This window comes from Ictalurus punctatus, chromosome 2, assembly GCF_001660625.3.
Source record: "Ictalurus punctatus breed USDA103 chromosome 2, Coco_2.0, whole genome shotgun sequence".
Classification (NCBI taxonomy): Eukaryota; Metazoa; Chordata; class Actinopteri; order Siluriformes; family Ictaluridae; genus Ictalurus; species Ictalurus punctatus.
The window spans coordinates 16,133,309-16,205,397 of record NC_030417.2 but is presented as its reverse complement, the minus strand read 5'-3'; the positions used below and the strand labels follow the sequence as shown (position 1 = coordinate 16,205,397).

The 72,089-nt window shown below is 37.8% G+C and overlaps 1 long non-coding RNA gene, 1 pseudogene and 8 gene segments (V, D, J or C); 1 reads left to right on the top strand and 9 right to left on the bottom strand.

Moving 5' to 3' along the window:
* Nucleotides 1-2,062: 2,062 nt before the first annotated feature.
* LOC108261597 (immunoglobulin heavy variable 4-39-like) lies at nt 2,063-2,628 on the bottom strand. The segment is given in 2 exon segments: nt 2,063-2,473; nt 2,557-2,628. Coding segments are annotated over 2 exon segments (369 nt in total).
* Nucleotides 2,629-7,623: 4,995 nt separating this feature from the next.
* LOC128628688 (Ig heavy chain V region 914-like) lies at nt 7,624-8,123 on the bottom strand. The segment is given in 2 exon segments: nt 7,624-7,931; nt 8,024-8,123. Coding segments are annotated over 2 exon segments (408 nt in total).
* Nucleotides 8,124-9,365: 1,242 nt separating this feature from the next.
* LOC124626376 (immunoglobulin heavy variable 1-3-like) lies at nt 9,366-10,275 on the bottom strand. The segment is given in 2 exon segments: nt 9,366-10,124; nt 10,216-10,275. Coding segments are annotated over 2 exon segments (360 nt in total).
* Nucleotides 10,276-14,701: 4,426 nt separating this feature from the next.
* On the bottom strand, nt 14,702-15,477 carry LOC108262229 (immunoglobulin heavy variable 1-3-like). The segment is given in 2 exon segments: nt 14,702-15,330; nt 15,414-15,477. Coding segments are annotated over 2 exon segments (384 nt in total).
* A 22,286-nt stretch (nt 15,478-37,763) lies between these two features.
* On the bottom strand, nt 37,764-39,195 carry LOC128629516 (Ig heavy chain V region 914-like). The segment is given in 2 exon segments: nt 37,764-38,663; nt 38,747-39,195. Coding segments are annotated over 2 exon segments (360 nt in total).
* Nucleotides 39,196-42,049: 2,854 nt separating this feature from the next.
* On the top strand, nt 42,050-59,304 carry LOC108280192 (uncharacterized). Of its 7 annotated transcripts, none has more exons than XR_008393836.1 (4): nt 42,050-42,399; nt 42,911-44,162; nt 47,462-47,577; nt 58,389-59,304. It is a non-coding gene; the product is annotated as an uncharacterized LOC108280192 (long non-coding RNA). The 7 variants fall into 7 exon arrangements; XR_001815717.3 differs by lacking the exon at nt 58,389-59,304 and adding an exon at nt 49,477-49,722; XR_001815720.3 differs by lacking the exon at nt 58,389-59,304 and adding an exon at nt 47,792-49,722.
* On the bottom strand, nt 45,314-47,204 carry LOC108280178 (Ig heavy chain V region 914-like). The segment is given in 2 exon segments: nt 45,314-45,790; nt 45,884-47,204. Coding segments are annotated over 2 exon segments (441 nt in total).
* On the bottom strand, nt 52,786-53,767 carry LOC128629518 (immunoglobulin heavy variable 1-3-like). The segment is given in 2 exon segments: nt 52,786-53,517; nt 53,608-53,767. Coding segments are annotated over 2 exon segments (360 nt in total).
* On the bottom strand, nt 56,567-57,365 carry LOC108277874 (Ig heavy chain V region 914-like). The segment is given in 2 exon segments: nt 56,567-56,970; nt 57,057-57,365. Coding segments are annotated over 2 exon segments (369 nt in total).
* Nucleotides 59,305-64,480: 5,176 nt separating the features above from the next.
* On the bottom strand, nt 64,481-69,713 carry LOC108275129 (Ig heavy chain V region MOPC 141-like; annotated as a pseudogene).
* Nucleotides 69,714-72,089: the final 2,376 nt, after the last annotated feature.

Below are 72,089 nucleotides of genomic sequence, written 5' to 3'. Positions count from 1 at the left end.
AGTAACACACTATGGTTTATTAGTCAAAAAGAAGTATAAGAGCTGAGGAGTGCAAACACACACACACACACTCTCGTACAGTCAAGGGCGGCATGTAGACATAACACACATACACATTCTCTCTGTCTCTCTCTCTGTCTCTCTCTCTCACACACACATAACATTATATTAACTTTATAAGAATAATAAAAAGGAGTATTAAGATATTATAAGGGTAATATCTCATAATAATAGAAAACTCTTTATAAAATAAAGAATAGTAGGATATGTAGGATAGTAGAAGGGTAATATAATGATATTATGAAGTAGGAAGTACAGTAAACCATTTTGCAAGCAGTATAACTATATATAAAATAGAGATATAGAGCAAATATGAAAATAAATTATAAACTAGAAATACAGAAAAATGTAACTTACTCATAATTCAGATGGTGAAGATTCTTGTCTCGCAAGGAAGGCCTTAATTTTAAGAGAAAACCATGAGGAGCCATTTATAAGGATAGCTGAAGCAAGCTGCCCCCGCGAGATAACAGTGAGACCAAGGTCTCTCTAAATTGTTTTGTCTCTCGCCATTTTCGAACCTAATGGTATCCAGAATAGTCCTCTTTCAAAACATAATCGTAAATTTGATAAGCCTCTTTCCAAACATAATGGTAATGTAGATGAGCTCTTTTTTAACCCTATTGGTATTGATATCATGTAAATACAGTATAAATACTCGAGCTTGAGCTCCGGGTGTCAGATCACTTCTGAGAATTCTCATCGGTGTGGATCTCGTGTGGTGGAACGGAACCAATAAATCTGGACCCTTGCTTCTTCTCGCTCACGGCTGGTGTCTTTTTTTCTATCTCCAGCTGGGTTCGGAGATGTGAGTATTTGCTTCTATGTTGAATTTTAAGTGTTTTTGGGTAATAGGCTAAATTTGGGCCAGCACTACACAAGACAAAAAAGATCATATCTATGTCGCAAGTCTCTGATACACTGCAGTGGTCTGAATGCGTCCGCAACAACCGCCCACTTTTTTAGAGGCTAGATCCTAGAAGATAATGGACAAAGAGGGGGAAGAAGCAAGCGTGTCGACAGAGACAGGACAGCAACACATGTGATTGCACACACACACACACACACACACACACACACACACACACACACACTAACACAAAAATACTAACACACACAAACACTCTCTCTCTGCACTTATGTTTCACAGTTTATTCTTTGGTTCTCTATTGATTGTTTAAATGCAGATGCTGACAAGTTTGTGTTGTTAACATGTTGAGAAAATGAAGACAGTCAACTGTTGGAAAAATGTTGGGGGTTTTTTTGGTATGTGAGATTTTGTGTTGAAAATGACAGGTTCTGTGTTATTGTACCCCTCACAGGACTGGGACATGCTGCTTCATCTTGAACGCAGGTTTTATATAATATAAACAGAACAGATTTTCAAGGAGAGGTGTGACTCACAGTTCTCCATGTAGTCTGAGATTCAGGATTTTCCCTTCATTGTAATCAGATCCGAAATAACTAGTAACGTGTTACTTGAGTAGTCTTCTCATTGTATACTTTATTACTCTTAGTCAAGTAATTATTAACATTATTTCTTTTATTGTTACTTAAGTAGCCTAATTATTTTTATAAGTAGTTTTACTTGTATTTGGGTAAACATTTTGTCTACTTTGTCTTTAATTTATTTATTCATTTACTATATATATATATATATATATATATATATATATATATATATATATATATATATATATATATATATTGATTCATTTTCATGAGATTCATATTCATGTGATTCATTTACGTATGTTTCATTTACATGTGATTCATTTAGTAATTTGCTTCTCTTTAAATCCAGTTTTAGACTGTAATATTACAAAGGTCTTTCCAGATTCATTCACCAGGACCATTCAGCTCTCTCTCTCTCTCTCTCTCTCTCTTTCTCTCTCTCTCTCTTTACATATAACTTTTTATAATTACTTTATTTTCTGTACATTCATGACTGAAATGTATCCTTATATCTAGGCATTGAGGTGTGATGTGGACATTACTCAGTCAGTTAAATGTAGCTAGTATTATTTAAATATAGAACTAAATTGTTATGAATATGATGTTTTTGTGCAGCGCTGCAGCTTGTCGTGTCAGTGTGGATCACGAGCGCAGTAATACACAGCTGTGTCTTCAGTCTGCATGTTCTGTCCCCGTAAGGTCAGAGTGTTACTGGAAATGTCTCGAGAGACAACAAACTTGTCTTTGAGTGAATCTTTCTCATAAATATCCCCATCATAATCAATGGTGTTGATCCATTCCAGAGATTTTCCTGCAGGTTGTCGAATCCAAGCTGTTCCAAAGTGGCTGCTGCTATCAGTGATAGAAGCTCCAGACACTCTACAGGTGATGGTTAAAGTCTCTCCTGGCTTTATAACCAATGAGTCTGGCTGGATGAGCTCAGTAGCACAGAACACATCTGTGAAAAGAGAAAAAGAAAAGGTTCCCATGTGGAACTGAAAGGATCAGATGAAGTAATAAAGCTTAAATTCAAACACTCACAGGGGGCGAGAGCCAGCAGCAGCAGTGGAGCTGAAGCAAACATGTTTGTGTTGAAGGAGGATTAATGAGAACTGCTTCTTCTCTAGATAAGCACGGTGCTAATATTACAAGAGGAGGTGGAGATTTGCATAAATATTACAGAGAAGCTGTGTTGAGTGCAGCACTGCAGCTGTTAATCACAGTCACATCCCATTTTGGCTCTATGTATTTAATATCAATTTAATGTGGTAAATAATGTAATTATTTGTTATAATTACTACTAATAAGAATGTTTTGTGTTAATTTGAGTATTTTATATTTGAATAAATAAACAAATAAATACAGTGCTGTGAAAAAGTATTTGCCCCATTCTGATTTCTTATGTTTTGTGTATATCTCGGACTAAATTGGTTCTGAAATTAAAACAAAATATGAGACAAAAAAGGCAACCTGAGTAAACACAAAATACAGTTTTTAAATGATAATGTTATTCATTGAAGCAAAAAAAGTTATCCAATACCAACTGTGCCTGTGTGAAAATGTACTTACCCCTGTAGTTACTAAGTCCCCAAATCTATAACACTTAATTTATAATGGGTTTCAGCTGGACTAGACACAACCAGGCCTGATTACTGCAAACTCTGTTCAATCAAATCAACGCTTCATAGAACTTTTTCAACAGCATGAAGTTACATTACATTACATTTATTACATTACATTTAATGTAATGAAGGTGAAGAAGGTGATTGAACATTAGTTTGGGAAGGGTTACAAAGCTATTTCTAAGGCTCTGGGACTTTAAAGAACCACAGTGAGAGGCATTCTCTCAAAATGGGGGGAAAAAACTCTGCAAAGTAGTGAACCTTGCCAGAAGTGCCCAACCTTCCACAATTCTCCAAGAGCACAGCAACTACTCATCCAGGAAGTCATAAACAAGCCAAGGACAACATAAAAGGAATTACAGGCCTCTCTTGCATCAATAAAGGTCACTGTTCATGACTCCACTATCAGAAAGACACTAGGGAAAAATGGCATCCATGGAAAAGTGGCGAGGTGAAAACCACAGCTAACCCAGAAGAACATTGATGCTCATCTGAATTTTGCCATATTTGGGAGAATGTTCTGTAGAGCTCAAAGTGGAACTCTTTGGAAGACAGGGGTCCCGTTACATATGGTGTAAAACAAACACACAATCCTACAAAAAATATATCATACTTATGGTCAAGCATGGTGGTGGAAGTGTGATGGTGTGGGGATGCTTTGCTACTTCAGGGAATGTGCAACAAGTAATTATTAAGGGAAACATGAATTCTGTTCTGTACCAGAAAAATCTTAATGGAGAATATTCGGTTTTCCCCACTTGAAAAAATACTGTAGTATATTTTAGTATTTACTGTGGTAAACTGTAGTAAATTATAGTGTAATGTATTACATTATAGTGTTTAATACACTTTGTTAATAATATCCTTCAGCATACTGTAGTAATAACTATAGTGAATTGATAAAATGTAGTAAATACTGTAGTATACTTTAGAATTTACTACAGTAAACTGTAGTAGATCGTGGTATACTGTAATATATTATAGTATTTACTACACATGGTTAATGTAAATGTGAAAATCTTTAAGTTTTATTTTTTAGATATAGAAGAGAGGGCGTTAAAACAACTGCTGTGAATAACTGCTTCCACATTTGCCACTCTCACACTGTGAAATATTACACTGTTTTCAGAACAGCATGTAGTTAAAACTTATTTATTGGTGTCATTAAAACTGGGCTCAACATTTAATAATATAATCAAACTCTGCAATGGAAAATGATCGATCAAATCATTTTCATTCTTGTATAGTCTGCCCTTTAGAGACTTAGAAATAACCGATGGATAAGATTCTAGATTAGGTTTTTTAAATTACAAAACATAATTGTAAACTCTAGTGACAAGATGGCAAAAATCTAAAATCCTTAAGCAGCTTCACACTGAAACTATTATTATTATTATTATTATTATTATTATTATTATTATTATTATTATTATTATTATTATTATTATTATTATTATTATTCTTCTTCTTCTTCTTCTCGCGGCTGTGGCTCAGTTGGTAGAGCAGGTTGTCCACTAATCGTACGGCTGGTGGTTCGATTCCTGGCCTGGGTGACTCCCCATGTCGAAGTGTCCTTGGGCAAGACACTGAACCCCAAATTGCTCCCAATGGTAAGCTAGTGCCTTGCATGGCAGCTCCTGCTACCATTGGTGTGTGTGAATGGGTGAATGAGACACAGTGTGTAAAGTGCTTTGGATAAAAGTGCTATATAAGTGTGCCATTTCCCCTTTTCTTCTTTTTCGTTTTCTTCTTGATATGTTTGGGTGTGATATTGCTGTTGTTATTTAGAGGATGCCTCTGCTCCTAGTTCTGAGAGATAATTTTTGTGCGTTTTCTCATTTCATTTGTTTCTTTTAAAAGCAAGTTTCATTAGTTTTAACTCAGTAGAAGTGAGTTACTGCCCTCTGTAGGTGCAAAAACATTTACACTTTGTTTCTCTTCTTGCAGATGTGTGTTTTGTACTGAGCTGAGTGTGTGGAGCTTCTATCACTGATACCAACATCCACTTTACACAGCTCAGATTCAACAACCTGCACAAAAGCTTAGGAATGGATTGACATATTATCAATGATGGATTAAGTGTATACAGCATGAAGTTCCTGTAAAATTAGTCTAAAATGCCTATCCAAGGCACACCCAAAACTAAATGAAAGCTGATTTGAACCATTTGGAGTACATGCATGGTTTTTGTCTCTTTTGAATGGGGACAATCTGAAGTTTTGTCTCCATAAGTGAGAATCACAGTAAGTACTGGTACTGAGTAATAGAGGTTTGAACACACTGAAACAAAAGGGAGCTGAGAACTATTAGTTGGAAAACACAATGAACACAGCATGAAGCCTTTTCTAGTCTAAGTTCAAATTGGTTAACAATACCAAATAAAATTAATATTTTACACATGTTTTTATAAGGGTATGTCCATGTGTTTTTCTACCAAAACCTTTTGGAGACTCCAAAGGGCCCATGGAAACCATGTACACATAAGTAGGATAAAAAGGCTGCTACTCTTTATTTTTCTTATAATTATTATATCACATATCCAGCAATCTACAAAATGTATATTTATATGTATTTTCATATGTACATTCATAATTGAATCCTTTGTGCACAATGCTCCTGTGCTGTTCTTTATAGAGCGTTTTCCGCAGGGACTTTTAAGCTGAAGTGTTGAAACACACCCGTGAAACAAGATATCATTCTTTTCAGCAGTTCACTGGCTACATAATCTATAAGTTATCGCCACATCTGCCATTATGCAGCTCATGGTATTCACATAGGAAAGGGCTAAGGAGCTTGCTGAAGCACAGACTCTCATTGGATTGTGAAGCCTGGAAAAAGGATATAGAATAGAAGCTCCTTTTGTTCAAATGAGGTGTCATTCGATAGGTCTGAGCCCAGGGGCCATTTTGAGCTCTGGCATTTAGGTGTGTTCACTCACGCACTGCGTAGAGAAGGAGAACCAGGAGGTCTTCTGAGATGATTTGGAATGACACAGCAGCAGTTCTTGTGCATTTATTGATGTAAAATATGTTTTGGACTAAATATTGTTTACATAATTGGATTGTTTGGACCTTTGGCAGTGTAACAAGACTGTTATTGTCGGGATGTTATTGTTCAGTAGACTGCTATCTGGCTTCAAAGGTGAGTCATCTCCATTTGGTGTTGTTTATATTATTGTGGTCTTGATTGTAGATGCTGTTGTGATTGTATCTTTAAACGGTATGCACCAATCACATCACAAGATTTGTAGCTTTCCAATGGTATATTTCATGAGTATATATGTACTACGTACAGCTGTGTAAATGGCAAAATTCTCCTAATAACGTTGCATGAAAGGACGTTAAAAATCCGCCGGCGGGCCACTGAAACGCCAAGAGGTGCTCAGCTGCTCTCCTCGTCCTCCTCACACACACACACACACACACACACACACACACACACACACACACACACACACACACACACACACCTCCTTAAAGTAAGAGCCATTGCTTAAAATGAGTTATCAATGGTTACATGAACTTGAAGACTCAGGGTTACTAGTTTATTAGTTAAAGATCTTTTTCTTTGAAAACTGAATTCTTTTTAAAATTAGCCTGAAATAAAACACTAATGTATCCCTGTGCTCAAGTGATTAAACCCTAACATTTTCCTTTTTGTGAAAATGCAATGGACACTAAATAAGCATTAAGAAAAACAAGTAAATAGTTGAACAATCGTCCAAAATGAACATTTCTTAATAAAGTAGTAGGTGCTGTGGTCAGAAGGTGCTACATTTCTATAACAGCGGCTCTGACAGTAGTTCCAGCTGCAAGGTTTACAGAGAGACGCTCGCTCTTATGTGTTTTATTTTCTATACAATTTACACAGGGACTTATATAATGGATGCTCAACATGAATGGCTTTAAAAATGAAAATAAAGCAAACTCATGTAACATTGTTGATATGGTGAAGGTTTGTGTGAGGAGTAGGGATGTAGGGACGTGAATAAATTATTTGTAATGAACAGATAATGTGATCTGAACAGATACTAATACAAATAGGAGGTTTGTTTTTAGAAATCTTTGCAGGAAATCTGCTTGAGACTAGGGGTGTGTATTGGGACTGGCATGCCTATTAATTTGATTTGTTGAGCTCTGCTGCCTCCTTCAGTTGTTTCAAATATTGCACCTCAATCTATGAGAACAGACTGTGTGTTAAACACAACACACTGCTGGAAACAAACTGTATTATTCTTGAGCCCACTGACTAAACATATTACAATTGTTTATTAAATATTCTATACAATGAAAAGAATAATAATGGTTCAATGGTCTTTGGAGAATGTTTATTTGATTTAAAAATGACTGTGTTTAAAAATGACAAGCAATTACAACTTCATTCCAGTGGAAGAAAGTACAAGTTTGAATGAGATGGTTTATTAGTCACACTGAGAGGATCTCCAACATGTCTCAAAGTTTTTGTAAGGGGAATCCACTATTCTGTGTCACTGTGAGCCTCTTGCGCAGTAATACACAGCTGTGTCTTCAGTTTGCAGATTCTGTCCTCCAATTGTTATTGTGTTAGTAGCAGTGTCTCTGGAGATGCTGAACTTATTTTTCAGTTTGTCATTGTAATACATACTACCACCACTACTGATGTAGCTAATCCACTCCAGAGTTTTTCCTGCAGGTTGTCGGATCCAAGCTGTACTATAGCTGGTAACTGAATATGAAACCTTGCAGTTGATGGAGAGACTCTGGCCTGGCTGGACTGTCATGGAAGCAGGCTGAGTCAGTTCAACACCATGCACATCTGTGGAGGAAAACACATGGTGATATCTCACACAATATATGCTGCACATTTATTGTTATTGTAGTAAATGAATGAATTTGATAAGCACTCACAGGAAGCAGCTGCCAGCAGGAGCAGTAGAGATGTAGAGAACATGGTGTGTGTTGTTTGTACTGGGGTCTTCTCTGTTCTCCAAAGTTTAACAGAGTCCATCACATCTCATAAATAGAGTGATATCCAACCCTGACGCTTGTATTTGCATATCTGGTGATGATTGGAGGAGAACGTATTTAAAATGTTTTTAAATCATGATGAGGAGATTCCTCTCATCGAGAACATGTGGGGTTTTTTTTTGTTTGTTTGTTTGTTTTTAATTAAAATAGAAGTTTTCTTTACCAGCTAATGTTTTCAATAAAATATAGACTCACACAGTTGAATGACATCATACCACTGCACTGAATCCTCAATTTTGATTTGTTGATTCATTTTAGGTTTTTTATTAATCAGCTCATTCAAATGCAGTATTGTTTCTGTTGTAACAACTTGTGCAGAAACTTGTTTGGCAATGCTCCATTTAAATCCACAATGGATTTTAAATATGTGAGTAATTGTTGACACTGTGACATTTTCTGTAAGGCTATATTTAGTTAACATTTATGGAAGGAGTCTCCACCCGCCACCTGAAATCCCATAACACATTTTCATTGCATTTAAAATCCACCCTCTCCAATCCTAGTACATCAGAGTCCCAAAAATAAATTCATTAAGTTTTGTTTACACAAATACCAGACAATATACTGGAAGAGACCACTGAAACCAAAATTTGCTTATAAACCAGAGATGGGTAATTCAGATTTCTGGAGGGCCACTGCACTGTCCTGCAGAGTTTATCACTAATCTCACACACCTCTTGGACCTGAACAATCTAAAATCAGTACAAAAAGCTTTCACTGATGATGACTAAATCACATTGTTTGTGGCAGAATCCCAAAGTAGAAGAGATAAACAAGCATTCTTTCAGTAGTTAACAAGTTAACGTTGTCAATCAAATCTGTGCCAAGTAAATTAGATGTGGAAAATGGGATGGCATTATTCAACTAAATACAAATTCATATACTACTCATTAACACAGCCATAAGTGTAGCCTGGTAGTTACCTCTCCTCAGCTACAATGTCCTATTATGTATTAAGTAAAGGGAGGAGCAACACAGCGAGGGTGCAGGGCATATGATCAAAGAAGATGTGCAGAATATTTTTGCTTCAGATGCCATTACAATCAGCCTTCATGTTTTACATAATCCAAATCATGTAAATGATAACAATCAATGAACAGGAAAGCCTATTTTCAGATGTATCTACTGAAATCTACCTCATCAGAAAATGATTTATTAGGAACATTTTACTGGAGCTTGTTTTTAAAAGGTCTAGTGACACCCCTTGTTATAATGTAAAATGTACAATGTATAATGTATTTTTTGAATGTTCCACAACAATAAATGTGATTATAAATGGATAAAATGTATGATGTCTCATTCTTTAATCAATACAACATTGTAATTGTGAGTACACTGCAGTGGTATAAGAGGAATAAAACACGTAAGGATGCTAAAGAAAAATAATTAACTTTATGTTGGTAAAATCTAAAACATAAAATCAAGTAGATCAAAAACTTTTGACTGTGTGTAGAACATGCAGCAACATTAGAGATTATGGTTTTGATGGCATACTGTTTAAATCTATACTACAAACTACTCATAAAATGATTTAATTTAACCTATTAGGTGTCATTTGGGTAATTTATTTATTTATTTGTTTGTTTACCATTTAGACTTGGTTGGAAAAGTTCTAAAAGGACTTTGTATGAGGTGTTTTTGTACAGGGATGTTGTTGATCTGTCTCACTGTGGTTCACGAGCGCAGTAATACACAGCTGTGTCTTCAGTCTGCATGTTCTGCCCTGTTAATGTTACTGTGCTGCTGGACGTGTCTCTGGAAACCTGAAACCTGCTTTTCAGTTTCTCACTGTAGTAAGTGTTACCGCTACCACATATCTGTCCGACCCACTCCAGAGCTTTTCCAGCAGGTTGTCGTATCCAGTGTGTACAGTAGTTGCTATCAGTTAATGAATATCCAGACACTTTACAGGTCAGAGTCATTGACTGACCAGGGGTTAATACTGTGGATCCGGGCTGGATCAGCTCAACACAGTGAACACCTGTTAAAGAAAAGTTATTTTAATGTTGTAAAAACAAAAAAAGCTATATATAACCAAAACTGTACTAAATGTAAAATGTAAAAACACTTACAGTGTACGGCTGCCAGCAGCAGCAGTAGGGATGCAGAGATCATGGTGTGTTGACGCAGAATAAGTCAAATCTCTTGGTCTTCACCTCTTAAATATATTACGGGGCAGGACATTTGCATAGAGACACTCCTTATCTTAGAGGAAATTTGATGGCTTCTTTTATATGAGAAAACCTCCCCATCTCAACATGTCTAAGCTGTCATTTTAAATATATAATCATTTGTGATATTGTGATGTCTATTTTAAATATATAGATCAGTCCTCTTTGATTTTGTTTTAATAAATCAGAAGCTTATAAAAAGCTATAGATAAACAGGTATAGAAGCTATAAACAAACAGGTAAGGAATAAAACACAGCGAGGGTACTGTTACAGGAAAATAAGCACTGACAGGGTGGTGGGATGAAGCAGAGTTACAGTTACTACCATAAAGTTGATTTTTTTTTTTTTAATGCAGCTTTTTTTTACCCAAAAACTGCAAAGAGCAAAGCTCTCCATCCTGCAGATTTTTTCCATGGCAGAAAACTAAAAATTGAAGCTTCATTCAATGATTTATTTTCAGTCTTGGTGTATGTAGTATATGCACTCAATAATCACAGACTTTGGTCATCTGTGAGAATTTGACTACTATAAGACCACTATAAACCTCAGTGCTCAATGTCTCACATTATGACATGAGAAATTGTGCAGAATTGTAAGTGAGATTTCTGGGAGACACAATGCACCATAGCGCTCTTTACTATTCTACCAGTATTTTCAGAGTCTGTTGAATTAAAATGAATTTAACAATTGGCTCAGACAAATCCATTATAAGATGGATTTAAGATATAAGACGGACACAGTTTTATTTATTTTTTAACGTATTTAGAGCTGTAGAAATGGCTGCATTATTTTTCTCTGGCTATGCATTTTTTTCTTGATGTTAGAGAAACTAAAAGTAGGAATACTAATTACACACTGTTTAACCTGTAACAGGAGTCGGTTAACAGGAAGTAAGCACAGAGCAAGGCCTTTATTAACAAACAAACAAACAAACCAAACCAAACACAGGGAGCAGGGTCTATGCTGAATAAGATTAACTATTAACCATGAGACTACAGTCTAGGCATTGCACGAGAATAAACGCGAAGCTACGTCCGCCACGCTGCACATGCACGCTGCACATGCACGCTGCACATGCACGCTGCACATGCACGCTGCACATGCACGCTGCACATGCACGCTGCACATGCACATGCACATGCACATGCACATGCACATGCACATGCACATGCACATGCACACACATGCACGCTACTACGTTAACACATAGCTATAACACTACGCGACGTGCACAGCAACACGAGGGGTTTAAATAACCAACATAATTAAACCAAAGAATAGACACCTGGGAAAATAAAGACACACCCTCAAACATAAACCAGTTCCTGAACAGGAAGAGAACGAACCAAAACATTTCACACAGTTCAGTCACGTGCATGCGCGCACTCAGAAGCCGCGCCGCAGTGCCATCTGCCGGCGAGGCGTAACATAACCAAATACAAATTACACAAAAGGACGTACAACACCTGCGTGTGGGGGGCTGGTGACGTCACCGCAGCATAATTAAATGCCTAATATTTTAAAAACGGAAGCAGCAAAAACGAAAATATTATCAGCACAAACGAAGCACAAACGATTGAGACTATTTTGCTGACGATTTGCGTTGGGGGGGGCAACTTCACGCAGGTACGGACAACACATGTAACTTCTTCTATTTACCGCGTTTGCTATTTAGAGGCAGTCAATGGAGGAATTAATGTGGCCCTTGTGGATTTGAAACACTTACAAAAAAAATACCGCTGTCTATCTCCCTTTAAGTGTGTGTGATAATTTACACCACAATATTCTTGTTTATATTCTCAAAAACTTTATTTAAATAATCTTTATTTAAATAAAAACTTTATTTAAAGATCCCTAATTTAAATAGAACTGACGTTTGATCTCCTAAACATATAAGCTGATTGAAATGAATCAGCAGCACCACTAATGTTTTTGTACAGTGTTTCCTCATATTTCTGCTATTTCTGTTTCCTGTGTGCAGTAATACACAGCTGTGTCCTCTGCTGTCACACCAGAGAGTTTCAGATGCACCATGCTGTTGGAATTATCTCTGGTGATTTCTGTTCTCCCTTCAAAAGATTTTGCCTAGTTATGACCAAATAAGTTCCATCTAGACCAGTGGTTTGTTCTCCTGTTGTCTGACCCAGTGGATGTCATAGCTTCCAAAAGTAAATCCAAGATCCTCTGCAGGAGAGATGGTTTCTTCTGCACTGTAGTTTGTAATGACTCAAGACTTTGACATTTCACACTGTCCGACAAGGGCGTAACAATCAGTAAGCAGGTAATGCAAATGCATCAGGGCCCGGGCCCCCTAGGGGCCCATGAAGTTCACAAGTACTTAGATACAGGCCCTATCATCTGTAAGCGGGACATGCGTTTACGTTAGTATACCCACACACCCCAAAGCAATGCCTGGCGAATGGCGATTAAAATTAATGTATGTCTACCAAACTTCTGCTTGATGGTGTGTCTTTGACGTCATTACCCGAGTATATTACACAGTACCAGAAAACAATTATAATATATATGTATTTTTATAAAGCTATTGAAACAAACTATAGTTATAATTACAAGAAGTTTTTTAATAAAGATTGATGGATTTTGCTTTGATTTTCAAAAAAATCGGCACTGGGGATTCTGGGACATTACTAGTAATTATGAACATTCGTAGTATGCGCAAAACATAACCTAGTTGAATTTGAGTTAAACAGCGATGCCATAGAGGATATTTACAGAGATGACATAACTTCTGATTTTCCAATGCAATTGTTGTCTTTCCATGCCTGCTTAAAAGACCGTATTTCAAAAATGAAAACAGTCCAAGAGCTAACGAAGATGCTTCTCATTGAGAACAATTGCATCACTGCAAGTTTCGGAGAAGTCTACACTGTTTTAATGCTTTTTTCTGACAGTCCCAGTGACAGTGGCTTCTGCCGAGCGTTCTTTTTCTAAACTCAAATTGATTTGTGTTAAACTATCTGAGGAGCTCAATGGGACAGAGCCGTCTCTCTGGACTTACCATACTCTCGAGTGAGAATGCCCGGGCCCACCAGCTGGATCTTAAGTATTTGATCAAAAACTTCGCCCAGAGGAAAGCCTTGAAATTGCCGCTATGATGTAAGTGAGCATCTTTCTAATTTTTTCAACCAGATGTTGTGGTTGTATTTAGTAGGTCGAGGGCCGTATGTGTGCACAGCCATAGCAAGGTGTTATCTGTCATGGTGCGCCGTCACCAATGTTTTTTTTTTTTTCATTTGTTGTGTTGCCTACTCCCAATTTGATTAGTCATCTCTTTGCTGCTATTGTGCCCTGCGATGGACTGGCACCCTGTCCAGGGTGTACCCCGCCTTGTGCCCGATGCTCCCTGGGATACGCTCCAGGTTCCCCCGTGACCCTGAAGAAGGAGTAAGCGGTAGAAGATGGATGGATGGATGGATCTCTTTGCTGCTGTAAAATATGTATGATAGACTATGTCGTTGAATATTGACATTCTGTCACTACGCTCTGCTTAGGGGGCCCGCCTTGACAGTCCTGCATTGGGGCCCGGTGTTGGCTCGTTACGCCATTGCCTGCTGTAAAATTTTCCATTAATCAAGTTTTAATACAGACACATCCAGATAAAAGAGTGAATCACAGGTTTCAGCTGAGAGGTCACTGAGGCTGATTAGTAGCAGGAATAAGGAGAGTGGGATTTTCATGGTGAGTGTTGATGAGACTCAACTGCTCCACTCAGCTCAGCTGCACATAAATACTGCATGGACACATAGCACTCTGGATTTGCATCAAGACATCATGATCAGGAAAGAGAACAGGGGGCAGTGATACTGTTGGTAAGAGGCCTGTGATCATCATAATACTGGGATTTTGTCAGAAACGAAGGCACTATGAGACACAGTATATCTTTTCTATGTAAAAATGTCTGCGTTACTTAATTTTGTCCTTATTTATCATGCATTTCATGATGAAGTCCTAAAGTATTTTATTCCCTTCATACCACAGCAGCTTGAATTACTGCATTTTTTTTATTAGTAAATATCACATTATACTTTTTTCAGTTTATAGTTACATTTAATGATAAGTTTGTACCTGTTATTTCTTGTTGTAGTATAAATAGTCACTCCATCACTATCCTCCTCTTTAAAAATAAAAAGGGTAGCACGTCACGTCACTGAAAAACTGGAAAGCATAAAATAATCTGTCCTGACTACTTTGTTGTGATCGCAAGAACTGTAAAAATAATGACATAGCAGAATGTCCACATTAATAAAAACCTATGATTTGCAGCTGGCGCTACTGTCACAGCTGCCAGTATAGACAATGAAATAACTTCTGACCAATCAGATTTTAGAGCAGCACTGTGCTATAGTCTAGTACCAGAACCTACAGTAGGCATCGTACTATACACCAGGCATTCTGGTACTATAGTCTAGTACCAGAACCTACAGTAGGCATCGTAGCATATTAGCTACACTGTAGTAGTAATTGTAGGATTAATGTTCTGTACATTTTCTTAAGCTATTTGTGTGAAGGAGTACTTTGGGCATTCAGGGTTTATTTATATAATTTTATTCCCTGCCTTTACACCATAATATTGCGAGTTTATATTTTAACATTGTCTGCCCACTGTATTCAGGAAGACAGACGTATATCAAATTCAGGAACTGAACTTTTTGTACATCCTTGTCATCTGTTTGTGTCACTGTGTTTTCGGGCACAGTGATACACAGCTGTGTCTTCTACAGTCAGGCCAGACAACTTGAAGTATGAAATGCCTTTACTGTTATCTTTTGTTATTTCAATTCTTCCTTCAAGACTTTTACTGTAGAATGTTTCTCCACTTGCAGTATTGATGTGCCCAATCCACTGTAAGGGCTTTCCACGAGGCTGTCGTATCCAGCTCATGCCATAATCTCCAAAATTATATCCTATAGCCTTACAAGAGAGGCTGACAGTTCCACCAGGATTACTCAGTACTGCATGACTAGGAATAGAGTCCAAACTCTGGCCATTCACACCTAGTAGAGAGAGGTTATGATCAAAAGACAATTAAAATATCAGCATTGAAACTGTACTTTTTTTAATCAGCAGAACAACTCACAGTGGACACACAGGCTGGTTAGGAGCACGGATAAGGAGAGAGGGATCTTCATGGTGAGCGTTGATGAGAATCGACTGCTCCTCTCAGCTCGGCTGCACATAAATACTACATCGACACACATTTGCATCATGACGACATACTCATGGAGAGAAGTGAACAAGTCATTTTCTCAGGAATAAAGGCATTATGAAATACAGCAAATGGAGAAATGTTTATAGAAATGGTTTAATTACTTTTATTTTCTCTTACTATTAATTTATTTCATGATGATGTCGGGGAGGTAAAATGCTGAAATAGCTGATGGCACCTTATATGAACTTAAACTGAAAAGCAGAAGTAATATAATGGTATGGAGATACAAAGTACAACAGCGCCCCCTATCATCTCATAGTATCATCTCTGGAAATAGTCTAAATGAACCCAAAATGAGCTCCATCCGTTCACTTTTCTACGTACGTACACATATAAATCACCTCTTCAACATGTCATAAACAGTTCATTTATGGATGTGGGCCATAAGACCTGTAGAGTGCAAGAGAATATAAGAAATGTAAAGACACAATGTAAGTTACAAACTGCAAAATCATTTATGCAGGAAACTAAGGAGGTAATAAGTAACAAGTTAGTGAAAGGGACAGTTTAATCACCGGGAATGTAAATTTACCCACTCATAAATGATAAACATGTGTTGGACTTGCAAAAACAGATTAAAACTGAAGTGCAATATTGCCCTTTCTCCTTCCAGTAGAGCATATGGAAATGTGCGGTCAACGTATCCATGCAAGTATGAAGAAAATAAGCCTTTCTGGAATTATTTTTTTTTTAATTGGGCAGACAATTTTAGTTCGATTTGGCTTAGACAAACATTTGCACACAACTTAAACAACTTTACTAAATAAATCTGATAAATCAGGCCCAAAATCTATAGATCTGAATGTCCCACAATCTGCTGCTCACTGCTGCCATCTAGTGTAAAAATGGGGAAAGAAGACCAGGACAAAATGCCCATTCTTACTATCCTTACTATCTTGTTACATATTTATAACCTGGTTCAGTGGTGTAGGGTTCTACTTTACAACAGTATGAAGCTCTGACCATTTCTCTCCGTGGTGAACACTCAGTTGTGTGTTCAGTCCTGTGTAAGATTGGGCTACTTACTCCTGACAGGTCTACCACTGTGTGGCATCAGATCCCTGTAATTTAAGCAGAATGCAGCTGCACGGCTTAATTTGATACCAAGTTGTCAGTCAGGAGCTCTCACACAACTGCAGGAGATGTGTGCAGGAGAACAGCCTTAACCTCTTACTACTACAAAAGTATTTACCAACGATAGCAGTGATTGATCATTATAACACTATAACGTGTAAATTAATGTTTATTTTCTTTTAAAAGTTATCAGAGTATCTATACATTGAATTATCAAACAAGAAAACACAAATCTTCACAAGAGCCCTGAGGACCACAAGTAATCAAAAGCATCATAGCATCAATGATTCAACACTGTATACTGTACAGTGCCTTCCAGAATTATTGGCCCCCATTATAAAATGTGCAAAACTTCCACATAATTCATATTTTACTAAACTAAACTACAAATTAACTTTTTTTCTAACAAAAAAGAATCATCCTCATGATAGCTAGTGATGCACTAATTGTACTAATGTATTGTAATGTTTTAAACAAATAAATAAATAAAAATTCTTGAAAAGCTTGTATTCATTTTCCAGAAAGTCTGTTGTTGCCATTATAACCATGTCTTCCGGTAATGTACATAAATTTAGTTAATGCCTATAAAGTACATATGCCATTAAAAATGGCATTAAGCACAATTATGCCCGTATCAAAATGTGATATCAAAATCTGACCCATTAGCACATTGTTCCAAACACAGTATAAAGGATGGTGAAGAAGAAAAAAAACACAGCAACAACAAAGATCACAGTTTTAGAATTAAACAGAGCTCATTCTTGTGGTTGACAGGTTTCGAAATCAACTGCTAAATGCCACTTCATTTGTAGAAAATATATTATGAAGACACATTATGAGTTCATTCCATCTTTTTAACACTAATGAGGTTTAACATGGTTATCTTTGCATATGTATCCTGTTCCTGTGACTGTAACAAGGACAGATGCTTTAAAAATATAAAACATATTGTTAAACTCGAAATGAATTATAATTACCTATAATAAACTAACCTTATGCACTGACATAACTACAGTTAATATTACATATTACACTGTTATTTATAAGTTTAATAGGTTATTTAGATTTGATTCATGTAATATTTTCTACATTGTGTATATTACATGTGTATGATCAAATATATTATGACGTATTTCTTTATGCTGCATGTATCTTTGTCTACATAATATGGTTATTTTATAGGCACTATTTTACATTAACTTCTACTATTCTTCTCAAACTGCACAATACAGTGGAATTCAACTACATGGTCATGTTGAGACTGCACCTGTTAACAGAGAAGACTGAATGAAGCATAACTATATACAAATTGTATCAGTAATGTAAAAATATAATAAACCAGGTTAATGATCATTTACATGTAAACTGAAGTACCAAATTTAGATACTTTGAAATGCAAATTGTCCTGTGTGGTCCCAATTCGCAGTTTCTAATCTTTTCTCACTCTAGTTGTGACTATCAAAACCTGAAGCGGCACACAGATACACACCGAAACACACACATGTAAGCTCTATCAAGCATTAAAGTTTCTGATTTGTTAATCAAATCAGCTTCAGCTGTTCAGGTTCAAGCCTGAACAATGTGTAATAGGATCAAATATTACACATTTTAATATATTAATATAAATGGCCAAGAATGGACTCACTTTTCACTTATAAAGTAAGTAAGAGTGAGTGTGAGAGTGAGTGTGTGTGTGTGTGTGTGTGTGTGTGTGTGTGTGTGTGTGTGTGTGTGTGTGTGTGTGTGTGTGTGTGTGTGTGTGTGTGTGTGTGTGTGTGGCTTAGTGGTTAGCATGTTCGCCTCACAGGGTCCAGGGTTCGGGTCCTGCTGGGGCCATGCATGTGCGGGGTTTGCATGTTCTCCCTGCGCTGTGGGGATTTCCTCCAGGTCCCCCGGTTTCCTCCCCCATCCAAAGACATGCATAGTAGGCTGATTGGCGTGTCTGTAGTGCATGAATGGGTGTATGAATCACTGTGCCCGGGGGCCATCTTCAGTCTTGACTCAGTTTTGCCACTGGATCTCACCGGGGAGTGAGAGTGAGGCCAATGCTGCGCAAGTCTTCCTCACTTTACAACACGAGCAAGTCGAGTTCCAGTTTGTGTTCTCCATAATGGAGGTGGAAATCGACGGACGAACTCCTGTGTGTGTGTATAGTGCTCAATATATATATTGGCACCCTTGGTAAATGTGAGCAAAGAAGGCTGTGAAAATTTCTCTTTATTGTTTAACCTGTAGGGGTCCACTCACCAGCCCAATGACAGTATCCAATGACATGGTAGAAGGATTCCCATGTGTTCCTGTCTTTTGGAAGCGATGTGAATATATTTAAATTTGTCATTCGAATTCTGCTTGACTCTCTTAAATTAAATCTGGCTCCAATTGTAAAAACCTCGTTGATTACTTAGTTATTCATAGTTTTATACTTTTAATCTTCTATACTTGATTAATTCTAATTTATTCGATACTTTATATTGTGCTCATTCATTCGGATTCCGTGTCAAGTCTCGCGCCAGCCGTGTGCGCGGATCTCATGGTCACAAACTCCCCCGTCTTGGTCATTAGCCAGAGGTAATTGACTAATACTATTTAGACGACCGCCGCATGCTTGCCCTTTCCTAAATAGTACTTTATTAGCCCCTTAGATAGTAGCAATTAGTTATCGAAACGTTATCTCTAGTCAGAGGTCATGACTACTAAAATCTACAGAGACAGACCAATAATATCTAAGTAAAATTTGCTTTATATAATCATGCCTATGTACACATTAACTAGGGAAAGATTACAATAACCAGAGGTTTAATCTTCCCCCCTATTTAGACTTGGTCGATCAACTTTATGTTGTCCTAAACAGATATTTCCTATTGAGCCTGTACACACTAAGTACACTTAACTTAATGCCAAACTGTTAGCCTGTACTAACCTGGTCGCAGATTTGCTGTAACAAGGACTGTAATTTACGAGAGACAATACATTCAGAATAATTCAAGATATAATCAAGTCTAATAATTTATTTAACCAGGTATGAAAACATCCAAATCCAACACTACTATTGATAATAACAAGAAAGAATTATATGCAACATTAAATTCCAATCAAATCCAAAACATAAAAACACAACATAAGAGAGACAATACTTATATACCTGAAAAACTACACACAGTGATCATGTGGGAGATCTGTCTACGAATCTTTGGGCAGCTCTCCCCTAACTACCCAGATGCTCTGTGGGTCCACCAAATGGTGTACTTTGTGATTATAATTTGATGTTTGTGGAAGGATGCACCTTATTTACATACAGGCGGTAATTTGAGTGAGGGACCTTGGGAGGTTATGCCTTTAACGGCATGTACCATTTTATTTAAACAGCTATTGAGGGAATGAGACCATATTTTCCAGTTGCACTGAGACCTTTTGTATAATACAGTAAACATGTATAGTTGACATCTTATTCACATTAAAACATGTTTTGCAATGCATTTAGACCTTGGTTGTGTTTAAGATGATCTCAATACAGAGAAATAGAAGGGTGTGGGGAAAGAGGAAGTGAGGATCTTCCAGGCTCCACTCAGCATGATGTGCTATCTCAGGTGTGGATGCTAATTCTGTGGGAGAAAGTTTGAGCGTTCATTCTCAAAGTCGTCCTTTGTCCTCAGAGAGTAGTTCTCTATAGGTTTAGACATCTTGGCACCAGTCTTACAGTTTATATAACACTTGGAGCTTTATCTAAAATACCACAGAAGCAGAGGAGCTCAGTGACAGATTCAGTAAGGAATAAAACACTTCGGGAGGACAGTAATCAACAATGAATCAAAGCAGAATTCCTGTTACAACCCAAAGGAAAATTAAGCAAAGAAAAACATTTACCGCAAGTCACCATAAATGGCAGCACCCAAAAAACGAAAAATACCAAGTGAGTGTAGAAGATTTCAAACACAGTGGGAAAATGAATATTTTTTCAAAGAAATCAATGGAAAGTGTGTCTGTTTGATTTGCAATGAAGATGTTGCTGTGATGAAAGACTATAATGTCCGTCGGCACTATGAAACCAAACATCAGAGCTACACATTGTACACCGGTGCCGAACGAACACAGAAAGTCAAGCAAATGGCAGCTAGCCTGCAAGCTCAACAACAGTTTTTTTTTTTCATGCTAACAAAATACAGGAAAACGCCACAACAGCAAGCTATGAAGTCGCTAAACTTATTGCCCAGCACGGCAAACCGTTCTCAGACGGTGGTTTCATAAAGCAGTGCCTCATCAAAGTCACAGAAATAATGTGCCCGGAGAAAGTGCAGGATTTCAACAACGTGAGCTTATCCAGAAATACAGTGGTGCGAAGAATCGAGGACTTGTCAGCTAACTTGAAACTTCAGCTGAGAGACAAAGCTTGTGCTTTTGATTTTTACTCGATAGCATGCGATGAGAGCACAGATGCTACAGACACTGCGCAGCTGTTGATTTTTTTTGCGGGGAGTAGATGATCATTTTTGCTGTACTGAGGAGCTCCTTGATATGATAAGCCTAAAAGGCACAACGACGGGTAGAGATATTTTTTAAGCTGTGTTAGAGGCAGTTGAAAAGATGGGGCTTAAATGGGACAAGCTCTGTGGAGTAACAACGGATGGAGCTCCGGCCATGACGGGCGATCGTAAAGGAATGGCATCGATGGTGTGCGCCAAGGTAAAAGAGAGCGGAGGTGAGGCTTTTAGGATGCACTGTATAATCCACCAAGAAGCACTGTGTGCCAAGACTGTCCAGCTGGGCGATGTGATGAACACTGTTGTAAAAACTGTCAACATAATTCGAGCTAGAGGACTGTACCACAGAGAATTTCAAGCTTTCCTTTCTAAAGTGGATGCTGAATACGGGGATGTACTCTACCACTCTGAGGTGCGCTGGCTGAACCGCGGCTATCTGCTGCAGCGGTTTTATTCGATGAGATCAGAAATCGATCAGTTTATGAAAGAAAACGGCCGACCTCTTCATGAACTGAGTGACCCTCTGTGGCTAGCCGACCTGGCATTTTTAGTTGATCTTACTCATCATCTGAATACACTGAACAAGAACCTACAAGGCAAAGAACAGCTGGTGCCACACCTGTATGCGCACATGAAAGCCTTCTGTGTAAAGCTCCGCCTGTTTGAGACGCAACTACGAAGCTTTAATGCTGCACACTTCCCTGCGCTGTCTGAAATCAAGTCTGCTTTTCCAAAGGCCGACCTTTCTGCTAAAAAGGAGAAATATGTGTCTGCGATTGCATCTCTCGTGACAGAATTCAACCAGCGTTTCCAAGATTTTTCTGTCATTGAAAAACAAATCAAGCTGTTCTCGACCCCCTTCCTGGTGCATGCAGAAGAAGTGGAAGAGAGTCTGCACTTAGAACTGATTGAAATGCAATGCAATGATTCTCTGAATAGTCAACATCAGCTTCTCTCCCTCTTTGACTTCTATCAGAGTTTGGATAGTGCCAAGTTTCCTCTGATGAGACGCGCAAAAAGAATGATGAGCCTGTTCGGCTCAACATACATCTGTGAACAAGCATTTTCTCTGTTAAATCAGAACAAAAGCAGATTGAGAACCAGCATGGCTGATAGCCATCTCTGTGAAGTCCTTCGTGTCTCAACCACCAAATTTTCTCCTGACATTTCAGCCATCCTTCAATCCAAAGGACAGCATCACTGCTCACACTGAGTGCAATGTTCTTCACATTATAGGTGAGTTAGAAATAGACACACTGTTACGATCCCCTGTCCCACCTACAGGCCTGTTCGTTCCAGTGCACGGGCAGTGCAGTTCCAGTTATTAACCTGACTCTTTGTAAACACACACAACTGACATTGTATTTAATTCATGCCACACTTTTTACTTTAATAATAAACAGTTCTTTATTCCTTTTAAATTTTAAACCCTAAACTGTTTGTTCGTATTCATGTGTCAATATTTCACCTCTAGTGTGTGGCCCGGCCCTTTGTTTATTTTTCTGTATTTGGCCCTCACTAAAAAAAGTTTGGACACCCCTGTAGTAGTGACTTCTCTTTATATAAATTCACCTGAAAACATGTCTTAAACTTCTCATTTGTTGAAACATGAACTATATATATATATATATATATATATATATATATATATATATATATATATATATATATATATACAGACTCTGCATATTCTGCATTATTATTACCAGTACTCATCCAGCCAATCCATTCCAGAGCTTTCCCTGGTTTCTGTCAGATCCAGTGTATGTCGTTACTTGTCATTGAATATCCACTGATTTTACCCGAGATCTTCACAGTTTCTCCAGATCTCTTTACCACAGCAGGAGACTGGTCCAGTCTGATCTCAGCACTGCAAAAACCTGCCAGATAAAACAATCCAAAATAATCATTAATGCATTAAATCATATGCTCACTGGTAAACATATAAAGAAATCTCAGATACCTCGTGTTAACATCAGTATAAAAATGCACTGCTGAATGACACTTAGCCCCATAATCAAACTCTGTGATGTTTAGAAGTTCTGTAATTCAGTTTGATGATATGAACTTTAGCTGAGCAACAAGATGATTTTATGTAGAGCAAATAATAACAGGATGTATTTGCATAGACTTCCTTTTAACCAATAGTGTCAGGTCTATAATATGAACCTCCACAGGCTTTTTTTTGCATGTGTCAAGGATGAGAGCGATGTTACATTTTACTGTTTGCCAATTCAGCTTAGTAGTTGTATCATGTTACACAGTTGAATTCGGAAGCAAGCGGAGATCTTCAAACAGTTTAATAAACAAACAAACAACCAAACAAAGACACTAAGACAACTAACCAAAATACTGTGGCTAAGGCTAAACATAAACTGTGAAACAAAACATGGTACAGGGATTGGCACTCTGTCCAGGGTGTACCCCGCCATGTGCCCGATGCTCCCTGGGATAGGCTCCAGGTTCCCTGTGACCCTGAAAAGGATAAGCGGTATAGAAGATGGATGGATGGATGGATGGATGGATGGATGGATGGTACAGGGACAAAGGTCAAGATAGACAGGAAGCAGTACAAACAGTGGCTATATATATGAGTGCTTGTTAAACAGAAAGGTGCAGGTGGTCATGTGACAATGATGTAGTATGGTGCAGTGGCTGCGATGTCACATTTTACAGTTTGCCAGTGCAGCTTAGTGGTTATTTTTAATAATTGGATTACCTGCAAGTAACCTTCAAAGTTCTTATGATTTATTCATTTCCTTCACTTTAGAGATGGTTGTTAATTATTAATGAACATATTTTAAATAATGAATAAATAACCTCAGAATGTTTTACTTCAATTAGCAACTGAACAATTTCATTCAACATGAATGCTTAATGTAAATCTTGAAATTTGCATCTATTTTTTAGGCAATGTTTATACACTGAACGTTATCATTTAAATGTAAGCTGTCTGAATTGATGTGTTGTGTGTGTTATTGCTGTTGTTGTTTAGAAGATGCCTCTGCTCCTAGTTCTGAGAGATAATACTTTGTGTCATTTCTAGTTTCAGAAAATGTTTCCTTAAAAAGCAAGTTTTGTGAGTTTTACCTCAGTAGAAGTGAGTTACTGCCCTCTATGGGTGCAAAAACATTTACACTTTGTTTCTCTTCCTGCAGATGTGTGTTTTGTACAGAGCTGAGTGTGTGGAGCTTCTATCACTAATTCCACCATCCACTTTACACAGCTCAGATTCAAGAACCTGCACAAAAGTTTAGGAATGGATTGACATATTATCAATGATGGACTAACTGTATATGGTATATAACCGAAGTGATTTAAACTACTCAGCTGTTCTCCTCCTCACCACCACACACACACACACACACACACACACACACACACACACACACACACACACACACACACACACACACACACACACACACATCTCCCTAATGTAACAGACATGAGTGAAGGGTCTGCATCAATAGAGTAGTAGGTGCTGTGGACAGAAGGTGTTAGTTGCATTTCTATAACAGCGGCTCTGACAGTAATTCCAGCTGCAAGGTTTACAGAGAGATGCCCGTTCTAATTTGTTTTAGTTTCTATGCAATTTACACAGGAACGTATGGACTCGTAACATAAATGGCATTAAAAATAAAGAAAATGTGTAGCATTGTTGATATGGTGACGTTTTGTGTGAGGAGTAGGGATGTAGGGATATGAATACATTATTTGTAATGAACTGATAATGTGTTCTGAAGAAATACTAATACAAATAAGGGGATGTTTTTGTTTGTTTGTTTGTTTGTTTGTTTGTTTGTTTGTTTGTTTGTTTGTTTGTTTTAGAAATCCTGCAGGAAATCTGGTTGAGACTAGAGGTGTTTATTGGGACTGGGATGCCTATTAGTTTATTTGTTGAAGAATTGCCAGAGCCACAATTCACACAGTATGCTAACAAAACTGGAACTGCCACCTACTGTGTTTCGAAATTATTGGACCTCAACCTGTGAGAACAGATTGTGTGTTAAACACAACAAACTGTGGGAGACATGCTGTTTTATTCCTAAATCCACAAATTAAATATTTATTTTAACTGGTCATTAAATATTCTGTAAAATGAAAAAAAAATAATAAACACTCAAAATGACCACAAAAAGAATTTAACTTTTTATGCAATTATTTGATGGAAATTACTTTTTTCTTCAAACATTTCAATTTATAAAACTGTGTAGACACATTCTTAAAGGAACAAATAAATGTATTAAATGTAATCAAATAAATTAGCAAAAAGATTTCTTATGAGTTATGTTTTAATCAAGAAATGAAATGTAATGCAGTTGAATGATTTATCATTTAATGTCTTTGTGTGTAATTAATGTTGCTTTCATGTTTGTCTTCAGCTTTAAGCACCAGCCAGAGATAATAAAAGAAAAGGCTGAGAATTTTACAGAGGAATTCTGACTTTTAATGGAGTAAGACAAAAGGAGAAATAAAACTGAGCACTAAAATGAATGGATGTTGTTTATAATAAATGTCTCTGGGGTTCAGTTTCCTGCTGAGGGAATATTTACAGCTCATTTTATTCGTGTCTTTAGTGATGGAGAACTGTCCCTGAAGAGACTGAGTGAAGCCAGTGCCAGTGCCATAATCAATGTATCCGATCCTCTTCCTGGTTTCTGACGGATCCACTGCATGTAGTAGCTGCTCATTGAGAATCCGGAGACAGTACAGGACAGAGTGACTGACTCTCCAGGTCTCTTCACCACAGAAGCAGAGGAGGTCAGGGACTGTCCATAAGAATCTGGAAGAGAAGAGTATAACTAGGTAATGTTATGTTATAATGCTTATCGGGACAGAATGGTTAATTTTCCAAGTAATCATCACATGAAAAAGTCTGAAACTTACATGAAATTAGCACAAATAAAATACAATGACCTAACATCATCCTTCTCTGAGTTCTGCTTCACCCCGATTTAAAGTGTACGGGAGTGTTATCTATCACAGAGCTCACTGGAAACTAGAACGGCCAAGAACATGCTGTTTATACCCGACTCTATTTGAATAGGGAGTGTCCATGACCACTATGGATGTATTAAATCCACAATCACAGGCTGCTCAGTGTATAGAGGAGTGGATGATTATAAAGTTCTGTGTAGAACCCTACAGCAGAATGTTCCAAATAGAAACTTTTGTTTTTGGAAGAAACTTTGTTTGGATGAACAATTGATTCATTTTTATAATATTTGTTTCACCTGAAGTGTGTTTTTATTTATTTATTTTTTGCATGTGATTTATTTCAAATGATTATTTTTTCCCCTTTGGATCATGTTCATTTTTCACAGGTGATCATATTATTCACATGATCTCACATGTGTTTACTTGAATTCTCATGTATAATTTCAGGGCATAACATGTTGTTAACTCTCACAGATTTTTCATATGTGATCACATATTACTCGTGTAAAGGTGCATAACTGTGTCAATCTTTTAGAAACTTGTAGTTCTTCTGATTCTGGTTATGTAGTGTACACTAAATGTTTTACGTGAACAATGTGTACTCTCAGCCATAAGAGTACTTTTCCTTGTGACTGGGGTGATGTATTACATTGCAATTGTTAACTCTTAAGTTTGCTATACAAGTCAAAAAAGATCATATCTATGTCACAAGTCTCTGATACATTGCAGTGGTCTGAATGCGTCCGCAACAACCGCCCACTTTTTTAGAGGTTAGATCCTGGAAGATAATGGACAAAGAGGGGGAAGAAGCAAGCGCGTTGACAGAGACAGGACAGCAACACGTGATTGCACACACACATACACACACACACACACACACACACACACACACACACACAAACACACACACACACACGCTAACACAAACATACTAACACACAAACACTCTCTCTCTACACTTATGTTTCACAGTTTGTTCTTTTGTTCTCTGTTGATTGTTTAAATGCAGATGCTGACAAGTTTGTGTTGTTAACATGTTGAGAAAATAAAGACAGTCAACTGTTGGAAAAATGTTGTTTTTTTTTTTTGGTTTTTTTTGGTATGTGAGATTTTGTATTGAAAATGACAGGTTCTGTGTTATTGTACCCCTCACAGGACTGGGACATGCTGCTTCATCTTGAACGCAGGTTTTATATAATATAAACAGAACAGAGTTTCAAGGAGATGTGTGACTCACAGTTCTCCATGTAGTCTGAGATTCAGGATTTTCCCTTCATTGTAATCAGATCCGAAGTAACTAGTAACGTGTTACTTGAGTAGTCTTCTCACTGGATACTTTATTACTCTTAGTCAAGTAATTATTAACATTATTTCTTTTATTGTTATTTAAGTAGCCTAATTATTTTATAAGTAGTTTTACTTGTATTTGGGTAAACATTTTGTCTATGTTGTCTTTAATTTATTTATTCATTTACATGTGATTCATTTACATCTGATTCATTTACATTACCTTTACATTTACATTTATTCACTTAGCAGACGCTTTTATCCAAAGCGACTTACAAATGAGAAACATACAAGCAAAGCGATATATATCTATATATATATATTTACATGTGATTCATTTTCATGAGATTCATATTCATGAGATTCATATTCAAGTGATACATTTTCATGTGATTCATTTACGTATGATTCATTTACATGTGATTCATTTTCATGAGATTCATTTTCATGTGATTCATATTCAAGTGATAAATTTTCATGTGATTCATTTACGTATGATTCATTTACATGTGATTCATTTACTAATTTGCTTCTCTTTAAATCCAGTTTTAGACTGTAATATTATAAAGGTCTTTCCAGATTATTACTTGCTACACTGTATGAGATAACCCCAGTAAAACTGCCTGAATTCTATAATATAATTTGTTCACCATGTTAGGTTTAAATCCTCTAAAAACAGATTCGCAATTAAATAACATTACTCTGTTCCAATTGACATCCTTCAAAGCATTGGCATGTTCTGTTTACTTTCACAATCCTCCAAACACCCACACACCCAAAGTCTCAATTTTGTCTACTTTACCCACCTCTGAATATCAAAAACTCATTTTATAGAGACTTTAAAATGTTCTAGCTGTAAATAAAAATGTCTCATCTGAAGCTAAAGTACAAAGTAATTTGAAAAATGTATTAAAATTGGTGTATATTTTATTAAATCAATCTTTGATTAACATTTTTCCAGAACTTTGATAGCCCTTGGTCATGAGGATGCTATTTGTTTAGGTATACAACCTAACAAACTCTGGGTGAACTTTATTCAACTATTTATGTGACTAGTCAGCAACTGGTTTAATCAGAAAAAAAAATTATGAAGGACCATTCAGCTCTCTCTCTCTCTCTCTCTCTCTCTCTCTCTCTCTCTCTCTCTCTCTCTCTCTCTCTCTCTCTCTTGCTCGCTCTCTCTCTCTTTACATTTAACTTTTTATAATTACTTTATTTTCTGTACATTCATGACTGAAATGTATCCATATATCTAGGCATTGAGGTGTGATGTGGACATTACTAGGTCAGTTAAATGTAACTAGTTATTATTTAAATACAGAACTGAATTGTTATGAATATGATGTTTTTGTGCAGCGCTGCAGCTCGTCATGTCAGTGTGGATCACGAGCGCAGTAATACACAGCTGTGTCTTCAGTCTGCATGTTCTGTCCCCGTAAGGTCAGAGTGTTACTGGAAATGTCTCAAGAGACAACAAACTTGTCCCTCACCCTACAGGTGATGGTTAAAGTCTCTCCTGGCTTTATAACCAATGAGTCTGGCTGGATGAGCTCAGTAGCACAGAACACATCTGTGAAAAGAGAAAAAGAAAAGGTTCACAGGTGGAACTGAAAGGATCAGATGAAGTAATAAAGCTTAAATCCAAACACTCACGGAGGCGAGAGCCAGCAGCAGCAGTGGATCTGAAGCAAACATGTTTGTGTTGAAGGAGGACTAATGAGAACCACTTCCTCTAGATAAGCACAGTGCTAATATCACAAGAGGAGGTGGAGATTTGTATAAATATTACAGAGAAGTTGTGTTGAGTCCAGCTCTGTAGCTGTTAATCCCAGTCACATCCCTCTCTATATAATTACATGAAGACAGATATTTCTCATGTGTACAAATTTCTTGATAAATGCAAACTTTTTAAATTTTATTTTATAGACATAGAAGAGAGGCTGTTAAAATACAGTAACTGCTGAGAATAACTGCTTCCATAATTGCCACTCTCACACAGTGAAATATTGCAGTGTTTTCAGAACAGCATGTAGCTAAACCTTTTTATTGGTGTCATTAAAGACAAATTATTTTCATTCGGGTATAGTCTGCACTATAACTGAATAATTGCTTATTTCATGTTGAGGTTCTACAGTAGGTCAAGTTAGACATCCACCTTCTCAGTCACTACTGACTTCGTATTGTGGAGATCAGGTTTAGGGGGCGTGTCACTCTGTGTAATCATCCAACACCAATGTCGCTGATGGGTTGCATGAATCTACAGTCTGGGCTGAACCAGATGTAACTGGTAAATTCACAAGTCTCAGAATCCATCTGAACAGCACACACCCTCATTTTCATCTGAATTAAATTTAAAACATCAGTTTGAAATAGCAGTTGAACATTTCATAGACACAGGACGAAGTTCTGCGGATTTATTTAACTCTGTGAATTAGACAGAACGTGTGACTCTGGTGTGAATATTTGAGCTTCACTTCAAATAAATGAAGCTGTAAGTGAATGTGAAGTTTTTGTACAGCGCTGCAGCTGTTTGTGTCAGTGTGTTGTCCGAGCACAGTAATACACAGCTGTGTCTTCAGTTTTCAGGCTGGTCATGTGCAGATACACCTGCTTCTTGCTGTTGTCTCTGGAGATGGTGAATCTTCCCTGAACAGACTGAGAGTATTGTTTAGTACTACCACTCGGAGCAGAAATGAGTGAGATCCACTCAAGGCCTTTCCCTTGAGCCTGTCTAATCCAGGATATAGCTGCATCACTATCACTAATCCCAGAGTAGGTACAGGTGAGTTGATGAGATCCTCCAGGTTTAAGGACCACCGGCTCAGACTCAGTTAGGGTCTGACATCCGCAACCTGTCAAATACATTTAATCATTTCATAGTCTTACAGAATTACACAATTTATTGTAGGGATACATGCACAAATAAGCTGTTACTCACGGGTTATGGTCAATAATATCAAAATAAAACAGTTAATGATTTGTGGTTGCATGGCTGTTCCCAAAAAAAGTCTAAACTAAGTGGAAATAATGCAGCTGGAGTCTGAGCTTATAAAGGGAAAGTCTCGTTTGCATGTTCAGCCCCTAGAGGAGTTACTATAAAAAAAAAATATTCTGATATTCAAATAAAACATCAATTACAGCAATATAAGTTGCTCAATATAACTTCCTCTGTAGAGGCTAAGTGTGTGAATGTGGATGTGTAAAGCTTTCATGTTTTATATTATGCTTGGCTTTGTTTCATAACTTTTGTTAAACCAAAACAAACTAAATACTTATTTGAAACAAATGCATCTGTCAAATTAGGTATTTTTCTGTATTTTGTTAAAGAGTTTGCAGAGCTGTTGTCATTATTTGGTTATTCAGGATAACTACAGAGCAGCTTTGATTTACCAACTGTTGGGAAATTTTCTATTCTTTATTCCCTCAGATATGTATAAGTATGTTTAGGTTATAGTTTAATTTCTGTCTCATGAACTTTACAGAATCTGTCTGTGTACGTGCCAGTTTAACATGTCACCATAGGTACTAACTCTTTTCTGTTAAGCAAACCACACCATATATGTTCAACAACTGCTGTACGTTCTTGTATTGCCTAAGATGTTTTTCATGTATGTGGCCAGACAGTTCAACTACCATATTATTTCCACACACCAGTACGCCTAAGAAAGGATATTTGTACCTATAAAAGCCCTTTATTCTATGAATAAATCGGATGACTCTTTGAACTGCTCTGGTTGCCAGTGTGTTCATTTAGACTCTCAGGCGCCGTATATGCTCCGTGATAACCCACTTGCGCTAGTTTTCCTTTAGAGTAAATGAAGCAGAGGCAAGAAAGGCTGATGGAGGAAAAGTGAAGATAAAGGTGTTATTTGCTTTATCCTTACACCAACTGAAATAAAACAGTTTGATTTGGATAATTGTTCGGAAGTGGGTGACATTGCTGGCTCACATCTCCAAGGTCCACAATTTGATCCTGAGCTCAGGTTATTGTCTGCGTGGAGTTTCACATGTTCTCTCTGTATGTCTGTGTGCGTTTCGTCCAGGTTCTCCGGTTTACTCCCACCTCCCAAAAATATGCTGGTAGGTGAATTGGCTAATGTAAATTGCTCCTGGGTGTTAATGAGTGTGAATATGGCGTCATATCCAGGGTGTTTTAAAAACGCAGGACTGCATTGAATAAACATACTTTCCAAGTAACAAAGAGACAACTTCTGTGCCCTGTCATATCTGCAAATGGGGAGATTTAGATGCAATTTATCAGTGTAATTTAGAGAAATGGAATATGAAACTCATTAAAGCTGTTAAAGTCAAACGCACAGTATACAGATACAGACATTATGTGCGATCAGAAATGACATCACCTGGCCTTTAGAGAGTCTGAATGCAGCAGTAACACATCACCTCCTTAAAGAAAACATTACAGAGTATAATACACATTCATTTGTCTCTGGTTTGTAATATAAAGAATTGTAATTGAGCAGTTTATTAACCACAGTAAGAGGGGATCATATTCATCATTTACATAAATGACAACAGTAATTTGTTCAATAAAATGCTGTGTGAAAAATGTGTGTGTGGTTTTAGTACAGCTGTTTCCTCAGCTCCAGTCACTGTGGCTTCTCGGGCACAGTAATAAACCACGGTGTCCTCTGTCCTCAGACTCTTGGCCTCTAAGTACTGTGTGCTTGCTGAGACGTCTTCTGTCAAGATGAGCTGGTTTTTCACAGACTCTGCATATTTTATTATTATTATTATTATTGCATTATTATTACCAGTACTCATCCAGTCCATCCATTCCAGAGCTTTCCCTGGTTTCTGTTAGATCCAGTGTATGTCGTTACTTGTCATTGAATATCCATTAATTTTACACAAGATCACAGTTTCTCCAGGTCTCTTTACCACAGCAGGAGACTGGTCCAGTCTGATCTCAGCACTGCAAAAACCTGCCATGTAAAACAATCGAAAATAATCATTAATGCATTAAATAATATGCTCACTGGTAAACATATAAAGAAATCTCAGATACCTCGTGTTAACATGAGTATAAAAATGCACTGCTGAATGACGCTTAGCCCCATAATCACACTCTGTGATGTTTAGAAGTTCTGTAATTCAGTTTGATGCTTTGAACTTTAGCTGAGCAACAAGATGATTTTATCTGAGCAACAAGATGATTTTAGCTGAGCAACAAAATGTAGAGCAAATAATAACAGGATGGATTTGCATAGACTTCCTTTTAACCAATAGAGTCAGGTCTATAATATGAACCTCCACAGGCTTTTTTTTGCATGTGTCAAGGATGAGAACGATGTTACATTTTACTGTTTGCCAATTCAGCTTAGTAGTTGTATCATGTTACAAAGTTGAATTCGGAAGCAAGCAGAGATCTTCAAACAGTTTAATAAACAAACAACCAAACAAAGACACTAAGACAACTAGGCAAAATACTGTGGCTAAGGCTAAACATAAACTGTGAAACAAAACATGGTACAGAGATTGGCACTCTGTCCAGGGTGTACCCCGCCTTGTGCCCGATGCTCCCTGGGATAGGCTCCAGGTTCCCTTTGACCCTGAAAAGGATAAGCGGTATAGAAGATGGATGGATGGATGGATGGATGGTACAGGGACAAAGGTCAAGATAGACAGGAAGCAGTACAAACAGTGGCTATATATATGAGTGCTTGTTAAACAGAAAGGTGCAGGTGGTCATGTGACAATGTAGTATGGTGCAGTGGCTGCTGGGAAATGAAGTCCAGAGTTACCTAATTGATATATGACAGGTTGTTTTTAATAATTGGTGTACATGCAAGTAACCGTCAAAGTTCTTATTTAGATTTATTCATTTCCTTCACTTTAGAGATGGTTGTTAATTATTAATGAACATATTTTATATAATGAATAAATAAACCCAATGTTTTAATTGGCAACTGAACACTTTTTCATTCAACATTTACATGTTGTCTTTTATATTTACATAAGCTAGAGGATTTATTATTTAGAGGATGCCTTAGCTCCTATTACTGAGAGATAATACTTGTGTCTTTTCTCATTCCAGAAAATGTTTCCTTTAAATTTTTCATGAGTTTTACCTCAGTAGAAGTGAGTTACTGCCATCTATAGGTGCAAAAACATTTACACTTCTTTTCTCTCCTTGCAGATGTGTGTTTTGTACTGAGCTGAGTGTTATCTTTGAAATACAGAGGGGTCTCAGCCATGCTAGCTCATTTATACCAGGCGTCCCTGGGGACAAGTGTACTGCAGAGAGAGGAAATGAACAGGGATGTTTTTGTACAGGGCTGCACTGAGTTTGTAGTGCCATGTGTCTTGCGCAGTAATACACAGCCGTGTCCTCAGTCTGAAAGTTTTGTCCTCTTAAATAAATTGTGCTGATGGATGTGTCCTGGCTGAAACTGATCTTGCTCTTCATTGTGTCTTTGAGATTAGTGCTACCTCCGCTACACAGATATCCGAGCCATTCCAGTGCTTTCCCAGCAGGTTGTCGTATCCAGCTAATACAATATCTCGACACTGAGATCTTACAGATGGAGAACGACTCTCCAGGTTTCACGAGCACAGAGGCTGACTGAGTGAGATCCACACCGCCAATGCCACCTGTGAATAATAACAATAGAACATCATCAATTGTCTTCAAATCATTTTCACAACCAGGTATTAAATCTAAACTCTTTCAGACAACATGGAGACTTACAGAATGTAGCTGTTAGCAGCAGCAACAGCACTGATGAGAGCATCTTTGTTTAATATAAAACTGAAGTGAAGTAAACTGCTCAGCTGCTCTCCTCTTTCCTCACCACACACACATACACCACATACACTACTCACACACTCACACACAGACCTCCTTAATTTAAAATACATGAGTGGAGGATTTGCATAAAATGTGTCATCAAGTACTACATGAACTTGAAGACTCAGGTTTACAAATTTATTAGTTGACATCCTAACCTTCTGAAATCTCAGTGAATTAGTCTTAAAATTAGCCTGAAATAAACAAAACATTAACGTATCTCTGTGATCAACTGATTACACCATAACATTTTTGTTTTGTGAAAATCCTAAATACATGAACAATCATCCAATATAAAACTTTCTCCCTGAAGTAGTAGATGCTGTGGTCAGAAGGTGTTAATTACATTTCTATAACAGCGGCTCCGACAGTAGTTCCAGCTGCAAGGTTTACAGAGAGGCACTCATTCTATTATGTTTGAGTTCCTATATAATTTACACAGGGACTTATATAATGGATTCTTTATTTTTATTTTAGTGGACTCTTTATATTTATTTGGATAAATATATTAAAACAAACAAACAAAAAAACATGTAGCATTGTTGATATGGTGACGTTTTGTGTGAGGAGTAGGGACGTAGGGATATGAAAACGTTTTTGGGAACAGATAATGTGATCCGAACAGATACTAATACAAACAGGAGGATCAATTTTTAGGAATCTTGCAGGAAATCTGGTTGAGACTAGAGGTGTGTAATGGGACTGGAATGCCTATAAGTGTGTTGTTGAGGAACCGTCAGAGCCACAATTCTCACATGCTGACAATGCTGACATTTCTACATGTGGGCTTTTTTCCCCCAGTGTTTCCAATGTTTTTAGGAGCACATTAAGGGTTCATATAAATAAATAAAAAAGTTCTAGTTGGGTCATTCCTACTTTAGGGAAAAATCCAGATACACATATGGATATATGGAGCAGGAAACAGATAGAGATGGTATTATCCTGTCTATGAATTACAGTTGAAGCAGCTTCAGTTAGTTCAGTTACAAAATGTGAGTGGTTTTGCACAGCTGCTTCCTCAGCTCCAGTCACTGTGGCATCTCGGGCGCAGTAATAAACTGCAGTGTCCTGTGTCCTCAGACTTTTGGCCTCTAAGATCTGTGTGCTTGTAGGGATGTCTTCAGAAATGAGAAATTGTCCTTTCATGGAGTTTGCATATGTGAGTTCATCAGTTGTACCCGAGTTCACATATCCAATCCATTCCAGAGCTTTCCCTGGTTTCTGTCGTATCCAGTGCATGAGATACTCAGTCATATCAAAGCCATTTATCTTACAAGAGATCTTCACATGTTCTCCAGGTCTCTTTACCATAGCAGAAGACTGGTCCAGTTTGATTTCATCACTGCTCACACCTAGAAGATAAAACATAACAATCAAAGATAAACAACATATTCTCAGTGAAGACATATAAAGAAGTGTCAGGTACCATGTATTAACATTATAACAAAGATGCATTACTGAGTGACCCTCAGCCCCATAATCAAGCTTTTTGATTCAATTGTGTGAAATGAGCTTTGGGTGAGTAAGAGACTGATTTTTATAACAGTATGAATTTGCATAAACACGCTTCAACTAATAGATTTAATAGTTTCATGAATCCTTCTTCAAAACAAGTGAGCTGCTGCCCTACAGATGACTTTAGTTCCAGCAGTTTGTAGTAGTGATGCTGCAGAAAACATTTACATTTAATTTAATCCCTGCTCAGATTCTGTGCTGCTGAACAGACTCACTGTTTATAAATTCAAGAAATTAACCATTGATCTGTAGTGTCCCTGCAGCTTCTATCACAAATAGCAGCAGCTACTTTACAACAACTTCAATTCAAATTAATTTTTATATGGACATGTGAGACAGCAATATGCAAGTAGGCATGAACACACATGTCCCTCTTTTTAAACAATAATCAGATTATTCTTCAAATATAGAGATGTTAATTAGTGCTAAATAATATTACAAAATAATTAAATGAAAGTGAGGAAATAATAAGGAATAAGTAATAAGGAGAGGGAAAAAACATGAATTGAAATAACATCAATCTTTGTCCTAGAGCTCATTTGCCTCGAGTCTCCCTGTGCTTGCATTTGTCTAAATGTTCACAAAACTCTTGCTAACAATGTATTTATATTTTGTCCTTTCATTTCCATATGATCATAATCCATGATTAAATGCTGTAATGCGTTCGTCATAATTAATTCCCTTGGATTATTATTAATCAGAAAAAGCTTGAGGAGTTTGCAGACATGTTTGCAATGAAAAAGTAAAATCCGAGTGCTGAATGTAATGATGTTTAAAATAAAGGCCGTTGGGGTTCAGTTTCCGGCTGAGGGAATATTTACAGCTCATGAGGATGTGCTTGTGTAAGTTTCTGCACAGCTCTGGAGTCTGTTGTGTCAGAGTGAGTCTCGTGCACGGTAATACACAGCGGAGTCCTGTGCACTCAAACCAGTCAGCTGCAGCTACACCATGTTTTTGGAGTTGTCTCTGGTAATTTCCAAACGTACCTCAATGTGTTTGGAATATATTGTTTTACTGGCATCATACCAGATAACCCCAATCCATTCCAGTGTTTTTCCAGCTTCTTGTCTGATCCAGTGCATGCCATAGCTACCAAAGTTAAACCCAGATCCTTTACAGGAAAGACTCAGAGTTTCTCCAGGTTTTTTCACCACTGCACCAGTGGGAATAGACTCCAGACTTTGACACTGAATACCTGCTACATAAAAGAACAACAGTAGTGTATTAAAAAATACTAATGTAAAATATATTTTAGATTCAGCATGAGAACTCACTGATGAGGCTGATTAGTAGTTTGAATTACTGCATTTTGTTTAGTAAATGTCACATTATACTTTTTTTCAGTTTATAGTTACATTTAGTTTACCATGCTGATGACAGAGCGGTAAAGGAGACTTGTTCTTTATTATTACTTTTTATTTATTTTGCTTTTGAAAATGGTACATATCCTGAGTTAATCTAGATAAGAAAAACAGAAATAATCATAAATTATGCAAATAGTGAAAGCAGCTGATTAAAAAAAAGACAAAATCCAGATGTGTATCAGATAATGAGTGATACTGAATGTCTCATGAGAATGCCATGATGATGGGAGGTGAAAGTCTTTGAAAAATGGGGAGGAGCTTCTTGGTGTTGAGGATATGTGACTTTTTAGTGAAACAACATTTAAAGTTACTGGTTTATCTCTGACTGTTAAAAAGTGATGATATTGAAGACTGCTTTAAAAAATGCTAAATAAAGTTTAAACATAAACAATTACACATGTTTTGAAATTGGATTATGTGGAGCGCCCACAACACATGTCTCTGTGTTAGGTGTTTTCATAGAAATGATAACGTATTAGAATAAGTGCATTAATATAAATTTTTGATTTGCCTTCTGGCTGGAACTACTGTCACAGCTGCTGTTATAGAACTAATCAACACCTCTGACCAATCAGATTTGAGAATTCAGCAGTGCTGCGCTGTAATGCAAGGTAAACACCAACCAAATCATAACATTAATTCATTTTCTGGAACTATTTCACATTTATCTACAGTCTTGTTTCCAGGTGTCATGGCTTCCACAATGATACAGTGAACTTTCTCTAATTTATTCATTTAGTTAAGGGACGACACAGAGACTTGTATGAAGGCCTCTTCACATAATATAATATGAATAATAAACAGATTTGAAAACATGCTGTTATTTAACAATACAAAAGGTATAGTCACTGGTACAGTATAAAGAAGCCTTTTGTAAGAAGATGTTTTTGTAATATTTATGGAAGGAGTTTCAGTGTCAGCATTTTTCAACAGTCAGTAAGTCTTCAGGACAGAGGAGTTTGCTCTTTCTAGATTCTGGTTTCTCAAACTGCTACCATAAAAACACTAAATAATAAGTAAACTATCATAACTGCTGGAGTAGCACACCTACAATAAAATTCTTTTAGATTTCCAATCTACTTGCTTACCATGCACAACTACTTCACAAACCAAAGCAAAAGACAATATTGTATTTATTTTAATGTAAAAAATAATTAATTTTAATGTATACATCACAACCTCTGCTAGATAGAAACAATTGTTTTTATACATGTTAATCATAATATGCACTATTCATGAAAAAGTGTCAGTGAACACAATGAGACTGTACACTGTTTCACTGCCCTTAAGAGTTTTCTGTACTGGGTGTTTTTGTACAGGGATGTAGTTGATCTGTCTCACTGTGGTTGACGAGCGCAGTAATACACAGCTGTGTCTTCAGTCTGCATGTTCTGCCCTGTTAATGTTACTGTGCTGCTGGATGTGTCTCTGGAAACCTGAAACCTGCTTTTCAGTTTCTCACTGTAGTACGTGTTACCATCACCACATATCTCTCCGACCCATTCCAGAGCTTTTCCTGCAGGTTGTCGTATCCAGTGTGTACAGTAGGTACTTGTTAATGAATATCCAGACACTTTGCAGGTCAGAGTCATTGACTGACCAGGGGTTAATATCATGGATCCAGGCTGGATCAGTTCAACACAGTGAACACCTGTTAAAGAAAAGTTATTTTAATGTTGGAAAAGGAAAATGTGCCCAAAAGCCGTATTATATGTCAAATATACAAACACTTACAGTGTACGGCTGCCAGCAGCAACAGCAGTAGGGATGTAGAGATCATGGTGTGTATTGAATCAGAATAAATAAAAGCTCCTGGTCTTCATTGCTTAAATATACATCGGGGAAGGACATTTGCATAGAGACACTCCTTATCTTAGGGGAAATTTGATGGCTACTTCTATGAGAAAACCTCCCCATCTCTCAAAAATTTCTAATCTGTGATTTTAAATATATAATTATTTGGGATATTGTGCGATGTCTATTTTTTTAAATATAACTTTCAGTTCCATTAAATTTTATGTTTAATCAGAAGCTTGGTTGAGCTTATGGACTGTCAGATGTTTGCAGGTGAATAAGCAAACACACTAGAATATGACCACATTAAGTAAGGATTAAAACACACCATGGTTTCATTTCTTGTTACTGGAAAATAAGCAGTGACATGGTGGTGGGATGAAGCAGAGTTACAGTTACCACCATAAAGTTCATTTTTTTAAAAAATGCAGCTTCTTACCGAGTGCAAAGCTCTCCATCTTGATTTTTTTTTTTTTACCCTTATTGTTCTATAAGTATCAGTGATTTCAGAGGCTTTAACTGCTTTCTTTATTGTTTACACAGAGTGTACTGAATTCATATAAATATAATAATTCATATCAGACAATTCCACTGTAAGATACACTGTTTATTTAGAGATTTACAAATGACTGCATTAACTTTTCTTTCTATATTCATTAATTTATTGATGTTAAAAAATAGATTTCTGTTTTTTTACTCTATCCTCCTTTTTTTCTTAAAATGCCTCTGGATGAGAAAAGTAGACAGATCAAGCATTCGTTGGCCTATCAAAGCACAAATCGCACAAAAGTACAAAAATCAGAACCATTAATGTAAATGTATTGTTGTGTTTGTTTGTTTGTTTGTTTTTGTTAAATTATCTGTTTACCATGTTTGGTATTTGGAGGAAACCTTGCATGAAGCCAGTAGAATATTATGGACTTTGCCACTTCCTCTGTTGTAATAGCAGACTAATAGTAATAACTGAATTAGTTTTTGTTAAATGATTACCAAAGTGTCTAGGCTGAAGTGTTTGTAATGTGGAAATTAAGGCATTTTTGTGCATCACTGCAGCTTGTCTTGTCAGTGTGGAACACGAGCGCGTAAATACACAGCTGTGTCTTCAATCTGCAAGTCCTGTTCCTGAAAGGTCACCATGTTACTGGACGTGTCTCGAGAGATGACAAACTTGTTTTTAAGTGAATCTTTCTTATAAATATCCCAATCATTATCAATGATGTTGATCCATTCCGGAGCTTTTCCTGCAGGCTGTCAAATCCAAGCTGTTCCAAAGTGGCTTCTGCTGCAATTATTGAAGCTCCAGACACTCTACAGGTGATGGTTAAAATCTCTCCTGGCTTTATAACCACTGAGTCTGGCTGGATGAGTTCAGTAGCACAGAACACATCTGTGAAAAGAGAAAAAGAAAAGGTTCACATGTGGAACTGAAAGGACCAGATGAAGTAATAAAGCTTAAATCCAAACACTCGCAGGGGGCAAGAGCCAGCAGCAGCAGTGAAGCTGAAGCAAACATGTTTGTGTTGAAGGAGGACTAATGAGAACCACTTCCTGTCTAGATAAGCATGGTGCTAATATTACAAGAGGAGGTGGAGATTTGCATAAATATTACAGAGAAGCTGTGTTGAGTGCAGCACTGCAGCTGTTAATCACAGTCACATCCCATTTTGTCTCTATGTATTTAATATCAATTTAATGTGGTAAATAATGTAATTATTTGTTATAATTACTACTAATAAGAATGTTTTTTGTTAATTTGAGTATTTTATATTTATATTTATGTATTTTAGAAATACAGTGCTGTGAAAAAGTATTTGCCCCATTCTGATTTCTTATGTTTTGTGTATATCTCGGACTAAATTGGTTCTGAAATTAAAACAAAATCTAAGATAAAAAAGGTAACCTGAGTAAACACACAATACAGTTTTTTTAATGATAATGTTATTTACTGAAGCAAAAAAAGTTATCCAATACTAACTGGGCCTGTGTAAAAATGTATTTGCCCCTGTAGTTACTAAGTCCCCTAAATCTATGACGCTTCATTCATAATGGGACTGGACTAGACACAATCAGGCCTGATTACTGCAAACTCTGTTCAATCAAATCAACACTTATATAGAACTTTTTCAACAGCATTAAGTTGGTTAAAAGGTCTTATCCATTAACACACTAGACAAAGTTCAAAAGAAATTCCAGAAATGATGAGGAAGAAGGTGATTGATCATTAGTTTGGGAAGGGTTACAAAGCTATTTCTAAGGTTCTTGGACTCTAAAGAACCAAAGTGAGAGCCATTATCTCAAAATGGGGGGGGGGAATCGGTACAGTAGGGAACCTTCCAAGAAGTGGCTGATCTTCCACAATTCCTCCAAGAGCACAGCAACTACTCATCCAGGAAGTCACAAACAAGCCAAGGACAACATCAAAGGAATTACAGGCCTCTCTTGCATCAATAAAGGTCACTGTTCATGACTCCACTATCAGAAAGACACTAGGGAAAAATGGCATCCATGGAAAAGTGGCTAGGTGAAAACCACAGCTAACCCAGAAGAACATTAAGGCTCATCTGAATTTTGCCATATTTGGGAGAATGTTCTGTAGAGTTCAAAGTGGAACTGTTTGGAAGACAGGGGTCCCGGTACATCTGGTGTAAAACAAACACACAAATCCACAAAAAAAGATATCATATTTACGGTCAAACATGGTGGTGGAAGTGTGATGGTGTGGGGATGCTTTGCTACTTCAGGAGGTGGGCAACTTACAATTATTGAGGGAAACACGAATTCTGCTTTCCTAAAGGAGAATATTCGGTCTTCCCCATATGAAAAAATACTGTAGTATATTTTAGTATTTACTGTGGTAAACTGTAGTAAATTATAGTGTAATGTACTACATTATAGTATTTACTACACTTTGTGAATAATATCCTTCAGCATACTGTAGTAATAACTATAGTGAATTGATAACTGTAGTAAATAATGTAGTATACTTTAGAATTTACTACAGTAAACTGTAGTAGATTGTGGTATACTGTAATATATTATAGTATTTACTAAACATTGTTAATGTAAATGTAAATGTAAAAATCTTTTATTTTATAAAAGATGTTATAAAAGAAAAGTTTTATTTTATAGATATAGAAGAGAGGGTGTTAAAACAAATGCTGTGAATAACTGCTTCCATATTTGCCACTCTCACACTGTCACAGCTCAGTCAGATCAGAACTCAACTTCCCAAGATGCAACACTCACTTCTCATGCACGCATGCGCTCACCATCCCCAGAGTTCTGATCACACGCACACACACACACACACACTCTCTCTCACCGCTAGTACTTAGGGATGCCATTCACCTAGCGTCAATGTAAAGTATACGTTCAGTCAACTCGTTTCTCTGCGTTACCAAGCCGTTCTAGTTAGTTTGTCTTCTCGTGATCCTCGACCCTTGTTTCCGGTTTCGACTACGCTCTCTGCCTGACCCTGTTTGTGGTGTTCGTCCGATCGCTTGACCTTTGCCTATCTTATGACTACGTTTCTTGAACTTCCTGATACCACGCTCTACACCTGCCGCCCACTCCTGCTCCCGTGCCAATTCGAGGTTCGTGACACACACAGTGAAATATTACACTGTTTTCAGAACAGCATGTAGTTAAAACGTATTTATTGGTGTCATTAAAACTGGGCTCGACATTTAATAATATAATCAAACTGTGCAATAGAAAATGACCGAGTCAAGTCATTTTCATTCTTGTATAGTCTGCCCTTTAGAGACTTAGAAATAACCGATGGATAAGATTCTAGATTAGGTTTTTTAAATTATAAAACATAATTGTAAATCTAGTGACCAGATGGCAAAAATCTAAAATCCTTGAGCAGCTTCACACTGAAACTATTCTCTTCTTCTTCTCCTTCTTCTTCTACTTCTTGATATGTCTGGGTGTGATATTGCTGTTATTATTTAGAGGATGCCTCTGCTCCTAGTTCTGAGAGATAATACTTGTGCATTTTCTCATTTCATTTGTTTCTTTTAATGAGTTTTAACTCAGTTGAAGTGAGTTACAGCCCTCTGTAGGTGCAACAACATTTACACTTTGTTTCTCTTCTTGCAGATGTGTGTTTTGTACTGAGCTGAGTGTGTGGAGCTTCTATCACTGATACCAACATCCACTTTACACAGCTCAGATTCAACAACCTGCACAAAAGCTTAGGAATGGATTGACATATTATTAACGATGGATTAAGTGTATACAGCATGAACTTCCAGTAAAATGCCTATCCAAGGCACACCCAAAACTAAATGAAAACTGTTTTTGAACCATTTGGAGTACATGCATGGTTTTTGTCTCTTTTGAATGGGGACACTCTGAAGTTTTGTCTCCATAAGTCAGAATCACAGTAAGTATTGGTACTGAGTAATAGAGGTTTGAACACCCTGAAACAAAAGGGAGCTGAGAACTATTAGTTGGAAAACACAATGAACACAGCATGAAGCCTTTCCTAGTCCAAGTTCAAATTGGTTAACAATACCAAATAAAATTAATATTTTACACATGTTTTTATAAGGGTATGTCCATGTGTTTTTCAAACCTTTTGGAGACTCCAAAGGGCCCATGGAAACCATGTACACATAAGTAGGATAAAAAGGCTGCTACTCTTTATTTTTCTTATAATTATTATATCACATATCCAGCAATCTACAAAATGTATATTTATATGTATTTTCATATGTACATTGATAATTGAATCCTTTGTGAACTTTTATGTGCTCATGTGCCATTGTTTACAGAGCTTGTTCTGCAGGGACTTTTAAGCTGAAGTGTTGAAACACACCCGTGAAGCAACATATCATTCTTTTCAGCAGTTCACTGGCTACATAATCTATAAGTTATCGCCACATCTGCCATTACGCAGCTCACAGTTTTCACATGAATGAATGAATGAATGAATGCCTTTTATTGTCACTATACACATGTACAATGAGACATAGGAAACATAGGAAAGGGGTAAGGAGCTTGCTGAAGCACAGACTCTCACTGGAGTGTGAAGCCTGGAGACAGGATATAGAATAGAAGCTCCTTTGGTTCAAATGAGGTGTCATTCGATAGGTCTGAGCCCAGAGGCCATTTTGAGCTCTGGCATTTAGGTGTGTTCACTTACGCACTGCGTAGAGAAGGAGAACCAGGAGGTCTTCTGAGATGATTTGGAACGACGCAGCAGCAGTTCTTGTGGATTTATTGATGTAAAATGTGTTTTGGACTAAATATATTTTTACATAATTGGATTGTTTGGACCATTGGCAGTGTAACAAAACTGTTATGGTCAGGATGTTATTGTTCAGTAGACTGCTATCTGGCTTCAAAGGTGAGTCATCTCCGTTTGGTGTTGTTTATATTATGGTGGTCTTGATTGTAGATGATGTGATTGTATCTTTAAACGGTATGCACCAATCACATCACAAGATTCGTAGCTTTCCAATGGTATATTTCATGAGTATATACGTAGTACGTACGGCTGTGTAAATGCCAAAATTCTCCGAATAACGTTGAATGAAAGGATGTTAAAAATCTGTCGGTGGGCCACTGAAACGCCAAGAGGTGCTCAGCTGCTGTCCTCCTCCTCCTCCTCCTCTTACACACACACACACACACACACACACACACACACCCCTCTCTAATGTAAGAGAAATTGCATAAAATGAGTTATCAACGGTTACATGAACTTGAAGACTCAGGGTTACTAGTTCATTAGTTAAAGATCTTTCTCTTTCAAAACTGAATTCTTTTTAAAATTAGCCTGAAATAAAACACTAATGTATCCCTGTGCTCAAGTGATTAAATCCTAACATTTTCATTTTGTGAAAATGCAATGGCTTCTAAATAAGCATAAAAAAAACAAGTAAATAGTTGAACAATCATCCAAAATGAACATTTCTTAATAAAGTATTAGGTGCTGTGGTCAGAAGGTGTTACATTTCTATAACAGCGGCTCTGACAGTAGTTCCAGCTGCAAGGTTTACAGAGAGACGCTCGCTCTAATGTGTTTTATTGTCTATACAATTTACACAGGGACTTATATACTGTAATGAATGCTCAACATGAATGACTTTAAAAATGAAAATAAAGCAAAATCATGTAACATTGTTGATATGGTGAAGGTTTGTGTGAGGAGTAGGGATGTAGGGATGTGAATAAATTATTTGTAATGAACAGATAATGTAATCTGAACAGATACTAATACAAATAGGAGGTTTGTTTTTAGAAATCTTACAGGAAATCTGCTTGAGACTAGGAGTGTGTATTGGGACTGGCATGCCTATTAATTTGATTTGTTGAGCTCTGCTGCCTCCTTCAGTTGTTTCAAATATTGCACCTCAAACTATGAGAACAGACTGTGTGTTAAACACAACACACTGCTGGAAACAAACTGTATTATTCTTGAGTCCACTGACTAAACATATTACAATTGTTTATTAAATATTCTATACAGTGAAAAGAATAATAATGGTTCGATGGTCTTTGAAGAATGTTTATTTGATTTAAAAATGACTGTTTAAAAATGACAAGCAATTACAACTTCATTCCAGTGGAACAGTGTAAAAGTTTGAATGAGATGGTTTATTAGTCACACTGAGAGGTTCTCTAACATGTCTCAAAGTTTTTGTAAGGGGAATCCACTTTTCTGTGTCACTGTGTATCTTGCGCAGTAATACACAGCTGTGTCTTCAGTTTGCAGATTCTGTCCTCCAATTGTTATTGTGTTAGTAGCAGTGTCTCTGGAGATGCTGAACTTATTTTTCAGTTTGTCACTGTAATATGTATTACCACCACTATTAATGTATCCAATCCACTCCAGAGCTTTTCCTGCAGGTTGTCGGATCCAAGCTGTAGTATAGCTGGTAACTGAATATGAAACCTTGCAGTTGATGGAGAGACTCTGGCCTGGCTGGACTGTCATGGAAGCAGGCTGAGTCAGTTCAACACCATGCACATCTGTGGAGGAAAACACATGGTGATATCTCACACAATATATGCTGCACATTTATTGTTATTGTAGTAAGTGAATGAATTTGATAAAGCACTCACAGGAAGCAGCTGCCAGCATGAGCAGTAGAGATGTAGAGAACATGGTGTGTGTTGTTTGTACTGGGGTCTTCTCTGTTCTCCAAAGTTTAACAGAGACCATCACATCTCATAAATAGAGTGATATCCAACCCTGACGCTTGTATTTGCATATCTGGTGATGATTGGAGGAGAACGTATTTAAAATGTATTTAAATCATGATGAGGAGATTCATCTCATGGAGAACATGTTTTTTTTATATTTATTATTATTATTATTAAAATAAATAAAAAAAATCCAGCTAATATTTTCAATAATATAAAGACTCACACAGTTGAATGACATCATACCACTGCACTGAATCCTCAATTTTGATTTGTTGATTCATTTTAGGTTTTTTATTAATCAGCTCAATCAAATGCAGTATTGTTTCTTTTGTAACAGCTTGTGCAGAAACTTGTTTGGCAATGCTCCATTTAAATCCACAATGGATTTTAAATATGTGAGTAATTGTTGACACTGTGACATTTTCTGTAAGGCTATATTTAGTTAACATTTATGGAAGGAGTCTCCACCCGCCACCTGAAATTCCATAATACATTTTCATTACATTTAAAATCCACCCTCTCCACTCCTAGTCCATCAGAGTCCCAAAAATAAATTCATTATGTTGTGTTTATACAAATACCAGGCAATATACTGGAAGAGACCACTGAAACCAAAATTAGCTTATAAACCAGAGATGGGTAATTTCATATTTCTGGAGGGCCACTGCACTGTCCTGCGGAGTTTATCTCCATCACTAATCACACACACCTCTTGGACCTGAACAATCTAAAATCAGTACAAAAAGCTTTCGGTGATGATGACTAAATCACATCGTTTGTGGCAGAATCCCAAAGTAGAAGAGATAAGCAAGCGTTCTTTTAGCAGTTACCAAGCTAACGTCATCAATCAAATCTGTGCCAAGTAAATTAGATGTGGAAAATGGGATGGCATTATTCAACTAAATACAAATTCATATACTACTCATTAACACAGCCATAAGTGTAGCCTGGTAGTTACCTCTTCTCAGCTACAATGTCCTATTATGTATTAAAGGGAGGAGCAGCACAGCGAGGGTGAAGGGCATATGATCAAAGAGGATGTGCAGAATATTTTGATGTATGTTGATGAATATTTCAAATGGCATTTCAATCAGCCTTCATGTTTTACATAATTCAAATTATGTAAATGGTATGAATGGGTGTGTGAGTGTGTATGTGATTGTGCCCTGTGATGGACTGGCACCCTGTCCAGGGTGTACCCTGCCTTGTTCCCGATGCCCCTTGGGATAGGCTCCAGGTTCCCCATGACCCTGAAAAGGAGTAAGGGGTAGAAGATGGATGTATGAAATTATGTAAATGATAACAATCAATGAACAGGAAAGCCTTTGTTTAGACGTATCTACTGTACGTAGATCAGACAATGATTTATCAGGAACGTTTTACTGCGGCACAGCAAAATTTTACTGCAGCTTGTTTTTAAAAGATCTAGTGATGACCCTTGTTATAATGTAAAATGTACAATGTATATTGTATCTTTTGAATTCTCCACAACAGCCGTCTCTCTGGACTTACCATACTCTCGAGTGAGAATGCCTGGGCCCACCAACTGGATCTTAAGTATTTGATCGAAAACTTCGCCCAGAGGAAAGCCCAGAAATTGCCGCTATGATGTAAGTGAGCATCTTTCTAATTTTTTTAACGATCAGATGTTGTGGTTGTATTTAGTAGTTCGAGGGCCGTATGTGTGCACAGCCATAGCAAGTTGTTATCTGTCATGGTGCGCCGTTTTGTTTTGTTTTTTATTTGTTGTGTTGCCTACTCCCAATTTGATTAGTCATCTCTTTGCTGCTATTGTGCCCTGCGATGGACTGGCACCCTGTCCAGGGTGTACCCCGCCTTGTGTCCGATGCTCCCTGGGATACGCTCCAGGTTCCCCCGTGACCCTGAAGAAAGAGTAAGCGGTAGAAGATGGATTGATGGATGGATCTCTTTGCTGCTGTAAAATATGTATGATAGACTATGTCGTTGAATATTGACATTCTGTCACCACGCTCTGCTTAGGGGGCCCGCCTTGACACTCCTGCATTGGGGCCCGGTGTTGGCTCATTACGCCATTGCCTGCTGTAAAATTTTCCATTAATCAAGTTTTAATACAGACACATCCAGATAAAAGAGTGGATCATAGGTTTCAGCTGAGAGGTCACTGAGGCTGATTAGTAGCAGGAGAGTGGGATTTTCATGGTGAGTGTTGATGAGACTCAACTGCTCCACTCAGCTCAGCTGCACATAAATACTGCATGGACACACAGCACTCTGGATTGCATCATGACATCATGATCAGGAAAGAGAACAGGGGGCAGTGATACTGTTTGTAAGAGACCTGTGATCATCATACTGGGATTTTGTCAGAAACGAAGGCACTATGAGACACAGTACATCCTTTCTATGTAAAAATGTCTGCGTTACTTGGGTTTTTTTCCTTATTTATCATGCATTTCATGATGAAGTAGTAAAGTATTTTATTCCCTTCATACCACAGCAGCTTGAATTATTGCATTTTCTATTTAGTAAATGTCGCATTATACTTTTTTCAGTTTATAGTTACATTTAATGATAAATTTGTACCTGTTATTTCTTGTTGTAGTATAAATAGTCACTCCATCACCATCCTCATCTTTAAAAATAAAAAGGGTAGCACGTCACGTCACTGAAAAACTGGAAAGCATAAAATAATCTGTCCTGACGACTTTGTTGTGATCGCAAGAACTGTAAAAATAATGACATAGCAGAATGTGCACATTAATAAAAACCTATGATTTGCAGCTGGCGCTACTGTCACAGCTGCCAGTATAGACAATGAAATAACTTCTAACCAAACAGATTTGAGAGCAGCACTGTGGTATAGTGTAGTACCAGAACCTACAGTAGGCATCGTAGCATATTAGCTACACTGTAGTAGTAATTGTAGGATTAATGTTCTGTACATTTTCTTAAGCTATTTGTGTGAAGGAGTACTTTGGGCATTCAGGGTTTATTTATATAATTTTATTCCCTGCCTTTACACCATAATATTGCGAGTTTATATTTTAACATTGTCTGCCCACTGTATTCAGGAAGACAGACGTATATCAAATTCAGGAACTGAACTTTTTGTACATCCTTGTCATCTGTTTGTGTCACTGTGTTTTCGGGCACAGTGATACACAGCTGTGTCTTCTACAGTCAGGCCAGACAACTTGAAGTATGAAATGCCTTTACTGTTATCTTTTGTTATTTCAATTCTTCCTTCAAGACTTTTACTGTAGAATGTTTCTCCACTTGCAGTATTGATGTGCCCAATCCACTGTAAGGGCTTTCCACGAGGCTGTCGTATCCAGCTCATGCCATAATCTCCAAAATTATATCCTATAGCCTTACAAGAGAGGCTGACAGTTCCACCAGGATTACTCAGTACTGCATGACTAGGAATAGACTCCAAACTCTGGCCTTTCACTGCTAGTAGAGAGAGGTTATGAACAAAAGACAATTAAAATATCAGCATTGAAACTGTACTTTTTTTTAATCAACAGAACAACTCACAGTGGACACACAGGCTGATTAGAGCACGAATGAGGAGAGTGGGAGCTTCCTGGTGAGCGTTGATTAGAATCGACTGCTCCGCTCAGCTCGGCTGCACATAAATACTACATCGACACACATTTGCATCGTGATGACATACTCATGGAGAGAAGTGAACAAGTCATTTTCTCAGGAATAAAGGCATTATGAAATACAGCAAATGGAGAAATGTTTATAGAAACTGTTTCATTACTTTATTTTCTCTTACTATTAATTTATTTCATGATGATGTCAGGGAGGTATAATGCTGTAATAGCTGATGGCACCTTATATGAACTTAAACTGAAAAGCAGAAGTAATATAATGGTATGAAGGTACAAAGTACAACAGCGCTCCCTATCATCCCATAGTGTGTTTACATGTGAATTAAACTGCTTACAGTTTACAATACTTACATACCTGGTAGAGAAAAACTACACAGTGATCGTGTGGGAGATCTGTCTACAGATTCCCTGAATCTTTGGGCAGCTCTCCCCTAAATACACAGATGCTCTGTGGGTCCACCAAATGGTGTTGTTTGTGATTATAATTTGAACTTTGTGTGAGGATGTACTTTATTTACATACAGGAGGTAATTTGAGTGAGGGACCTTGGGAGGGTATGCCTTTAACGGCATGTACCATTTTATTTAAACTGCTGTTGAGGGAATGAGACCATATTTTCCAGTTGCACTGAGACCTTTTGTATAATACAGTAAACATGTATAGTTGACATCTTATTCACATTAAAACATGTTTTGCAATGCATTTAGACCTTGGGTGTGTTTAAGGTGATCTCAATACAGAGAAATAGAAGGGTGTGGGGGAGAGAGGAAGTGAGTATCTTCCAGGCTCCACTCAGCATGATGTGCTATCTCAGGTGTGGATGCTAATTCTGTGGGAGAAAGTTTGAGCGTTCATTCTCAAAGTCGTCCTTTGTCCTCAGAGAGTAGTTCTCTATAGGTTTAGACACCTTGGCACCAGTCTTACAGTTTATATAACACTTGGAGCTTTATCTAAAATACCACAGAAGCAGAGGAGCTCAGTGACAGATTCAGTAAGGAATAAAACACTTCGGGAGGACAATGATCAACAATGAATCAAAGCAGAGTTCCTGTTACAACCCAAAGGATTTCTTGTTATCACTTACATTATTACAGCTATAAACATAGCTATAAAACAGGTAGTGAAAGAGGTCGTTATGATAATCAGTGCAGTCCTCTATGTGTTGCGTCTTGAGTCAACATCATCTTTAAGAGACAACAACAAATATTTTTGTGTATCTGAGTCATCAATTAATATTTATTACCAATTACTTTAAGTAGCATTTGAATTAAATATATGAAGTGATAAACAAAAAAGCTTTCAAACATGTAAAGCAAGTGAGATGTTAGCTGGACATTCAAATGCATTTCATTTCAAACAGCTAAAAAAAAGATAATAATATCTTTTATTGATCATGATCTGAGTAAATCTTTGCATTAATAAATAATGATCTTGGTGTCTATGCTGAAGTGTTTATAATGTGGGGATTATTCGCTCAGTTAAATGTAGTTATTATTTAAATACAGAACTGAATGGTGATGATGTTTTTGTGCAGCGCTGCAGTTTGTCGTGTCAGTGTGGCTCACAAGCACAGTAATACACTTTAAGTGAATCTTTCTTATAAGTATCCTTATCATAATCAATGCTGTTGATCCATTCTAAAGCTTTACCTGAAGGTTGGTGGAGACAAGCTGTATGATAGCTTGCAACTGAATATGAAACCTTGCAGTTGATGGAGAGACTCTGGCCTGGCTGGACTGACATGGAAGCAGGCTAAGTCAGTTCAACACCATGCACATCTGTGTAAGAAAACACATGGTGATATCTCACACAATATATGCTGCATATTTATTGTAGTAAATGAATGAATTTGATAAAGCACTCACAGGAAGCAGATGTAGAGAACATGGTGTGTGTTGTTTGTACTTGGGTCTTCTCCAAAGTTTAACAGAGACCATCACGTCCCATAAATAGTGTAATATCCAGCCCTAGCGCTTGTATTTGCTTATCTGGTGATGATGAGGGAAGAACTTAATTAATTTTTTTATCTTCTGGTGAATATGTGGCGGATTGGCACCCTGTCCAGGGTGTACCCTGCCTTGTGCCTGATGCTCCCCGGGATAGGCTCCAGGTTCCCCGTGACCCTGAAAAGGAGTAAGTGGTAGAAGATGGATGGATGGATGGATGGATGGATGGATGGATGGATGGATGAATATGTGGCTTTTTGTTGGAACAAATCTGCTTTTCCATAACAGAAATCTCTTTACTAACTTCCATTATTTATACATCAATAATAAAGGGAATTATACATATAGAAAAATCTTGCAGCAAGGCTTAGACACTAAATTTAGGTTGATATTTATTATCAGTGCTTGAGGCCTTCATAAAGGCCAAAATGAGGGTTAGGGGTGGTTAGCATTCATACTAGAGGCGTGTGTGGGGGACTGTTTTTTTCCTCTCCTGCCCACTTCTGTGTGTATTTTTGTTTGGACTTGAATGTGATGTTTTATAACAAACTAAGTTGGTGCTTTCCCCCAACAATATTACCATATTAGTCCTTTAAACCATTTGATTCACATGACAGTGTTTAGGCTTTCACAAAAGGTGCAACAGAACTAAATACATACTAAAGACAGCAATTCACAAAATACAAATTCACAAAATATAAGAGCTACTGCTATTTATTTACTAATTCATCAAACAGTGTGGATTATGCAGCCTGGTTTATTAAGACACTGATAAACAAAAAACACACAAAAAAAAAGTCTGTAATGTCTTAGTTCTAGGGATGGAAATCCCAGGAGGACATCAGCCCTCTCTCAGTCCTTTTAATCTCTCAGTCATTTAAAACCTCAAAATGTTGAGAAGATGTTGTGTAAGTAGAGAAAGAGCGCCTCTCAGAGGACTTAAAGCATAATGAAAATCACAATATATGCTGCACATTTATTGTTATTGTAGAAAATGAATGAATTTGATAAAGCACTCACAGGAAGCAGCTGCCAGCAGGAGCAGTAGAGATGTAGAGAACATGGTGTGTGTTGTTTGTGCTGGGATCTTCTCTGTCCTCCAAAGTTTAACAGAGACCATCACATCTCATAAATAGAGTGATATCCAATACTGATGCTTGTATTTGCATACCTGATGATGATGGGGGAGTATTTAAAGATATTTAAATCATGATGAAGCCTTTTTATCAAATACTATCATTTTAAATAAAATAATGAAGTCTTTGAAATATCGCATGATCATTATTATCCATGCTTGTGGATATTGGGCTCGTAATCACTGAAAAATTATACCTCTCTTAAAAATCATGACAAAATGTTCTCACACTTTCTCACACATGATCACACAAATTCTAATTTGTTGAGGTGATTATTGTTAAGTAAAAATACTACAGTATAACAAGTTCTTGTAAGTGATGTGATTATAATAGTTTGTATAATGTGCAGAAATGTTAGAGATGTAGCATTATTATGTTAGAAATATGGTTTAAAATCTACATTATAAACATTTTAAAATAACTTTAAACTCTTTGTTGTGATTTGTCTGATTATATTTTATGGTTAGACTTTGATAGATAACTGTTGCACTTGTGGACTAATAGGACTTTGTATGAGGTGTTTTTGTACAGGGATGTTGTTGATCTGTCTCACTGTGGTTGACGAGCGCAGTAATACACAGCTGTGTCTTCAGTCTGCATGTTCTGTCCTGTTAATGTTACTGTGCTGCTGGACGTGTCTCTGGAAATCTGAAACCTGCTTTTCAGTTTCTCACTGTAGCCAGTGCCACCACTACTACATATCCATCCGACCCACTCCAGAGCTTTTCCTGCAGGTTGTCGTATCCACTGTGTACAGTAGCTGCTATCAGTTAATGAATATCCAGACACTTTACAGGTCAGAGTCATTGACTGACCAGGGGTTAATACCGTGGATCCAGGCTGGATCAGTTCAACACAGTGAACACCTGTTAAAGAAAGGTTATTTTAATGTTGTAAAAACAAAAAAGCTATATATAACCAAAACTGTATTAAATGTAAAATGTAAAAACACTTACAGTGTACGGCTGCCAGCAGCAGCAGTAGGGATGCAGAGATCATGGTGTGTGTTGACGCAGAATAAGTAAAAGATCTTGGTTTTCATTGCTTAAATATATAGCAGGGGAGGACATTTGCATAGAGACACTCCTTATATTAGGATCAAAACATGAAGGATCCCTCTACATGTGAAACTTCGCCATCTCTTGAACATCTCTAATCTGTGAGTAAATATACAGTGAGGTGAAAAAAGTATTTGATCCCCTGCTGATTTTGTACATTTGCCCACTGACAAAGAAATTATCATTCTATAATTTTAATGGTAGATTTATTTGAACAGTGAGAGACAGAATAACAAAAAAATAAATCCAGAAAAACACATGTCAAAAATGTTAGAAATTGATTTGCATTTTAATGAGGGAAATATGTATTTGACCCCTCTGTAAAACATGACTTAGTACTTGGTGGCAAAACCCTTCTTGGCAATCACAGAGGTCAGACGTTTCTTGTAGTTGGCCACCAGGTTTGCACACATCTCAGGAGGGATTTTGTCCCACTCCGCTTTGCAGATCTTCTCCAAGTCATTAAGGTTTCGAGGCTGACGTTTGGCAACTCGAACCTTCAGCTCCCTCCACAGATTTTCTATGGGATTAAGGTCTGGAGACTGGCTAGGCCACTCCAGGACCTTAAGCTGCTTCTTCTTGAGCCACTCCTTTGTTGCCTTGGCCATGTGTTTTGGGTCATTGTCATGCTGGAATACCCATCCACGACCCATTTTCAATGCCCTGGCTGAGGGAAGGAGGTTCTCACCCAAGATTTGACGGTACATGGCCCCGTCCATCGTCCCTTTGATGCGGTGAAGTTGTCCTGTCCCCTTAGCAGAAAAACACCCCCAAAGCATAATGTTTCCACCTCCATGTTTGACAGTTGGGAATGGTGTTCTTGGGGTCATAGGCAGCATTCCTCCTCCTCCAAACACGGTGAGTTGAGTTGATGCCAAAGAGCTCCATTTTGGTCTCATCTGACCACAACACTTTCACCCAGTTGTCCTCTGAATCATACAGATGTTCACTGGCAAACTTCAGACGGGCATGTATATGTGCTTTCTTGAGCAGGGGGACCTTGCGGGCGCTGCAGGATTTCAGTCCTTCGCGGCATAGTGTGTTACCACTTGTTTACTTGGTGACTATGGTCCCAGCTGCCTTGAGATCATTGACAAGATCCTCCCGTGTAGTTCTGGGCTGATTCCTCACTGTTCTCATGATCATTGCAACTCCAGGGGATCAAATATTTTTTTTTTCCCTCACTGTGTATATATATATACATATATATATATATATATATATATATATATATATATATATATATATATATATATATATATATATATATATATATATATATATACATATACATATATATATATGTATATATATATATATATAAACATGAACAATATGATAAATATATTCGTGTGTGTGTATATATATATATATATATATATTGTTCATGTTTCAACAAATGAGAAGTTTAAGACATGTTTTCAGGTGAATTTATATAAAGAGAAGTCACTACTATATAACCGCATTAAGTACGGAGTAAAATACTTGGGGTTGTGTTATAGGAAAATAATCATGGACCAGGAGATGTGATGTAGTGCAATGTCAGGAATTGTAGAGGTGGTGGACACAAGTGCAGACAATTTATTGTGTTAAGTGCAAACAAAATTGAGAAAATAAGACCCATTAACATGAAATGTGGATATGATACAGAGAGACACATCAACAAACAACAACTACAACATAAACTTGAAAGTGAGACGCTGACAAATTAGAACGTAAATATTGGTGCTAGCAAGGCATAAGGAGACACAGGTGAAAGTGATTAGTGAGGTATGAAGTGTGCTGGGGCTGATGAATAGTGTAGTTCTGCTCCCTTGGGTGCTACAATGACAAGTTACTGTTACCAACCTGCAGATAATTATAGGTAAAGAAGGGTAGGATGGATATTTTATCTGTTCTTTTTGGCCATTACATTTTTCCTTTATTTTGCTTTTTAAAATACTACAATCTAAGTAAGGAGAAGCACAAAAATCATACATCAAACAAATCGTAAAACTATCGATATATGACAAACTGAAAGGATCAGATGAAGTAATAAAGCTTAAATTCAAACACTCACAGGGGGTGAGAGCCAGCAGCAGCAGTGGAGCTGAAGCAAACATGTTTGTGTTGAAGGAGGACTAATGAGAACTGCTTCCTCTCTAGATAAGCACAGTGTTAATATCACAAGAGGAGGTGGAGATTTGTATAAATATTACAGACAAGCTGTGTTGAGTCCAGCTCTGTAGCTGTTAATCCCAGTCACATCCCTCTCTAGAGAATTACATGAAGACAGATATTTCTCATGTGTACAAATTTCTTGATAAATGCAAACTTTAAACATTTAATTTTATAGACATAGAAGAGAGGCTCTTAAAATACAGTAACTGCTGAGAATAACCGCTTCCATAATTGCCACTCTCACACAGTGAAATATTGCAGTGATTTCAGAACAGCATGAAGCTAAACCTTTTTATTGGTGTCATTAAAGACAAATTATTTTCATTCTGGTATAGTCTGCACTATAACTGAATAATTGATTATTTCATGTTGAGATTCTACAGTAGGTCAAGTTAGACATCCACCTTCTCAGTCACTACTGACTTCGTATTGTGGAGATCAGGTTTAGGGGGCGTGTCACTCTGTGTAATCATCCAACACCAATGTCACTGATGGGTTGCATGAATCTACAGTCTGGGCTGAACCAGATGTAACTGGTAAATTCACAAGTCTCAGAATCCATCTGAACAGCACACACTCTCATTTTCAACTGAATGAAATTTAAAACATCAGTTTGAAATAGCAGTTGAACATTTTATAGACACAGGACGAAGTTCTGCGGATTTATTTAACTCTGTGAATTAGACAGAACGTATGACTCTGGTGTGAATATTTGAGCTTCACTTCAAATAAATGAAGCTGTAAGTGAATGTGAAGTTTTTGTACAGCATTGCAGCTGTTTGTGTCAGTGTGTTGTCCGAGCACAGTAATACACAGCTGTGTCTTCAGTCTTCAGGCTGGTCATGTGCAGATACACCTGCTTCTTGCTGTTGTCTCTGGAGATGGTGAATCTTCCCTGAACAGACTGAGAGTAGTATTTATCACTACCACTCGGAGCAGAAATGAGTGAGATCCACTCAAGGCCTTTTTCTTGAGCCTGTCTAATCCAGGATATAGCTGCATCACTATCACTAATCCCAGAGTAGGTACAGGTGAGTTGATGAGATCCTCCAGGTTTAAGGACCACCGGCTCAGACTCGGTTAGTGTCTGACATCCGCAACCTGCCAAATACATTTAATCATTTCATAGTCTTACAGAATTACACAATTTATATTAGTGATACATGCACAAATAAGCTGTTACTCACGGGTTATGGTCAATAATATCAAAATGAAACAGTTAATGATTTGTTGCTGCATGGCTGTTCCTGAAAAAAGTCTAAACTAAGTGGAAATAATGCAGCTGGAGTCTGAGCTTATAAAGGGAAAGTCTCATTTGCATGTCCAGCCCCTAGAGGAGTTACTAAAAAATATTCTGATATTCAAATAAAACATCAATTACAGCAATATAAGTTGTTCAATATAACTTCCTCTGTGATGTTTTAGAAGTTCTGTAATTCAGCTTGATGATATGAACTTTAGCTGAGCAACAAGATGATTTTATGTAGAGCAAATAATAACAGGATGGATTTGCATAGACTTCCTTTTAACCAATAGAGTCAGGTCTATAATATGAACCTCCACAGGTGGATTTTGCATGTGTCAATTATGAGAGTGATGTTACATTTTACTGTTTGCCAATTCAGCTTAGTAGTTGTATCATGTTACAAAGTTGAATTCGGAAGCAAGCGCAGATCTTCAAACAGTTTAATAAACAAACAAACAACCAAACAAAGACACTAAGACAACTAGGCAAAATACTGTGGCTAAGGCTAAACATAAACTGTGAAACAAAACATGGTACAGAGATTGGCACTCTGTCCAGGGTGTACCCCGCCTTGTGCCCGAAGCTCTCTGGGATAGGCTCCAGGTTCCCTTTGACCCTGAAAAGGATAAGCGGTATAGAAGATGGATGGATGGATGGTACAGGGATAAAGGTCAAGATAGACAGGAAGCAGTACAAACAGTGGCTATAAATATGAGTGCTTGTTAAACAGAAAGGTGCAGGTGGTCATGTGACAATGATGTAGTATGGTGCAGTGGCTGTGATGTCACATTTTTCAGTTTGCCAGTGCAGCTTAGTGGTTATTTTTAATAATTGGATTTCCTGCAAGTAACTTTCAAAGTTCTTATGATTTATTCATTTCCTTCACTTTAGAGATGGTTGTTAATTATTAATGAACATATTTTAAATAATGAATAAATAACCTCAGAATGTTTTACTTCAATTAGCATCTGAACAATTTCATTTAACGTGAATACTTAATGTAAATCTTGAAATTTGCATATATTTTTTAGGCAATGTTTATACACTGAACGTTATCATTTAAATGTAAGCTGTCTGAATTGATGTGTTGTGTGTGTTATTGCTGTTGTTATTTAGAGGAGCCTTCTGCTCCTAGTTCTGAGAGATAATACCTGTGTCTTTTCTCATTCCAGAAAATGTTTCCTTTAAATGTTTCATGAGTTTTACCTCAGTAGAAGTGAGCTACTGCCATCTATAGGTGAAAAATATTTACACTTTGTTTCTCTTCTTGCAGATGTGTGTTTTGTCCTGAGCTGAGTGTGTGGAGCTTCTATCACTGATACCAATATCCACTTTACACAGCTCAGATTCAACAACCTGCACAAAAGCTTAGGAATGGATTGACATATTATTAATGATGTATTAACTGTATATGGTATATAACTGAAGTGATTTAAACTATTCAGCTGTTCTCCTCCTCCTCACCACACACACACACACACACACACACACACACACACACACACACACACACACACACACACAGACACACACACATCTCCCTAATGTAACAGACATGAGTGAAGGGTCTGCATCAATAAAGTAGTAGGTGCTGTGGACAGAAGGTGTTAGTTACATTTCTATAACAGCGGCTCTGACAGTAGTTCCAGCTGCAAGGTTTACAGAGAGACGCCCGTTATAATTTGTTTTAGTTTCTATGCAATTTACACAGGAACGTATATAATGGACTCGCAACATAAATGGCTTTAAAAATAAAAATAAAGAAAATCATGTAACTTTGTTGATATGGTGACGTTTTGTGTGAGGAGTAGGGATGTAGGGATATGAATACATTATTTGTAATGAACTGATAATGTGTTCTGAACAGATACTAATACAAATAAGGGGATGTTTTGTTTGTTTGTTTGTTTGTTTGTTTGTTTATTTTAGAAATCCTGCACTAGATCTGGTTGAGACTAGAGGTGTTTATTGGGACTGGGATTCCTATTAGTTTATTTGTTGAAGAACTACCAGAGCCACAATTCACACAGTATGCTAACAAAACTGGAACTGCCACCTACTGTGTTTCGAAATTATTGGACCTCAACCTATGAGAACAGATTGTGTGTTAAACACAACAAACTGTGGGAGACATGCTGTTTTATTCCTAAATCCACAAATTAAATATTTATTTTAACTGGTCATTAAATATTCTGTAAAATGAAAAAATAAATAAATAAACACTCAAAATGACCGCACAAAGAATTTAACTTTTTATGCAATTATTTGATGGAAATTACTTTTTTCTTCAAACGTTTCAATTTATAAAACTGTGTAGACACATTCTTAAAAAACATATATAGAAATCTCAAGTACCTTGTGTTAACATGATAATAACATAAAAATGCACTGCTGAATGACGCTTAGCCCCATAATCAAACTCTGTCATGTTTAGAAGTTCTGTAATTCAGTTTGATGATATGAACTTTAGCTGAGCAACAAGATGATTTTATGCAGAGCAAATAATAACAGGATGGATTTGCATAGACTTCCTTTTAACCAATAGAGTCAGGTCTATAATATGAACCTCCACAGTGTCACGAATCGTGACGGAGCAGAGATAGGACGGATGCAAGTGCTGGATTAACAGTTGTTTATTAGAAAGAGAGACAGGCAGACAAATCCAAAACGTGATCCAAAACGTAATCCACAAACATGCAAGAGGTCAGGTGATTGGCAAACAGGCATACACGGGGCAAGGCAGGAATCTAGGTCGATAAACAAAACAAGAAACGAACTATGACGAGGAGCCGGAAGCGGATAATCCAGCGTGAACTAACTCTAATCATGGACCGTGACTATGACTATGATACAAGCTAAACTAACTCTAAAGTATTAATCTTCCGCGTTGTGTGCTGGGAGGCGTGCGGAATATATGCGGACATGATCAGCGTCTAAACCGCTAGCAGCTGAGAGCAATTCAGACCCATGTGAAATCCCAGCCAATGACAGAACAGGGAGGAGACATGACAGAAACATAAGCAAAACACACGTGTCCAGATGTCATTACAGTCAACAACGGAAAAGCAGGTGCTCGCACATTCACGCTTAGAGCACGCTGCTTCAAGGGGGAATCGTGACAGAACCCCCCCAAAGGCACTCCTCCCGGAGTGCCATGAGTCATCCCACTTCATTGGTGGCCCCGGCCCCCCTGGCCTGAATGTCCCAAGCAGAGCCAAGAAACTGCACAGTGTTCTTGGCAGCGTAGGGAAGCGGAGCGATGTCCTCGGCTGAACAGGGAGGCAGAGCGACATCCTCGGCTGAACAGGGAGGCAGAGCAACGTCCTCGGCTGAACAGGGAGGCAGAGCAACGTCCTCGGCTGAACAGGGAGGCAGAGCAACGTCCTCGGCTGAACAGGGAGGCAGAGCGACGTACTCGGCAGAGCATGAGGGCAGAGCGACGTCCTCGGCGGAGCATGAGGGCAGAGCGACGTCCTCGGCGGAGCATGAGGGCAGAGCAACGTCCTCGGCGGAGCAGGGAGACAGAGCACTGTACTCAGCAGAGCATGAAGGCAGACCGACGTCCTCGTCGGAGCATGAAAGCGCAGCGACGTCCACAGCAGGGCAGGCAGGCTGAGCGACGACCTCGGTGGAGCATGAAGGCAGAGCGACGTCCCCTGTAAGGCCAGGGAGAGGAGCGTGGGTCTCCGTGCGGCCAGGGAGAGGAGCATGGGTCTCCTCAAAGCAGAAGGGGGGAACGATGTTTGCCATGGAGCAGGAGGGCTGAGCGACGACCTCAGCTGAACAGGGAGGCTGAGGCTCTGAGGTCACCAGGTGAACCTTGGGCATGGGCGGAGCTTGGCTGTGCGTGTCAGCAGACTGTGGCGTGAGCAGAACTTGGCGGTGCGTGTCAGCAGACTGGGGCGTGAGCAGAGCTTGGCTGGGCTTGGACGTCAGAGCCTGGAGGCTGGGCTTGGACTTCAGAGCCTGGAGGCTGGACTTGGACGTCAGAGCCTGGAGGCTGGGCTTGGACGTCAGAGCCTGGAGGCTGGGCTTGGACTTGGATTTCAGGGACTTGAGACTTGGCTTGTACTTCAGAGCCTGGAGGCTGGACTTGGACTTCAGAGCCTGGAGGCTTGGCTTGGACGTCAGAGCCTGGAGGCTGGACTTCAGAGCCTGGTGGCTTGACTTGGACTTGGACCTTAGGGACTGGAGACTTGACTTGGACCTCAGGGACTGGAGACTTGACTTGGACCACAGGGATTGGAGGCTTGACTTGGACCTCATGGACTGGAGGCTTGACTTGGACCTCGGGGACTGGAGGCTTGACTTGGACCTCGGGGACTGGAGGCTTGACTTGGACCTCAGGGACTGGAGGCTTGACTGGGATTTCAGAGTTGAGCTCTGCATGAATTTGCCTGTAGTAGTGGGTAAACGGCAGGGCAGGTTCGCCTGCCAGACTTACCCTGAGAAGTTATTCTGGCTCGTCCTTCGCCTCCGGACTCCCGAATCGCATCATGAATTCCCCCACAAACTGTTCCACACTGTCCAAGTTCCTACAGTGCTCATCCAGTCTGAGCTGCACCCATTGACGGGCCGGTCCAAAGAACCGGGACCACATGAATTGGAGCCATTGCTTCTCCTCCGGCTTAGGGTCTAACAGGCTGGCGCAATAGAATTGACAGTCTACCAGAAAATATTCAGGGGCACCGAAAAATCCGTCAAATGGATCAGGGAGCTCCATAAGTGTCCATTGTGGGAAGTGGACGGAGTCCATAGCGGGGATGGTTGGCGTCTCCTCCGTTCTCCTGCTGCATCCATGTTTAGGTGGAAGATTCTGTCACGAATCGTGACGGAGCAGAGATAGGACGGATGCAATGCTGGATTGGAGTTGTTTATTAGAAAGAGAGACAGGCAGACAAATCCAAAACGTGATCCAAAACGTAATCCACAAACATGCAAGAGGTCAGGCGATTGGCAAACAGGCATACACGGGGCAAGGCAGGAATCTAGGTTGATAAACAAAACAAGAATCGAACTATGACGAGGGGCCGGAAGCAGATAATCCAGCGCGAACTAACTCTAAACATGGACTATGACTATGACTACGATACGATACGATACGATACGATACGATACGATACGAGCTAAACTAACTCTAAAGTATTACTCTTCCGTGTTGTGTGCTGGGAGGCGTGCGGTATATATGCGGACATGATCAGCGTCTAAACCGCTAGCAGCTGAGAGCAATACAGACCCACGTGAAATCCCAGCCAATGACAGAACAGAGAGGAGACATGACAGAAACATAAACAAAACACACGTGTCCAGATGTCATTACAGTCAACAACGGAAAAGCAGGTGCTCACGCATTCGCGCTTAGAGCACGCTGCTTCAAGGGGGAATCGTGACACACAGGCTGATTTTGCATGTGCCAAGGATGAGAGCGATGTTACATTTTACTGTTTGCCAATTCAGCTTAGTAGTTGTATCATGTTACAAAGTTGAATTCGGAAGCAAGCGGAGATCTTCAAACAGTTTAATAAACAAACAACCAAACAAAGACACTAAGACAACTAGGCAAAATACTGTGGCTAAGGCTAAACATAAACTGTGAAACAAAACATGGTACAGAGATTGGCACTCTGTCCAGGGTGTACCCCGCCTTGTGCCCGATGCTCCCTGGGATAGGCTCCAGGTTCCCTGTGACCCTGAAAAGGATAAGCGGTATAGAAGATGGATGGATGGATGGATGGATGGTACAGGGTAAAGGTCAAGATAGATAGGAAGCAGTATATATATATATAGAGAGAGAGAGAGAGAGAGAGAGAGAGAGTGCTTGTTAAACAGAAAGGTGCAGGTGGTCATGTGACAATGATGTAGTATGGTGCAGTGGCTGCGATGTCACATTTTACAGTTTGCCAGTGCAGCTTAGTGGTTGTTTTTAATAATTGGATTACCAGCAAGTAACCTTCAAAGTTCTTATGATTTTTTCATTCACTTTAGAGATGGTTGTTAATTATTAATGAACATATTTTAAATTATGAATAAATAACCTCAGAATGTTTTACTTCAATTAGCAACTGAACAATTTCATTCAACATGAATACTTAATGTAAATCTTGAAATTTGCATATATTTTTTAGGCAATGTTTATACACTGAACGTTATCATTTAAATGTAAGCTGTCTGAATTGATGTGTGTGTTATTATTGTTGTTATTTAGAAGATGCCTCTGCTCCTAGTTCTGAGAGATAATACTTTGTGTCATTTCTAGTTTCAGAAAATGTTTCCTTAAAAAGCAAGTTTTGTGAGTTTTACCTCAGTAGAAGTGAGTTACTGCCCTCTATAGGATATAGGATATGCCCTCTATATGCAATTTACACAGGAACGTATATAATGGACTCGCAACATAAATGGCTTTAAAAATAAAAATAAAGAAAATGTGTAGCATTGTTGATATGGTGACGTTTTGTGTGAGGAGTAGGGATGTAGGGATATGAACACATTATTTGTAATGAACTGATAATGTGTTCTGAACAGATACTAATACAAATAAGGGGATGTTTTTGTTTGTTTGTTTGTTTGTTTGTTTGTTTGTTTGTTTTAGAAATCCTGCAGGAAATCTGGTTGAGACTAGAGGTGTTTATTGGGACTGCCTATTAGTTTATTTGTTGAAGAACTGCCAGAGCCACAATTCACACACTATGCTAACAAAACTGGAATTGCCACCTACTGTGTTTCGAAATTATTGGACCTCAACCTGTGAAAACAGATTGTGTGTTAAACACATCAAACTGTGGGAGACATGCTGTTTTATTCCAAAATCCACAAATTAAATATTTATTTTACCTGGTCATTAAATATTCTGTAAAATGAAAAAATAAATAAATAAACACTCAAAATGACCGCACAAAGAATTTAACTTTTTATGCAATTATTTGATGGAAATTACTTTTTTCTTCAAACGTTTCAATTTATAAAACTGTGTAGACACATTCTTAAAGGAACAAATAAATGTATTAAATTTAATCAAATAAATTAGCAAAAAGATTTCTTATGAGTTATGTTTTCATCAAGAAATGAAATGTAATGCAATTGAATGTTTTATCATTTAATGTCTTTGTGTATAATTAATGTTGCTTTCATGTTTGTCTTCAGCTTTAAGCACCAGCCAGAGATAATAAAAGAAAAGGCTGAGGATATTACAGAGGAATTTTGACTGTTAATTGAGTAAGACAAAAGGAGAAATAAAACTGAGCACTAAAATGAATGGATGTTGTTTATAATAAATGTCTCTGGGGTTCAGTTTCCTGCTGAGGGAATATTTACAGCTCATGAGGACGTGCTTGTGTAAGTTTTTGTACAGCTCTGGAGTCTGTTGTGTCAGTGTGACTCTCGTGCACAGTAATAAACAGCCATGTCTTCAGCTTTCAGACTCTTCACTTCAAGGTACAGCATGTTTTTATTGGTGTCTTTAGTGATGGAGAACTGGCCCTGCAGAGACTGAGCGAATGTTGTGCCAGTGCCACTGTCAATGCGCCCGATCCACTCCAATCCTTTTCCTGGTTTCTGACGGATCCAGCTCATCCAGTAGCTGCCCATTGAGAATCCGGAGACAGTACAGGAGAGAGTGACTGACTCTCCAGGTCTCTTCACCACAGAAGCAGAGGAGGTCAGGGACTGTCCATAAGAATCTGGAAGAGAAGAGTATAATTAGGTAATGTTATGTTATACTGCTTATCGGGACAGAATGGTTAATTTTCCAAGTAATTATCACATGAAAAATATGAAACTTACATGAAATTAGCACAAATAAAATACAATGTCCTAAAATCATCCTTCTCTGAGTTCTGCTTCACCCAGATTTAAAGTGTACGGGAGTGTTATCTATCACAGAGCTCACTGGAAACTAGAACAGCCAAGAACATGCTGTTTATACCCGACTCTATTTGAATAGGGAGTGTCCATGACCACTATGGATGTATTAAATCCACAATCACAGGCTGCTCAGTGTATAGATCAGTGGATGATTATAAAGTTCTGTGTAGAACCCTACAACAGAATGTTCCAAATAGAAACTTTTTTTTTTTTTTTTTGGAAGAACCTTTGTTTGGATTAACAATTGATTCATTTTTATAATATTTGTTTCACCTGAAGTGTGTGTTTTATTTATTTATTTTTTACATGTGATTTATTTCAAATGACTCTTTTTTTCCCCCCTTGGATCATGTTAATTTTTCACAGGTGATCATATTATTCACATGATCTCACATGTGTTTACTTGAATTCTCATGTATAATTTCGGGGCATAACATGCTGTTAACTCTCACAAATTTTTCAAATGTGATCACATATTACTCGTGTAAAGGTGCATAACTGTGTCAATCTTTTAGAAACTTGTAGTTCTTCTGATTCTGGTTATGTAGTGTACACTAAATGTTTTATGTGAACAATGTGTACTCTCAGCCATAAGAGTACTTTTCCTTGTGACGGGGGTGATATATTACATTGCACGTGTTAACTCGTAATTTTGCTACACAAGACAAAAAAGATCATATCTATGTCGCAAGTGTCTGATACACTGCAGTGGTCTGAATGCGTCCGCAACAACCGCTCACTTTTTTAGAGGCTAGATCCTGGAAGATAATGGCCAAAGAGGGGGAAGAAGCAAGCGCGTCAACAGAGACAGGACAGGAACACATGTGATTGCACACACACACACACACACACACACACACACACACACACACACACACACACACACACACACACACACACACACACACACACACACACACACACACACACACACACACACACACACACGCTAACACAAACATACTAACACACACAAACACTCTCTCTCTGCACTTATGTTTCAGAGTTTGTTCTTTGGTTCTCTATTGATTGTTTAAATGCAGATGCTGACAAGTTTGTGTTGTTAACATGGTGAGAAAATAAAGACAGTCAACTGTTGGAAAAATGTTGGGTTTTTTTTTTTTTTTTGGTATGTTAGATTTTGTATTGAAAATGACAGGTTCTGTGTTATTGTACCCCTCACAGGACTGGGACATGCTGCTTCATCTTGAACGCAGGTTTTATATAATATAAACAGAACAGATTTTCAAGGAGAGGTGTGACTCACAGTTCTCCATGTAGTCTGAGATTCAGGATTTTCCCTTCATTGTAATCAGATCCGAAGTAACTAGTAACGTGTTACTTGAGTAGTCTTCTCATTGGATACTTTATTACTCTTAGTCAAGTAATTATTAACATTATTTCTTTTATTGTTATTTAAGTAGCCTAATTATTTTATAAGTAGTTTTACTTGTATTTGGGTAAACATTTTGTCTATGTTGTCTTTAATTTATTTATTTATTTTCATATGATTCATTTACATGTGATTCATTTACATTACCTTTACATTTACATTTATTCACTTAGCAGACGCTTTTATCCAAAGCGACTTACAAATGAGAAAGATACAGTGAGGGAAAAAAGTATTTGATCCCCTCCTGATTTTGTACGTTTGCCCACTGACAAAGAAATGATCAGTCTATAATTTTAATGGTAGATTTATTTGAACAGTGAGAGACAGAATAACAACAAAAAAATCCAGAAAAACGCACGTCAAAAATTTTATAAATATTTGCATTTTAATGAGGGAAATAAGTATTTGACCCCTCTGCAAAACATGACTTAGTACTTGGTTTAAAAACCCTTGTTGGCAATCACAGAGGTCAGACGTTTCTTGTAGTTGGCCACCAGGTTTGCACACATCTCAGGAGGGATTTTGTCCCACTCCTCTCTGCAGATCTTCTCCAAGTCATTAATTTTTCGAAGCTGACGTTTGGCAACTCGAACCTTCAGCTCTCTCCACAGATTTTCTATGGGATTAAGGTCTGGAGACTGGCTAGGTCACTCCAGGACCTTAATGTGCTTCTTCTTGAGCCACTCCTTTCTTGCCTTGGCCGTGTGTTTTGGGTCATCGTCATGCTGGAATATCCATCCACGACCCATTTTCAATGCCCTGGCTGAGGGAAGGAGGTTTTCACCCAAGATTTGACGGTACATGGCCCCGTCCATCGTCCCTTTGATGCGGTGAAGTTGTCCTGTCCCCTTAGCAGAAAAACACCCCCAAAGCATAATGTTTCCACCTCCATGTTTGACGGTGGGGATGGTGTTCCAAGGGTCATAGGCAGCATTCCTCCTCCTCCAAACACGGCGAGTTGAGTTGATGCCAAAGAGCTCCATTTTGGTCTCATCTGACCTCAACACTTTCACCCAGTTGTCCTCTGAATCATTCAGATGTTCATTGGCAAACTTCAGATGGGCATGTATATGTGCTTTCTTGAGCAGCGGACCTTGCGCGCGCTGCAGGATTTCAGTCCTTCACGGCATAGTGTGTTACCAATTGTTTTCTTGGTGACTATGGTCCCAGCTGCCTTGAGATCATTGACAAGATCCTCCCATGTAGTTCTGGGCTGATTCCTCACTGTTCTCATGATCACTGCAACTCCACGAGGTGAGATCTTGCATGGAGCCCCAGGCCGAGGGAGATTGACAGTTCATTTGTGCTTCTTCCATTTGCGAATAATCGCACCAACTTTTGTCCCCTTCCAGACTTTTCCAGACTTGTGTAGGTCTGCAGTCTTGTCCCTGACATCCTTGGAGAGCTCTTTGGTCTTGGCCATGGTGGAGAGTTTTGAATCTGATTGATTGATTGCTTCTGTGGACAGGTGTCTTTTATACAGGTAACAAACTGATATTAGGAGCATTCCCTTTAAGAGTGTGCTCCTAATCTCAGCTCATTACCTGTATAAAAGACACCTGGGAGCCAGAAATCTTTCTGATTGAGAGGGGGTCAAATACCTTTTTCCCTCATTAAAATGCAAATTAATTTATAAAATTTTTGACATGCGTTTTTCTGGATTTTTTTGTTGTTATTCTGTCTCTCACTGTTCAAATACAACTACCATTAAAATTATAGACTGATCATTTCTTTGTCAGGGGCAAACGTACAAAATCAGCAGGGGATCAAATACTTTTTTCCCTCACTGTACAAGCAAAGCGATATATATCTCTATATATATATTTACATGTGATTCATTTTCATGAGATTCATATTCATGAGATTCATATTCAAGTGATACATTTTCATGTGATTCATTTACGTTTGATTCATTTACATGTGATTCATTTTCATGAGATTCATTTTCATGTGATTCATATTCAAGTGATACATTTTCATGTAATTCATTTACGTATGATTCATTTACATGTGATTCATTTACTAATTTGCTTCTCTTTAAATCCAGTTTTAGACTGTAATATTATAAAGGTCTTTCCAGATTATTACTTGCTACACTGTATGAGATAACCCCAGTAAAATTGCCTGAATTCTATAATATAATTTGTTCACCATGTTAGGTTTAAATCCTCTAAAAACAGATTCGCAATTAAATAACATTACTCTGTTCCAATTGACATCCTTCAAAGCATTGGCATGTTCTGCTTACTTTCACAATCCTCCAAACCCCCACACACCCAAAGTCTCCATTTTGTCTACTTTACCCACCTCTGAATATCAAAAACTCATTTTATAGAGACTTTAAATTGTTCTTGCTGTAAATGAAAATGTCTCATCTGAAGCTAAAGTACAAAGTAATTTGAAAAATGTATTAAAATTGGTGTATATTTTTTTAAATCAATCTTTGATTAAAATTTTTCCAGAACTTTTATAGCTCTTGGTCATGAGGATGCTATTTGTTTAGGTATACAACCTAACAAACTCTGGGTGAACTTTATTCAACTATTTATGTGACTAGTCAGCAACTGGTTTAATCAGAAAAAAAAAAAATTCTGAAGGACCATTCAGCTCTCTCTCTCTCTCTCTCTCTCTCTCTCTCTCTCTCTCTCTCTCTCTCTCTCTCTCTCTCTCTCTTTACATTTAATTTTTTATAATTGCTTTATTTTCTGTACATTCATGACTGAAATGTATCCATATATCTAGGCATTGAGGTGTGATGTGGACATTACTTCGTCAGTTAAATGTAGATAGTTATTATTTAAATACAGAACTAAATTGTTATGAATATGATTTTTTTTGTGCAGCGCTGCAGCTCGTCATGTCAGTGTGGATCACGAGCGCAGTAATACACAGCTGTGTCTTCAGTCTGCATGTTCTGTCCCCGTAAGGTCAGAGTGTTACTGGAAATGTCTCAAGAGACAACAAACTTGTCTTTGAGTGAATCTTTCTCATAGATATCCCCATCATAATAAATGCTGTTGATCCATTCCAGAGATTTTCCTGCAGGTTGTCGAATCCAAGCTCTTCCATAGTGGCTGCTGCCATCAGTGATAGAAGCTCCAGACACTCTACAGGTGATGGTTAAAGTCTCTCCTGGCTTTATAACCAATGAGTCTGGCTGGATGAGCTCAGTAGCACAGAACACATCTGTGAAAAGAGAAAAAGAAAAGGTTCACATGTGGAACTGAAAGGATCAGATGAAGTAATAAAGCTTAAATTCAAACACTCACAGGGGGCGAGAGCCAGCAGCAGCAGTGGAGCTGAAGCAAACATGTTTGTGTTGAAGGAGGATTAATGAGAACCGCTTCTTCTCTAGATAAGCACGGTGCTAATATTACAAAAGGAGGAGGAGATTTGCATAAATATTACAGAGAAGCTGTGTTGAGTGCAGCACTGCAGCTGTTAATCACAGTCACATCCCATTTTGGCTCTATGTATTTAATATCAATTTAATGTGGTAAATAATGTAATTATTTGTTATAATTACTACTAATAAGAATGTTTTGTGTTAATTTGAGTATTTTATATTTGAATAAATAAACAAATAAATACAGTGCTGTGAAAAAGTATTTGCCCCATTCTGATTTCTTATGTTTTGTGTATATCTCGGACTAAATTGGTTCTGAAATTAAAACTAAATCTAAGACAAAAAAGGTAACCTGAGTAAACACAAAATACAGTTTTTTGATAGTGTTAAATGATAATGTTATTTATTGAAGCAAAAAAAGTTATCCAATACCAACTGTGCCTGTGTGAAAATGTATTTGCCCTCAAATCCCCATAATCTATAACATTTAATTTATAATTGGGTTTCAGCTGGACTAGACACAACCAGGCCTGATTACTGCAAACTCTGTTCAATCAAATCAACACTTCATAGAACTTTTTCAACAGCATGAACTTGGTTAAAAGGTCTTACCCATTAACACACTATGACAAAATGTAAAAAATTCCAGAAATGTTGACGAAGAAGGTGATTGAACATTAGTTTGGGAAGGGTTACAAAGCTATTTCAAAGGCTCTGGGACTCTAAAGAACCACAGTGAGAGCCATTATCTCCAAATGGGGGGAAAAAACTCTGCACAGTAGTGAACCTTCCCAGAAGTGGCCGACCTTCCACAATTCCTCCGAGAGCACACAACTACTCATCCAGGAAGTCACAAACGAGCCAAGGACAACATCAAAAGCATTACAAGCCTCTCTTGCATCAATAATGGTCACTGTTCATGACTCTACTATCTGAAAGACCCTAGGGAAATATGGCATCCATGGAAAAATTGCGAGGTGAAAACCACAGCTAACCTAGAAGAACATTGATGCTCATCTGACTTTTGCCATTTTTGGGATAATGTTCTGTGGAGTTCAAGGTGGAACTCTTTGGAAGACAGGGGTCCCGTTACATAAGGTGTTAAACAAACACACAATTCCACAAAAAAGATATCATACTTATGGTCAAGCATGGTGGAGGAAGTGTGATGGTGTGGGGTTGCTTTGATACTTCAGGGCCTTTGCAACTTGTAAGTATTGAGGGAATCATGAATTCTGTTCTGTACCAGAAAAATCCTAAAGGAGAATTTTCGGTCTTCCCCACATGAAAAAATACTGTAGTATATTTTAGTATTTACTGTGGTAAACTGTAGTAAATTATAGTGTAATGTATTACATTATAGTGTTTAATACACTTTGTTAATAATATCCTACAGCATACTGTAGTAATAACTATAGTGAATTGATAAAATGTAGTAAATAATGTAGTATACTTTAGAATTTACTACAGTAAACTGTAATAGATTGTGGTATACTGTAATATATTATAGTATTTACTAAACATTGTTAATGTAAATATAAATGTGAAAATCTTTAAATTTTATTTTATAGATATAGAAGAGAGGGTGTTAAAACAACTGCTGTGAATAACTGCTTCCATATTTGCCACTCTCACACAGTGAAATACAGTGTTTTCAGAACAGCATGTAGTTAAAACTTATTTATTGGTGTCATTAAAACTGGGCTCAACATTTATTATTATAATCAAACTGTGCAATAGAAAATGACCGAGTCAAATCATTTTCATTCTTGCGTGGTCTACCCTTTAGAGACTTAGAAATAAACGATTGATAAGATTCTAGATTAGGTTTTTTAAATTACAAAACATAATTGTAAACTCTAGTGACAAGATGGCAAAAATCTAAAATCCTTAAGCAGCTTGACACTGAAACTATTCCCTTCTTCTTCTTCTTCTTCTTCTTCTTCTTCTTCTTCTTCTTCTTCTTCTTTTTCTTCTTTTTCTTGATATGTTTGGGTGTGATATTGCTATTGTTATTTAGAGGATGCCTCTGCTCCTAGTTCTGAGAGATCATTTTTGTGCATTTTCTCATTTCATTTGTTTCTTTTAAAAGCAAGTTTCATGAGTTTTAACTCAGTAGAAGTGAACTACTGCCCTCTATAGGTGAAAAACATTTACACTTTGTTTCTCTTCTTGCAGATGTGTGTTTTGTACAGAGCTGAGTGTGTGGAGCTTCTATCACTGATACCAACATCCACTTTACACAGCTCAGATTCAACACCCTACACAAAAGCTTAGGAATGGATTGACATATTATCAATGATGGATGAAGTGTATACAGCATGAAGTTCCTGTAAAATTAGACTAAAATGCCTATCCAAGGCACACCCAAAACT